The sequence below is a fragment of the Bombyx mori genome, chromosome 8 (genome assembly GCF_030269925.1).
Source record: "Bombyx mori chromosome 8, ASM3026992v2".
Taxonomy (NCBI): domain Eukaryota; kingdom Metazoa; phylum Arthropoda; class Insecta; order Lepidoptera; family Bombycidae; genus Bombyx; species Bombyx mori.
Genome location: NC_085114.1, coordinates 6,556,572 through 6,628,660, shown reverse-complemented (window position 1 = coordinate 6,628,660; position 72,089 = coordinate 6,556,572). Strand labels below are relative to the sequence as shown.

General features: G+C 37.0%; 4 protein-coding genes and 1 long non-coding RNA gene across 5 annotated transcripts; 4 read left to right on the top strand and 1 right to left on the bottom strand.

Annotated features, from left to right (window-relative positions):
• Positions 1 to 7,595: 7,595 nt before the first annotated feature.
• On the top strand, positions 7,596 to 14,305 carry LOC101742031 (transmembrane protein 19). The gene is made up of 5 exons (XM_004932019.4): positions 7,596 to 9,129; positions 9,949 to 10,197; positions 10,767 to 10,916; positions 11,341 to 11,661; positions 12,780 to 14,305. The coding sequence occupies exons 1-5, from the start codon at positions 8,985 to 8,987 to the stop codon at positions 12,938 to 12,940; spliced, it is 1,026 nt and encodes a 341-aa protein (XP_004932076.1). The 5' UTR covers positions 7,596 to 8,984; the 3' UTR covers positions 12,941 to 14,305.
• Positions 14,306 to 17,334: 3,029 nt separating this feature from the next.
• LOC101741883 (sialin) lies at positions 17,335 to 31,322 on the top strand. The gene is made up of 11 exons (XM_004932018.5): positions 17,335 to 17,585; positions 18,051 to 18,253; positions 18,714 to 18,791; positions 18,875 to 19,118; positions 19,422 to 19,639; positions 21,399 to 21,560; positions 22,312 to 22,444; positions 23,307 to 23,420; positions 24,348 to 24,478; positions 25,258 to 25,356; positions 26,037 to 31,322. Exons 1-11 carry the CDS (start codon positions 17,495 to 17,497, stop codon positions 26,109 to 26,111), a joined length of 1,548 nt encoding a protein of 515 aa, XP_004932075.1. The 5' UTR covers positions 17,335 to 17,494; the 3' UTR covers positions 26,112 to 31,322.
• Positions 31,323 to 35,660: 4,338 nt separating this feature from the next.
• On the bottom strand, positions 35,661 to 38,357 carry LOC134199212 (uncharacterized). Its single transcript, XM_062669580.1, has 2 exons — positions 36,722 to 38,357; positions 35,661 to 35,749 (listed from the first exon to the last, which is right to left on the bottom strand). Exons 1-2 carry the CDS (start codon positions 38,355 to 38,357, stop codon positions 35,661 to 35,663), a joined length of 1,725 nt encoding a protein of 574 aa, XP_062525564.1.
• A 2,702-nt stretch (positions 38,358 to 41,059) lies between these two features.
• Positions 41,060 to 57,012, top strand: LOC101742467 (protein hairy). Its single transcript, XM_004932202.5, has 4 exons — positions 41,060 to 41,440; positions 53,093 to 53,188; positions 53,639 to 53,933; positions 54,911 to 57,012. Exons 1-4 carry the CDS (start codon positions 41,324 to 41,326, stop codon positions 55,186 to 55,188), a joined length of 786 nt encoding a protein of 261 aa, XP_004932259.1. The 5' UTR covers positions 41,060 to 41,323; the 3' UTR covers positions 55,189 to 57,012.
• Positions 57,013 to 63,441: 6,429 nt separating this feature from the next.
• On the top strand, positions 63,442 to 68,505 carry LOC105842444 (uncharacterized). The gene is made up of 3 exons (XR_001140074.4): positions 63,442 to 63,609; positions 64,030 to 64,153; positions 64,814 to 68,505. It is a non-coding gene; the product is annotated as an uncharacterized LOC105842444 (long non-coding RNA).
• The last annotated feature ends 3,584 nt before the right edge of the window (positions 68,506 to 72,089 follow it).

Genomic DNA, 72,089 nt, shown 5'->3' with positions numbered 1-72,089 from the left:
TTAGGTCTCCTTCGGAGGCGCTCGGGCAGCTGTTAGCAAATCCCACCCCTCCTGGCTGAGCCTTTGCTCGCCCACCTGTCCTGGTGAAACTGGAAAGGCCTCCGGGCCACCAGTAATCCTTCAATCATAAAAAAAAAAAAAAAACGAGCGGAGCACTAATAAATAATGTTTCAAAATAGGGTTCTTTTTTCCTTTTGAAAGCTTCTGCTGTGTGCGCTGCGGGAACGGTTAAAGTTTCGCTAAAATAAGTATGACAGAATTGTTCCTCTTGGTAAGGTCTAAAAAAAGTCCGCGAAAGCATATGTCTATATTTTAAGATTGGCTCACTATAACCTTTTTTATGATAACCAAACTTGTTCTAAAATACAGCATTATATTTTGTGAAGGTGTTTTCATAAATATGATATTTATCCCTATCCAAATAAATGCGTTATTCGTTACAAGTATTTATAATCATTTAAAAGAAGTTTGCTCTGTACATCATTTGATTTCAATGAGTATCTCAGAAGATATCGCAATTGTAAAATAACATCGGAGCAAAATAATAATCAAGCGCGTAATAATGATGTACTCGTATAATATTCGTCGGCTGGCCGGTGCATGGCGGCGCAGAATATGAAAAGAATAACAAGAAACACCCAAATCACTCTAAGATATGGTTGGGATTTCCAGGTACTCGTGGATTTCCGAATTTTGATTATACCAAGGCGCCGACGAGAGTAACCTCAGGATACTGTTTTGAACTCTCTGGAGGCACATAGTGTTGGATTTGCTGGCTGTCGACCACAGTTGGATTCCATACGTCCAGATCGGTTTTATTATTGAGCAATACACCCTTTGCTTGTTGGATAGGGATAAGGCAGCCTGTCTACCAAGAAGCCAGAGTAGGGTTTTAAAATCTAATGTTAATTTCGTTACGCTTCGCTTTTATGTGGTCTTTCCATGTCATCCTTCGGTCCAAGTGAAATCCAAGATACTTAACACAGGTTGATTGCGGCAATGTATCGTGGCCGAGTTTGACTGGAGGACAAGTATCACGTCTTAGGGTAAATGTGATGTGGTGACACTTGGGGGCGCTTGCTTTTATGCGCCACTTATGGTCAGCCAAGCGTTAGTGACATTGAGCTGGGTTTGCAACAGTCTAGTCGCTTCATTAGGATCACTGCTACAACTGAGGAAGGCTGCATCATCGGCAAAGGTTGCTACCGCTATTTCTGGTGACTGGGGTAGATCACTAGTAAAAAATAAATGTTGTAGAGGACCGGGTCAAGTACGGAGCCTTGGGGCACTCCGGCTCTGCAGGCAAAAAGAGAAGATCTGGCATCACGGAGCTTGACTTGAAACCTTCTGTCACTGAGATAAGACTCTAACAGCAGAAAGTAGAAATGTGGAAGGTGCTTTTTAATTTTGCAGAGCAGTCCTTTATGCCAAACCCGATCAAAAGCTTGTTGTACGTCGAGAAAAGCAGCCGAACAGTACTCTTTCCTCTCCAGACAATGTCTTATTGTACAATACACTCTGTGTACCTGTTCTATGGTTGAGTGGTGCTTCGAGTAGTAGTAGCTGTGTAGTACTGGTAATATAACTAGTCAGGTCATAAGTATTGTCACACAGTAAAAACTTTTCTTTTAGAATGCTGGCCACAAAAAAGTTTATTGAATTCGAATTTCGAATTGTTCATGAAAATAAAAATGTATACTTTTAGAATTTTACTCATTTTTAAATATGGAGTGGACGCTTAAAGAAGACCGTGTTGCAGTTATTGTGTTGCATCGTTGCGGTTACGCGCCAATTCAAATTTTAACATACTGAAAAATTTGAATATAACCAAAAGATTCGTTTATCGTACCATCAAACGATACAATGAAGACTCTAGTGTAGATGACAGGTCAAGAAGTGGTCGCCCTCGGTCTGTTAGGACTCCAGCAGTGATAAAAGCTGTGAAGGCGCGAATTCAAAGAAATCCCAAACGTAAGCAGAAACTGTTGGCCCTTCAGATGGGGTTAAGCAGAACCACGGTGAAAAGGGTGTTAAATGAAGACTTAGGACTTCGGGCATATCGAAAAAAAAACATCACATCGTTTGAATGCTCGTCTAATGGACCTGAGACTGAACAGATGCCGCGCTTTGTTGAAGCGGTACGCGGGAAAAAAATATCGGGAAATTCTTTTTTCGGATGAAAACATTTTTACCGTAGAAGAGAGCTACAACAAACAATAAGGTGTACGCACACAGTAGTGAAGAAGCAAGCAACCGTATTCCGCGTGTCCAACGAGGTCATTTTCCATCCTCGCTCATGGTATGGTTGGGAGTTTCTTATTGGGGCTTAACAGAGGTAAATTTTTGTGAGAAAGGTGTAAAAACGAATGCAGTTGTGTATCAAAATACAGTCCTGACGAACCTTGTGGAACCTGTTTCTCATACCATGTTCAATAACAGGCACTGGGTATTCCAACAAGATTCGGCGCCAGCTCATAGAGCGAAGAGCACACAAGACTGGCTGGCGGCGCGTGAAATCGACTTCATCCGGCACGAAGACTGGCCCTCCTCCAGTCCAGATTTGAATCCGTTAGATTACAAGATATGGCAACACTTGCAGGAAAAGGCGTGCTCAAAGCCTCATCCCAATTTGGAGTCACTCAAGACATCCTTGATTAAGGCAGCCGCCGATATTGACATGGACCTCGTTCGTGCTGCGATAGACGACTGGCCGCGCAGATTGAAGGCCTGTATTCAAAATCGCGGAGGTCATTTTGAATAAACTTTAGTGTCATAAGATCTATGTTTTGTTAAGTTCATTTTGGTATATGAATGGTTACATAATGTATAAACTTGTTTCAATTATTTTACATTAAACATGTGACAGAATTTATGACCTGACTAGGTATAAAAATAAATACGTAAAGGCGATTGATTTTACTGATTCCAGCTAATGGAAAAGTCAAAAACTTTAAAACTTTAATAGAACTAGACGATGACAGAGCTTTGCTCGTTTTTTTTTTTTTTGATAACGCCATCTTGTTTTGTCTTTGAAGCGGTTAAGTTGACCTCATGGAGTTAATAAGTAGTATAGTAACTCTATGGTTGACCTCAATTAAGAAAAATAGTATTATTATTCGCCAATAGATGTTGGCAAATAGCCCAAGATAAAGATTCATGGTATTCTTTAGAGGAGGCCTTCACCTTCATTTGATTACAGGGTTCATGTAAACAAACTTTTATATTTACACACTATTTTTTTTTTTTTAAATGCACTATCTACATTTATAATTTTTTAAACGAGGGGAGGGAGGGAAGAGGGATGAGAGGAGGAAGGAGAAAGGGGTAAACAAGTGTCAACAGCATGACTATTATTTTTTCTTCTTTCCTTTTTTTCTTTTGTCTTTTCTTCTTTATAATTTCTTCTTCATACTTGAAACGTGTATGTAACCTATTATTTGCATGAAATAAAAGGCTTATTATTATTATTATATTATTATAGATGTCGGGAAGAGTTGATTATTCAAAACACGATTTATCGCCTCCGAAATCCCCTGTATACTAAATTTTATGAAAATCGTTGGAGCCGTTTCCGAGATTATATACATTATACAAGAATTGCTCGTTTAAAGGTATAAGATGTGGTACCTACTAAGCTTGAGAGAACCACGGTTTTTTTATGAAAACGTCGAAGAGGTAGTATCTTTATTATTAAGGGTTCCATCTTCAAACTTAGTCAAGAATGGTAGTTAAAAACTGCTCAATTTTGGAGCCTATTATTACCATGTTCAGTGTCGCAATAGGTACGGCTTTTGACTCTTCTAAGTAATTCTTTTTTTTTTATTGCTTAGCTGAGTGGGCGAGCTCATGGCCCACCTGATGTTAAGTGGTTACCGGAGCCCCAGTGGCGTAGCTACCTAGGGGCTAGGCGGGGCTGTGCCCCGGGGCCCTCAACCTCAGGGGGGCCTCGAATCCTTAGCAGAAATTTCAATCGAACTGAACTTTTGAAAATTTCTCCTATTTCAAAATAAATATGACAGGTTGCAACCCCACTTTAATCATAACAACTCCGTTGAGAGAAATTCACAAGCTATGCCTAGGGAATTCCCTTAAATTCTTTCTGTTTATGTGTTAAGTGCGTTTTATTATTCACCGAGGTGCGTTTTATTGTGAATTCGAGCTAAGATTTTTTTTTCGAGAACGGTTAAAAAATTAATACTGTATCAGGAGTAAGTAAGCTCGTAGAGGCCGCGCGACGCGCTACCAGCACTCTACCACGCCGCTAAGGAGATACGACACACCGAGGCGGTGTTTCGCGTCCCGACCCAGCAAGCTGGTTCTGGTCCAGCGGGGTATTCCGGGACACCAGTGGCACCGTCTGGGCGGCCTGACAGGCTGCCGTATCGAGACTGCCGACGTTTCAGAGCCTTCGATTCGCCTCGAAGGCTCCGTCGGCCGGGCGTCCTTGGGGTGAGCTGCGCCGTCTGGTTGTGGTGCTGACCGCGGTAACCCCCTTACCTCATCCGGCTGACCTTTATATAATAAACCCTTCATTCTTCTCTATTTTGTTTTATTAGCCAAACCTACACCAAGTATTAATTGTAATTTATGTTGTTACTGTTTAATATTTATATTACCTGCCCTGCAGTGCACAAAAAAGAGCTTCAGTAGCTTAGCATTTTAAAAGTATTTGTATGTTTCATATTTTTAATTGATAAAACCTAATCAGCTTACATAGCAGTGGGCCCCATTTTTTAATTTGCCCCAGGGTCCTTGGTTACCTAGCTACGCCACTGCGGAGCCCGTAGACACCTACAACGTAAATGGCGCCACCCTCCTCGCGACATAAGTTTAAGTCTCAGTTTTAACAGTACAACGGCTGCCCCGCCCGTCAAACCGAAACGCATTATTGCTTCACGGTAGAAATAGGCAGAATGGTGGTGGCACCTATACGTACGGATTCAAGGTGTCCTACCGCCATTCTTCATTGTTAGTTTGATTTTTTATAATAAATACAGAAAATGATTTTTATTTTTAAATAAAATCTACGCTTTGCATTAAGTAAATTTCAAAAAAATATTGTGTTTTAGAGACAATTTCTAAGAAATTGACAGTTAAACTTAAGTCGTATGTAGAAACACCGATTTCAAGTCATATGTACATAATAATTTATCAAGTGTATTATCACTATTATCTATGATGCGTATGTATGTATGCAGTGTAGGTATACTCTCTGATGCATGATCATGGAGTTAATAAGTACCTACAACTGGAGTGCTGTCTGATGCCGAGAAATCGGTCTCGAAAGAGAATACTTTTTGGTCGCGGTGTCCTTGTCTAATGTGGTGACCATATAAAATTTATTTATAGGATAAAATTATACACATGCATCAGTTTTGAATTTACCTTAAGTAATTCTGTGTAACCCTATGTAAATACAAAACACGTGCTTGCAACGTTTTATTTATGTAAATTCAATTCTAAACATTGCTTCGTCGTCATGGTGCCTTTTTTCGACGGTTTTTTTTGGAAGTTGCTGCGTTGTCGAAAATCTAGCACTGAGTTTTATTACAAACATCATTACCTCAGTGCTATTACTTAAACTTCCTCAAACTCATGTTTAACGTCCGAATACTCAACCGCGACTTAAATATTATGTTGGACTTAATTACGCAATTCCTACTTTAGTGTACTGGCTAAGTGGGCCGTGCAAATTAATATTTGACACACTGAGTGAGACACTGCAACACACATGGTCTGCGCGTATCGGGTGCTCTTTTCCTACATTCACATCTTCAATTGATTTAAAATTACTTGTATTTTTACTTCTGTGCTATTTTCATGACACGTGTATATTAAGTCTACTAGTTACATTTTAGGAAATAAAACACAATGGGTAATAAAATGAAATGAACTGAAATTCATTTATTTGTTATATGTAGACAATTAAATAACTCTTAAATGACACATAACACAATACACATAGTACTTGATCTCTATTTACAAAATATTGGTTATATTATTATTATTAAGTTCAGTAAATTTTCTGTAATCTTATAATATAACATTTCCTCTATTTATTTTTAAGTAAATTCTTTTTTATCAACGAAATACATAATTTATTTTAATCAATATCTAAGTGGACCATGAGTATCATTAAAATTTCGCAATTTAAATTTCAATTCAATTAAAAATCTTTCATTTTTCTTTAATAAATCTAAAATCGACTTTATATTTACAATCACTATTTCACGACTTTTAAGTTTTTGTTTCAATACCTTAACATCTTGTCGTAATTTTGCTTTTCTCGGGGTATTTTTTATTTCTTGCGTTTGAGTACTTGATTCTTCTTGTTTGACCTTTTTAAAGGACATTTTCCAGAAATTCCAATGTCATATTTACTAGAAGATCCTCCTCGTTCGCTTAACGTCAGGCAAATGATATACATGCTTGCGTGCGACGCTATTCAATACAATAAAAAAAGTTCAAGAAATACCACGTGATGGCTCTTATAATATGAAAAATACATTGCAAAATTATAGTTTTCACGATTGTTTTTTCAAATTTAGTATATGACATAGATTAAGTACAATTTACAAGACAAATGGTATTAAATATTATAATGAGAAAAAATATCTCACATTTTAAAAATATATGCTCACACTAGTAAAAATTTATCAATGAATCTGACATATGGAAGGATATTCCACAAACTGGAGAGGATTCTCGCTTAAAACCACTTATATTAAAAGTGTTCACCATGATTACACGGAAACTTTCACGATTTTCGAAAAAAAAACAAGCCATAAGCTGTATCAGTGCCATTTTAACTTCGCACTACAAACGTAAATAGACGCCATTTTCCTTTTAATCCATTCATAGCTTTTTTTCGGTGATGCCAACAATTAATCTGGCTTCCCACCAAATTCAACATGAAAACCATCAGAAATCTACGTACCTACCATTAAATTTTCCATTAAACAGAGTTCTTATTAATATAGAACAATATTTTTTTTGTTAATGAGCTTTATTAATATATGATGTTCTATTAAAAATCAATATATATCATATAATCAATACTTCTTATATAATTTATTTTAATAAATTGTCATCATCAGAAACTAAATTCACCATAACTTTGTACGTTTATGTTGAACCAATTTAATTTTTGACGTTGATGGAAATTCTAAATTGTCGCAATATTTTCTAGTTAAGTTTAAGTCACATCGTTTAAATAATATGCATTTAGATATATTATTGTCATAAAATGCTTAAAATCCTGTAAAGTGGATTGATTTTAACCTTTTCAATAATTTTCAACAACGCCCAAGCTACTAAAAAATCCACTAACCACTAAAAGCCATTTTTGATAACTAAGACGGGGGTCCAAATTCCGAGATTTTATGGAAAATCCTCTAAGCTAGCAACACTGCTTTTTGTTTGTAAAATGTGCGAGAGGGACACCACCACTTAATAATCATTCTCTTTTCAGACCGTTTTTCCTTACATCTTTTGCTATTTAAAAATAAACTTTAAGCCATAGAGATAAAGTATATTTTTAGTTTTTATGTCAAACGAAGTAAGCACTCCAGTTAAAATAGTAACTCTATGTGCATGATATACTGTTGAGAGAAATGGACTTTTTGGCGGGAACGCGAGGAGTGAAGTTGTGTGATTTGTTTTATTTTGTCTATTAGTGTTTCCTCAGGCTTAAATGTGTAATAACGGTGGTTTAATAACTGTTTAATATCTGTGAAAGTGCACCAATGTGGGAAAATGAAACAAAGCCGCTGGAAGTAGCTTCTCGGGATCCTCCAAAAAGTACATTAAAAAAATCTCAGTAAATGACTATTAGAGCAAGTGAATGACACGCGGGCCTCTGGTTCGTGTCAGTCGCGCAGGTGGAACATGCGTGGGATTCAAAACAAACCAGCAGTAAACATCCAGCAGTTTATTGAAAGTAATCAGGCGGACAGGCAGTACAATAATACTAAAGATATATTATTATAAAGGAACTTAACAGTACAGCGTGCGGACCGTGCGACGGCACCAAGAGAAAAGAGAGAAGCGATTTTTTTTTCCTACCTAAGCTGATGGTCTAGACTCTAGAGAGACCATATCAGCGTAACCTTAACTAGTAGGTGAGCTCACGGGGCTCGAACCTGACTATTTTGCTAGCACGAACCCTAGCAAGAGCCGTGTTTTGCAGAATCTACCACCGGATCGGAAACGCGACTCACTGAGAAGATCCGGCGAGAAACTCAGTGAGCTGTTTCTGTGGGTTAATTTACTCGCTGAGCCCTTCGTCGTAAGCGAAGGGTTCGACGAGAACGATGACCGGTGCTTGGGGTGCCTAAAAGCACTGTTAGTGGATCGGGAGGATCCGAAATGACGTGTTTTGGGGACGTCGACTGTTTACCATTTCGTCCGCAGGATCGGCTATGTAGTTTTCGGCGACCACGATGAGAGGATTCTCATGTCATGCCGCTTTATCGAAGTGGGGAAGAGCGAACCCATAGATCAAGCCAAGATTTAATGCATACCTATTCACTAATATTCTTAATAATGACCACCATTTTACTGAGATTATATTTCATTCCATATCATCTCATCTCATTTCATTTAATTTCATCCCTTCATCTTCATTTCATTTCATTTCACTCTATATTATTATTTTTTACAAAAATAAGTTAAATTAAAATAAGACTTGACCTAAAGGTCTCAGTTACCAGGTAAAAATCCATTAAAAAATAATTAAAAGAAATGGGGAAAAATAATGTAAAATGCAATTGATGCAAATATGTACATAAAATGATGTAACATTTAAAGACAATAAAAATAAAATATGTAATTCCACGGTCGCCTTTAAACAACTCTTAAAACCTAAGTCATAAGCCGGCAGAAGTCATTTGACAAGAACTGATGAAATTTGTCTTATTTTGTCCAGTATTTTAAAATAGTGCATTAATTTAAACAAAAACCTATAAAAGTATAGCGACAAAACGATGTCCGAAAAGGAAACTAAATTCATTAAGAATGAACACGTATTAACCGTGGCTTTGTGCTCCATAGCAATACCACTGTCTATGTCTATGTGGATAATTAATATAATTTATTCCAAATATCTTGCAGAAAATTCGAGTTATGATGGTAATGTATAATATTCTAGATCCCTTTTTATAGTTCTGACCGTTACATGATCCTTACATGATCCTTGTTACATGATCCTTGATTTAACTGTTGGTTGCTTTTCAAAGGTTGCTTAAAATTATGTTTAAGAGGTGGCTGAACTTTGTGAGAGGCTAGAGAATCTGAATACTTATTCTCTTCGATTGGTTCACTGTTCTGATTCTTATCCCTGTAGACAGTTAGGTAGGGACCTCGTATTAAATGGTTACCAGAAACCATGGATAAAAACACAAAGCTGACATCTTTGTTGTACCCATTTCATAGTTGCTGTTAAAATTGAAACATATTGCTGCTTCGCGAATGAAATATAGGAGATGCTACCTCTCATCACAATACCCTCACAATATGTCTTACCACCAACAATGGCAGGATAGAGATTCCATTAAGCGACTACCTACTCCCTTACCCCTACTTACATAGTTTTTACTGCCCAGAAAGAGATGTGATTATGCTTATTTAGGTTGGTATAGCTGAATCATAAGGTTTGTATTATATTAGCTTCCTCTTCTAACTTCCTATTTGTGTTTCTTCAGCGCTATCACACGTTCTAGTTTGAAAGGTATGATAGCTATTGCAAATGAGACTTACATGGACAACAAATTTTAGCTTCCAGCTGATTCTGGACTCTGCTACTATTTAACAATAACACCAGACAGATTGTGAATTTATGAGTCTATATTTTTGTTACATGTAGTCTACAAATATCAGTTAAAAGAAAGCTTGCAGCATAACTAATTAACATTTAAATAAGGCTAATATCACCAATATTTTTATTTTCAGAACCTATTGTTATACCACCAACAAAATGGATGGTATCATGTTTTATTCCCCTTCTTATAGCAGTTTATGGATACAAGAAGAGAAGCATAAATTTAAGTGGAGCAGTTAGTGGGTTACTTATAGCATTCATTTTAACACTTAGTAGTTATGGATTTTTAGCTGCTATTTTCACATTTTTCATTACTTCATCAAAAGCTACTAAAGTAAAGTCACATTTGAAGAGGAAATTTGAAGCTGATTTTAAGGAAGGTAATATGGAGTTTATTTTGATAATTGCAAAATGAAACACAAATTTACTAAGGTTACATGACTAGGAAAGCTAATGACATCCAGAAGTAAATAAATTAAGCATTAAGCGGTACCAATGTCCATAAAATGTATAAATAGAATGGTGCCACTTAAAGATAAAAGACAAAATTTTAATTTGAACTGTGTTAGGATAATACCATATACTTAAACCTTAACACGATTTCCACCAGAAATAGGTACAATATTAGCTGATGTAGTTTTGTATACCACAAGCACTAATAAATTTTGGTTATTTTAATTTGAAATTAAGGAATATAATCCAAAATCTTTTTTCATACTCATTTACGAATAGAATGTAATGTTAGTTTGTTATGCAATTCTTAATTTAAGAATGCTTTGAGAGCTAAAATGTAACGAAACAATCCTTCCTGTACATTACAATTCTTATCCTAATATAATGCTCTCCATTTAGAATCTTATTTTCTTTGGCCATCGCAAACCATGAACATAATTAAAACTCCTTTGACTTAAGTAGTTTTAATCAATCAGAATTTTGATTTTTATTAAAGGTGGACAAAGGAATTGGATACAAGTGCTGTGTAATGGTGGTATGGCAGCTCAGCTTGCATTGTTGTATCTATTGGATGTGGGATCATCCGAGCGCCCTATTGATTTTGTGAAGGATTACAGATCTTCTTGGTTGTCTATTGGAATTTTAGGTAAGCGAATTTAGATTAGCCATTTTTGTAAAATTAAATGAATCTACAACCCTTGGTCTATTTCTTGTTTTTCCAATAATCCAATATTTTTTGTTCCCCATATAATAATACTTTTTTTACATTAGTTATATACAAGTACTCACATGTTCAAATATACTATTAGCAGTTAATCCATTACATTAAGAGCAATTAACCAACTACATCAGATGGTGAGCCAATATGTTTAGTCATTATAAAATAGTTGCAGTACAGTTTTCCTAGAAAAAAAACATATTAAATCTTTAGAACCAGTAACGGAAATAGCAACAAAAAGCTCTAATAATATGGTCTTTGATACCAAATTTGTTCATAAAAACTATATATCACAGTAATTGCTGTTCTAAATTATCACACTATTTAAACAATGTATATTATATGATTACAGGTGTTTTTGCATGCTGCAATGGTGACACATGGGCTTCAGAAATTGGAACAGTTTTTTCTAGTTCAGATCCATATTTAATTACATCTTGGAAGAAAGTGCCTAGGGGCACAAATGGTGGTGTCACTTTTATTGGAACAGTATTTAGTGGTCTTGGAGGATTTGTGATTGGATTGAGCCAGTATTTTGTACTTTACTTGTTCTCAGACAAAAGTTCTTGGGATTATGCTCCACCACAATGGCCTATTATACTGATGGGCACAATTTCTGGTTTATTAGGCAGTTTAGTAGATTCTATATTGGGAGCAACTTTGCAGTTTTCAGGCAAGTAAAAATTGTGTACAAAATCAATCACCCCAAGGCGATCTGAAGTAAAGTTATGTATGTATATTGGTGATCAATGATTATGCTTCAAAATCCGCATTTATTGTTTATACATATTATGTGCTTAACTTTTCATACATTTTTAGTATGACAAGTATCTATTAATAAGAAAACAGATTTTACTGGTGGTAGGACCTCTTGTGAGTCCGCGCGGGTGGGTACCACCACCCTGCCTATTTCTGCCGTGAAGCAGTAATGCGTTTCTGTTTGAAGGGTGGGGCAGCCGTTGTAACTATACTTGAGACCTTAGAACTCATATCTCAAGAGGGGTGGCGCATTTACGTTGTGGATGTTTATGGGCTCCAATAACCACTTAACACCAGGTGGGCTGTGAGCTCGTCCACCCATCTAAGCAATAAAAAAAAAAAAGATGTGTGAGCTCCTTTGTGCTGTTATTACTACCCTATCATCTCTTTCATAGTGGTGTGTGTGTGACCTACAATACTATCATCTTATTTATTCTTGTGGGTGTTGTAAAACAACGAAGGAATTCACAAGTCAATGGGCAGCAAAATTTTTTGAGTTAAAACTTAAGTACCTGGTATAATTACCAGGGCTCTGTGATCACTAACTGATGTTTACTGGTATTAGGACATATTGTAAGCTCTCACTGGTAGGTCACTACTGCCTGTTTTTGATGTAGAATAGTCAAGTGTTGTGGCTTGAAGACGGGGGACACAATTGAGGCATCCTAATTTCTTAAGGTAGATGACTGCATCAAGTTATGATATCTATGGGCTCCAGTAATCACTTGACACCAAGTAGGCTGTGAGCATGTTAAATCACCTACGAGATAAATGAACTAAAGATGTATCCTCACATATTGTTCTAGACAACCCCCTAATTCCTAAGCATTCTATAAGCCCACAGTGGGCATAAATACTGCCCATCTTGGCGCGGTACTCACGTTCTGGTGTCTTTGGGATAATAAGCTCGATTTCCATATTAGCTAAAAAATATCGAAAATAAGATTTACTAAGCCCAGTGACTGGCTCCAGCACTGTCCCAATTGTGAATTAGTGTAAAGCATTGTTCGTGAATTACTATTTTCATTTCAGGTTTGAACAAAGAAGGAAAAATTGTAAATCATTCCTATGACGCAGTTAAACATATCTCTGGCTGGAATATTCTAGACAATCACAGTGTAAACCTAATATCAACTATCATTATAGGTTTATTAACTCCTACACTCAGTAAAAATTTGTGGCCTCTTTTTTAAGTATTAATTTTATATTAAAATAGGCGAACCGTCCAATTTCGTTTGCATTAGTTATTCGACTACGTTATGAATATGTAATATAACAGGCTATCTTCGGTACATCACGCTATGATCAGGGATAGTGGAACTGTGGTAAAAAATGACATGGGAACAGGATTTTTAAAGGGACAATGGGTAATATTATTTCGGATTTTTATAAATAAAATGTGGGTATGTTATAATTATAATACTATGTGGGTATATATGTTACGTATAATAAATAGTATTTTAAAGTACTACTGCGTACACGATATTTTTATTTTCTTGTTACTGAAGAACGTAATCGCGCGAGATGCTTGACCATTATTTTGTTGCAGAAATATTTTAAATAGCGGAAAACTTTTATCTCTTAAATTATTCACTGAGATCAAACGATTTAAGGGCAACTTTGTTCATATTAGTTCATAAATGCTCGTGATGAGTAACGTATTTATTGAGATAAGGATTGTTACCATGTCAAAAAAGCCTTTGCAAAGAATAGATTACTTAGACAAATTTGATTAACAGTAAAAAGGATTTATATTGTGCCACCCAAAAAGGATAAACATACCCTATTGCGGATTTTTTATTGCTGCGTAACTTTAATAGCAGAATAAGCAGTGGAAGCTTTTGAAAGAAATAAAATTTTACCGTTTTTTCAACATTTTTCATATCAATGAATCAGCTAACGCTCCGCTTCTGTTGGTCTTAGCTTGATGTTATACCTATAGCCTATAACCTTCCTCGATAAGTTAGATTAGTAAGATTTACATATATAAGTAAGATTTGTTTAGAACAATAAAATAATTTTTAATTTTTAAAATAGTTCCTGAGATTACTGCGTTCAAACAAACAAACTCTTGAGCTTAATGATATTAGTACGGATTTAGTATTATTTTTTTTAACCTTCTAAAGATGCAGCACAATCACATACCCATAGATGTTCATGAATTAAATCTTGAATCGATCAAATATCAAAACAAATAATTCAAATGCTTAAAAGCTTTCGTAAAAAAATCAAATTGATTACATTACAGCAATGAATATATTTCCTAAAGCCACGTTTCAAGTTATCCCAAATTGTGGTTGTAAATGACTTGGTTATCTGTTTTTTTAACCCTGTTCTTCCGACTATTTTTAATATAAATAATTTACTAGTACAGCATTAACGTATTAATAATGGGTTGTTTTAATGAATTATATGTACAATATAGTGTTGTTGAGTTATAGAAGTAGAAAGTCAGGAGGAAATTATTTTTATAAAAATAAGATCTGATTAAACAACTAATAGATATTTATTATTAAATTAATTCTAATATTAAATTAATTCTAACTTTGTACAGTTTATTTAATGTTTTATTTTCTAAAGTTATAGAAATTAAATTTGTTAATTAAAAAACCAGACCACGTGTTGATATAAAATGGCATACCAACTAGAACAACAAAAATATAGTCGAACTAAGTAAGGTTTGACTTTCAGCATTTTTTATTGCCCTCGCAAGCACTTATAAGGATACGATACGAGGATACGATAGGAGTGATCGGTTACCATCGCTCATGGACGTCGTAACGCTAGAGATTTAGCTAAGCCGCTGCCTACCGTTAAAGCCTTTCACACTTTAATTCTGTCTCATTGAGTTTCAAAGTTGAATTCCTTAATGAACAATCTCGTTAGTATTACATTAACTAAAAATAGTAAAAGTTCCTGTTTCCTTAATGTTACGCATGTCAACAAGTATTGGCCGGCCGCACCGGCTGCGATTCTCACCGTGTCGGCGTGGAAAAAATCGCTGCCGTATACGAAGGCAGGTATACCACCCGCACCCTAACCCCAGCTTGCGCCACGCCCCGCGTACCGTTCCCCGCATCCCTCTGCCGTCAACGACTTCGGGCTCGTGCGCGAATTCGCCATCGCTGTAAATTTCAACCGCCTGGGATCGTTCGTTTTTTGTTTCCTACCTAAGCTGAGAGCCTTGAGAGGCTATTTCAGCGTAACCTTAACTAGTAGGAGAGCTCACGGGGCTCCGGGGTGTTGCTAACACTGGCCCTAGCAAGAGCCGTGCTTCGCAGAATCTACCACCGGATCGGAAAGGCGACCCACTGAGAAGATCCGGCGAGAAACTCAGTTGGCTGTGTCTGAGGGTTAATTTACTCGTCGAGCCCTTCGTCGTAAGCGACGGGTTCGACGAGAACGATACACGGTGCTTGAGGTACCTAAAAGCACCGTTAGTGGATCGGGAGGATCCGAAATGACGTGTTTGGGGCGATGTCGACTGCTTTCGATTCTGGATCGTTCGCGGACGCTCTTAGTAGGTCGTCAACCCGTAAACAGTAGCTCACAGCCGCGTTCGATCATATGGACGTCTATGAGTCTGTATCCCGCACTCTGTAATTAAACCTGTAATCAGTGGCGCAAAATGGACGCGAAAAATCTTTTTCTTTTAAGTTAGCATCTTACAATGCTACCGGACTCGCGCGGCAACGCGGCTATGTATGTACGAATTCTTCCGCGACAATCTGATAGACATTTTACTGGTGCAAAAGATCTGTATTAAGTCTTGGCTTTGTGACCCGAAAGTTGCGAATTACGTCAGAGTTAGAAATCACAAACTCACCGCCCCTAAGGGCGGGACAGCCATTTACTATTGGCGGGCTCTGCACTGCGTCTCTCTTGATACTCCTTCGCTCTCACATATCCGTGCCGTCCGTGTGCCACATTGCGCTGAAAGTGAACGAATGCAATGACTTCCCCCAAAAAACCCTTCCTGAGCAGTGACATCGAGACACTTCTCGGCCAGCGATTTAAATTTCCACCACACTAGGTGGAACTGTCATCGTAAGAACTTAAATGGTAGGCGTCTGGACGCGTTTATAGACGACCTCACATTCAACATCGTCTGCCCTCCAACCCCAAGGTGTTATCCGTATCTGCTCTATTGTCCTGTCTATTGTGCTCGAACGCTCCGTCCGTCGATATCGCGAAGGCGTTCGACAAAGTCTGGCACAACGGTTTGATATACAAACTGTTCCACGTGGGAGTGCCAGAAAGACTCGTGCTCATCATACGAGACTTCTTGTCGAACCGTTCATTTTGACATCGAGTAGATAGAATTCGTTCTCGCCCTCGTCATCTGCCTGTCGGAGTTCCGCAAGGCTCCGCGCTCTCCCCGTCACTATTTAGTTTGGATATCAACGATATACCAGTCTCCGGAGACCCATCTGGCCTTCTTTGTAGATGACACGGCCAATACCGTCTTTACCATAAGGGCACACGGGGCCCGTGCCCAGGGCCCCCATTCTCAGGGGGCCCCGAAGGACCGACAATTTCTCTCCCACATTTATTCTCAAAACATTTTTGTTGGGCACATTACACTTTTTTCACAAATCAGTAATCTTATCAGAAGGTATTTTCATGGCATGTACTACGCCTATTTCTATTGTACTAATTAATAATATTTCCGAACGCATCCACCTAATTACTTTCTAGCGATCGTAACCAAAAACCAGTAGCATTCTAATGTCATTAATGACATTGTATAATATACTGTATTTGATTACCTATAATAAATGGTCATACTCAGTAAAAATATCTTTTTTTTGCTTTCCAAAAGGGCCTCAAATTCTTGTGTGCCCAAGGGCCCCAGCCTAATTTAAGACGTCCCTGGATACGGCTATCTACTACTCGTGTAGGAAGAAGTCGTTATTGCATCACCGACTGGAGATCACAGCAGCCACCATGGGACAATGGTTCCGGAAGTGGCGCATTGATATTGCATGAAAAGCACAGCGGTGCTTTTCGAAAGGGATCGCCCTCCGAATAACACTTCGAGCAGCCCCCTCGAGCACTCCGCCATTCGCCCCGTCACCGTCCTCGTCGAACCCTTCGCTTGCGACGAAGGGCTCGACGAGTAAATTAACCCATAGATACAGCGGACTGAGTTTCTCGCCGGATCTTGTCAGTGGGTCGCGTTTCCAATTCCTGGTAGATTCTGCGAAGCACTGCTTTTGCTAGGGCCAGTGTTAGCAACACCCCCGGTTTGAGCCCCGTGAGCTAACCTAGAATAGGTAGGAACTAAAAAAAAAACGGTGTCGGAGATGGCACGCACTTTTACTTTCAATGGTATATTAGATGAGTCAACGACCTTGAGGTCAGTTTTATGCCGGATCTATAGACATGTACTATAGGTAATGTTACCTTCAACGTCTTACGTCCTTCCGACGAAATTAACCATAAAAATATCATTTATTTTATCAACCACACGTGCATGAATTAGTACATATCTATTTATTTTTTTACAGGATGGCAAACGATTTGCTTTAACGCCATTGTTTTTTTTTATGGCAATAGTTTTAACTTTAAAAAAGATTGACATTGAATAGAGTGACTCATTTAGTAATGGAATAGAGTGTAAAAAGTAGTATGAATGTAGTCACTTATAATTTAAAAATCTATTTCCTAGAACTGCTGCTGTCAATGAGAGAGGCTGAGTAGGTTTCAAACAAAATAAGCTTGTAATGTTATTGTTTTGAATCAAAATGTCATCATTTGAAGAGAGTCCTATAATCAATGCTGATATTGAGGACGACGTTACGAATAGTCGTAGAAATCTAGTAGAAAATGAATTGGGTGAGTAAATTACCGTAACATTACTACATACCTCAACAAATTTTATGTTTTTACTTTATTGTTTGATCTAGGACAATGTACAGTTGTAATATATATTTTTTATTGCCAATTACAATTCCTGGTCATACGATTCTCATTACAAAATTAACAATAACGTTACTTTTTAATGAAATTTTGCTATTAAATAAGATTATCAAAAACAGTATTAACACCAATCTTATAATATCTTGTTGGCTTTTGCGGTTTGCACACCTGAATAAAACTATATTTATGCTTTATCTTCTGTTTATTTTGATCACTTTACAATTGTAATGATAATGAAGTATAGTTTTCTTTGTTATAAATTTGAATAATGGTCTGTTAACTGTTGTCTAAAAACGTAATGAAATAATTGCGTTTCTTTGTTGCAATATCAAACTCAATCTTAAACTATAAAAATCATTTTAATCAAAATAAAAATTTTAGTGGAAGAAACAACTGGGTGGGTGAAATGTCGGACAGTTCTGGGTATAATGGGTTTTCTTGGTTTTGCCATAGTATATGCTATGAGAGTGAATTTATCAGTTGCAATTGTTGCCATGGTGAATTCCACTACACCCCAACCATCAAATGATTCCTCATTAGATGTATGTGAAGCCAATCCTGTTAGTAATACAACTAAACCTACAGTAAGTTATTATATTTTATTTCTGTTGATGCACTGTTGATTATATCATATTGCCCCTAATTTTATGGTCATTTTATAAATATATTTGCATGATGATTGTTAATCAACAGCATAAGTAAAAATTGGTTCATTATAATGCTAAACAGCCAGTACATAAATAAATTGCAAATTTGTGATTATTCTGAAAATTAGCACTTTTTTAACCAATTGTCACTAAAGTTCAATTCAAAAACTCTAACTCATACTGCACATATGCAAGTCTGATACAAGAATAGCCTTCAAGTATCGATATATTCTTAAACTGTAGGAAAATTATTATTCAGATGAAATCGAGAGTGTTGATATAATTTTGATTAACTCAGCATCTCACTCTAATAAAGCTAGTGACAAGCAATTTAAAAATAACCCTTATGAATAAATAATGTATTTTGAATTGAACTCGTCAACCCTTCAATTTGCAGAATGGTGAATTTAATTGGACAGAACAGCAGCGCAGTCTGGTTTTAGGTTCATTCTTTTATGGTTACGTTCTAACACAGGTAAAAAAAATTTATCACCCAGTAGTTTATATTTCAATTCAATATCTAAAAGTATTTATGTTTGGTGAAAATTCTTTTTTCAGATACCGGGTGGTCGAATAGCAGAATTATATGGTGGGAAACTTGTCTATGGTTTAGGTATATTCTTCACTGCAGTATTTACAATATTAAGTCCTATTGCTGCATATACGAACTTCTGGTTCTTTATAATTGTACGAGCCCTGGCAGGATTGGCTGAAGGAGTCACATATCCTGCCATGCATGCTATGCTTGCTAAATGGATCCCACCTCTGGAAAGATCCAAGTTTGCAGCTTATGTTTATGCAGGTATTTAAACACTTAAACTAATTCTTTTAACAAGAATAGTAATTGTAACTGAGAATATTGTTTAAAACTTTGTAGTTTTTAATAAATTAAAAATAAAATTGGCAGATACTTTTAGATGTTAAGTGGATATAAACTAATTAAATGTATTAATTACACTGAATGCTTTAGAATATACAGGACAGTAAAATGTGTGATCTAAACACCACTATTGGTACAACATATTGCATATCACTGATAAGAATGAATGATGAGTAATTTTAACATTATGATAGCTTCCTTTTTTGTATCTCGTTAATATTTCAGGTTCAAATATTGGAACAGTGGTCACATTACCAATATCAGGGTGGCTATGCACACTAGAGTTTGCAGGTGGATGGCCACTCTGTTTTTACATTTTCGGTGGACTCGGAGTGGTGTGGTTTATTGGATGGCTCTTCCTCATCTACGATTCACCACAAAAACACCCTAGGATATGTCCTAAAGAAATTGAATATATTGCAGGAAGCATAGGAAATGCAGAGGTGTGTTTGTTTTCTAATTACCACACTACTTAAAAATATAGATCTGCGCATGTAGCTTTAATAAAAGCAGCGTGTAGGGCATTAAAAATCTGGATATGGAATTAATATTTCGATGCCTCCAATGAACATACTCTAACTCAAAATTTTGAAATTTTCGTTTTTGTCGCAAATCACTTCACTATTTTAAAAGTATTACAAATCATAATTGATGGGGTTCGAAGCAAGAGTAAATCAGCTAGTTACAAAAGAAAAAACCATAAATATATCTGCAATAGTGAAGATTTTATCAACTTTTTTCGTTTAAACGCTCCTCCTGTAAACCTACGAATTTGGAGTTTATTCATTGGAGGCATCGATTTTATATACAAATTCACTGTGTTCATTTGTCAACACTTAACACAATATCTGACTGAAATATTGTTTGCCGTCTCGTATTAATTAATTTAGGCAGGTTAGAAAAAAAAAAACTTCGTACATAATAAAAACAGTATAAACTTCACATCTGAGTACTACACTTAATTATTCGCAGCTGTAGTAGAAAATGTAGGTTGCAAAAGTGAATCATTATAGTTTAATAGCAGCATCAAATCACTTATTTATTCAAATTTGAACACTAACTCAAGAGCATAAGGTGTATGTAACTAATTTGTTCATTAAGAGAAGTACTACGTAACATGAGTAATAACATACAATGCAATACAAACACAAACCTGTAAACCTAAAAAAAATTCCATCTTGAAACAGATAATGCTACCATGAGTTTATCTATGTAAAATAAACCTCATTCTGTTTACAACATTCGATTAAAACAAAAGGATTTTTCAGAGAATTGTAAAAAAGAATTAATTGCCCAAATGTATGGACGAGTTCACGGTCCACCAGGTGTTAAATGATTTCTGGAGCCCATAGACATCAACAACGTAAATGCCGCTATCCACCTTTAGATATTCAGTCCAGGTCTCAGTTTTATATTACAACGGCAGGCTCACCCTTCAAATCGAATCTCATTACTGCTTCTCGGTAGAAATAGACAGCGTGGTGGTATCTATCTACCTGTGCGGGCTCACAACACGTCCTACCACCAGTATATTAAAGTCTTAACACAACTTGACAGCTAATTTCACTACCGACAAAGGCTCCTGTCTGCTTAGTACGAGTTTTTTAACGTTCTCGATAGCGTAAAAGTTTACTCAAATTTGTGTGGAGTTGGAACTTCTGCCTACGTTTGACGCTAGGGGCGTTGTTCCACTTGCATACAAATTTTAGTTAACTTTAACGCTATCGAGAACGTTAAAAAAGTCGCACTAAGCACACTGGTATTGACGATAACCTAGAAAAGGGTTATCCATAGAAAAATACCACTTTTCGTTAGGTGGGTCACTGGATGTCTCTGTGACGTACGTCCTATGATGATTTTTGATGTGTTTTTATTTATTTTACTTTTGATCGTAGTAAATTGTTCGATTGTAAATAATCATACTGGTGGTAGGACACACTTGTGAGTCCGCGCGGGTAGGTACCACCGCCCTGCCTATTTCTGCCGTGACGCAGTAATGCGTTTCGGTTTGAAGGGTGGGGCAGCCGTTGTAACTATACTGAGATCTTAGAACTTATATCTCAAGGTGGGTGGCGCATTTAAGTTGTAGATGTCCATGGGCTCCGGTAACCACTTAACACCAGGTGGGCTGTGAGCTCGTCCACTCACCTAAGAAAAAAAAAACATCTGTTCCTTGCTTCATTATTGTTTGTGGTTTAATAGGAAGAAAAACCCTCAATGCCGATACCATGGTGCAAGTTCCTGACGTGCGTTCCGCTGTGGGCCATCCTGATCGCGCAATGCGGACAATCGTGGGTCTTCTACACTCAGTTTACAGAAATGCCTACTTATATGGACAATATTCTGCATTTCGATATAGTATCTGTAAGTATGTCTGAAACGTTTTTACTACAGTTACTCTTCAAATTTAGTTTTATCAATTTTAATTTAATTAGAGGAAAGGAGCTGACGAAGTTCGGTGAATAGGGAGTGTAGTACTATAATGCTATTACCAGATACCAACTTGAAGGGCTCGGCATTGCGTGCATATACCAATCACTTAAATCGAAAAAGAAATCTTTATACAACTCTCACGAAACGACATAATTTTTATTTTTATTGCATAGCTTGGTGGACGATCTCACGGCCCTTCTGATGTTAAGTGGTTACCAGAGCCCATAGACATCTACAACGAAAATGCCGCCACCCACCTTGAAATATGAGTTCTAATGTCTGAGTATAGTTACAACGGCTGCCCCGCCCTTCGAACCGAAACGTATTACTGCTTCACAGCAGAAATAGGCAGGGTGGTGGTCCTACCCGTGCGGACTCACAAGAGGTTCTACCACCAGTAATTACGCAAGTTATAATTTTGCGAGTTTGATTTTTATTACACGATATTATTCCTTCACCGTGGAAGTCACTCATGAGCATTTGTAAAGTATGTATTTCATTAGGACCATTGGTACCCGCCCCGCGGGGTTCGAACACCGGTGCATCGTTCAACACGAATGCACCGGACGTCTTATCTTTTAGGATTTAGTTTTAAATTACATTAATTGAATAAATTATTTTAATAATTAATTTTGAAATATATTTTTCAATTGAAATATTGAATATGATAATATTTTTACAGAACGCTGAACTGAGTGCGCTGCCGTATTTAACGGCTTGGATCGGCGGTGTGGTTCTGTGCACGATCGCGGACTGGACTATTGCTAAAGGATGGATCAGCCGACTCAATAGTATGAAACTCTGGAATACTGTTGGTGAGTGTTTTTTTATTTATTTTTGCTGTCTGGAATTTTCCTGGAATTGCATGGAATGAGCTCACGGCTTATCTGATGCTGAGTTATTACTGTTTTTCACTGACGTCCGCAATTCTAAGCCGCTGCTAACTGGAACTGCTGAGGTGTCCTCTCAAATCACTCACAATAACTAAGAATTATTATGTAATTATTCAGCACAGTTAGAACTTAATCTGAATTATTTAAAAGCTTATTATATTTATTCTGATGAATCAATGTTGAATCCTACTCAACACAGAGTAGTGGTATTGTGAAGTGAATTCTCAACTGCGTAATCCTAATTTCATGGATTGCTTAGACTCGAACTATACTGAGACCTTAGAACTCATATCTCAAGGTAGGTGGCGGCATTTACTTAGTAGATGTCTATGAGTTCCGGTAGCCACTTAACATCAGGTGGGCCGTGAGCTCGTCTACCCATCTAAGCAATAAAAAATATATTTGAATGGTTGTGTCTATGGGAAGACTTTAACTCTACTCTCTGGGACGACTTTAAGGTATGTTTGAAGAGATCTTATATTTTTTTTTTATTGCTTAGATGGGTGGACGAGTTCACAGCCCACCTGGTGTTAAGTGGTTACTGGAGCTCATAGACATCTACGTCGTAAATGCCCCACTCACCTTGAGATAAGTTCTAAGGTCTCAAGTATAGTTACAACGGCTGCCCCGCCCTTCAAACCGAAACGCATTACTGCTTTACGGCATTTATATATATAGAGCCACATACAGCTCAAAGTGGAAGAAGGAAACTAGGAAGGTTAACTCTAGCCACGATGAGCCATGAGACTACCACAGAAGGTCACGCGTGAGGTTGATGTTGCAGCTGCGTTCTTGCCTGCGTTCGGCATCCTCGGCATCGCGTGGGCCGGCTGCGACAAGTTTGCGGTCATGTTGCTGCTAAGTGCAGCCTCGGCTTTCGGCGGAGCGTCTTATGCGGGTAAGAAAATTTATAGTAGAGTTTGCCTACGTTTGCCGCCAGGGGCGCTGTTCCAATTGCATACAAATTTAAGTTAACTCTTACGCTATCGAGAACGTTAAAAAAAGTCGCGCTAAGCACACTGGTATTGACGACATCCATAGTAAAGGCTTATCCGTTGAAAAATACCACTTTTCATTAGGTGGGTCACTGGATTTCTCTGTGACGTCCTATGATGGTTTTTGATGTGATTTTTATTTTACTTTTGATCGTAGTAAATTGTTCGATTTTAAATAAACATACAATATCTGTTCCTCGCTTAATTATCGTTTATGGCTTAATAGGAAGAATACAAATTTAAATTAAGTTTTACGTTATCGAGAACGGTAAAAAACTCGCACTAAGCACACCGTCTGTGGTGAAACGCCCGTTTGTTAAGGCGACGTATGCGCCACCTGTCGCACGTTGAACGTAACATGACAACTTATAAGCATACAAGTATTGTTTGCTATATCACTACATAGTATAAAACAAAGTCACTTTCTCGGTCCCTATATCCCTGTGTATGCTTAAATCTTTAAAACTACGCAACGGATTTTCAGTTTTTATTAATAGATAGTTTTTTTTTTTCTACCTAAGCTGAGAGCCTTGAGAGGCCATACCAGCGTAGTCTTAACTTGTAAGTGAGCTCACGGAGCTCAAACCTGACGACGTTGCTAACACGAAACCTAGCAAGAGCCGTGCTTCGCAGAATCTACCACCGGATCGGAAGCGCGACCCACTGTAGATAGAGTGATTGAAGAGGAAGGATTATATGTATAATAACATCCATTAAATAGTGGAGAAATCAATAATAAATTACAGTTTCCGAAGCGAAACGAGGGCGGGTCGCTGGTAAAAGTACAAAGTCGAATGAATAAAATTAATGTTTTATATTTTATTATTTAGGTAACCAAATGAACCATATAGATCTGTCGCCGCAGTTCGCGGGCACGATGTACGGTATAACGAACGCAGCTAGCAACGTGTGCGGCTTCATGGCGCCGTACGTTGTCGGGCACATTATAAAGACAGATCAGGTACGTTTTTATTTTATTTTAAATAAAGAAAAAAACAGTTTTATTGTTTAAATGTACTGTTACGCGCCGGGGTTCGAAATTAATAAAATTCTACCGAAGTATAAATTAAAACTCTATTTAACTTAAAACACTTAACGAACACTTCAAAATTCCATTACCATTCTGGTGAGAATCATTGCTGAATGAAGAATTTGTTTCTAATACCATTAAGACTTTGACATGGTGTGTCTCATGTTGTGATAAACGCTTAGCTTCAGGTAGGACATGAACTCGTCCGCCCGCCTACACATTACAAGCGTTCCATTTCAAAGCATGCTATTGTTACGCCGGCAAGAGTAACGCCATCTATCGCCGGATAGCAGAAAGGAATATCAAAGGATCTAATAACGCCCAGAGCGCTCGAGAAGTACAACGCCATCTATCGTCAAATGGCGGAAACGCATATCGAAAATACTCGACCTATGAGAACGGTTCTCAATAATTCTAGGGATGTCGTATCGACTATAAAAGCGTTGCAGATATGACACAGAGGCAGTTAGTAATCGGAACTACTGAAAGCGAAACAGCGAACGGATCACCTGAAGCGAAGCGGAAGAATTGAATTGAGAACTTTAAAGTGTTCGTTAAGTGTTTTAAGTTAAATAGAGTTTTAATTTGCACTTCGGTAGATTTTTTATTTATCACGAACTCCAGCGCGTAACACTATTGCTGTGTTATAGAACAATATTATTTTACATCCTAGTCGATATCAGAAATGAATACATTTCTTATGTCCACAGCAAACCCTGGGTCAGTGGCGTGAAGTCTTTTATCTCGCGGCCGCTATCGATCTCGGAGCGAACTTGTTCTATTTGTTCTTCGCCAGTACCGAGGAGCAGGTGAATAATTCATTAAATTAATTCTAATAGCACACTCAATATTGTATACTTAATAAAACTCTGATTGCGATTCAGCGTTTATAAGCAACGATTATTTTCTAGAGTAACTTTTAAATCCTACGACGAGTCAACTGCTTTTTTGTTCTTTATTGATTGCCTTGTCGTCTCGAAAAATATTTTATGATTGATGTTATATTGAAGCCAGTTGAAATGATTGACATAGGCTAATTTCCGTTTGTTGGAAAAAGTAATAAATTACTCTGTATTATTTTCTCACGTTCAATAAAACTTCATAGCATATCTTTATAAAAAAATATTTCCTCGATCCTTTCTTGGTGGAACATAACAAGCGATGGAAGTCTCGATGGTAAAGCTTGTTCCACTCTTCAAACTGTATGGCTTAACTGCAGAAGTGAGAAGTGAGAAAGTCGCAAGAAATGCGCATGCGCATGCGCATCATATTATTAGCACTTGCGATTTCGTATTTTGCATGCCATGCTCACATTTACCAAAACTACATGGTCATTGTGAATTCAATGTACATTTCCCTTCTTTGAAATTGTAAATGTTAGTTGAGTGCACATTACCCAAACGAGGAGGGAAATGTGCACATTTACCGGAAAATGTGTACATTTGTGTAAAGTTACATATATATATGTATACGATTTGTTCCATTTCAGGATTGGTCACGTCCGGACAACGACGACATGACAGCATCAGCCCCGGTCGAAAGTATTTTGTTCCCAGAGTCGTAGTGACAGCCCTCACCGGCTGCGCCCCACGCCGACACTCCGCTGTAGCCGCGACCTTGTGCCGTCATACTATGTACAATCATAACGACTACAATACAGTGATACTATAATAACAGTAATACCTAGTATATCAGGTAATATGTTTATTAACAAAACGATATTCGGTGTAGTATAATGTGAAATGGTCTTTAGACGTTTTAATGTCTTGTAGCTCAAAATCAATTATTATTAATAGACAATTATAACTACTACCATACAGTGACGCTATAATAATAGTGATACCTAGTATATCTGGTAATATGTTTATTAACAAAACGATATTCGGTGTAGTATAATGTGAAATGGTCTTTAGACGTTTTAATATCTTGTAGCTCAAAATCAATATTAATAGACAATCATAACGACTACCATACAATGATACTATAATAACAGTAACACCTAGTATATCAGGTAACATGTTTATTAACAAAACATGATTCGGTGTAGTATAATGTGAAATGCTCTTTAGACGTTTTAATGTCTTGTTGCTCAAAATCGATATATTATTATTAATAGTAGAATTCTGTGTGTTTTCTTCAGATTCCTATTGCATTTGTTTGGATGTCGTTAGAATTTGCAAATCGTAATACATATTTATGCCTATAAACCCGTGCGTCCCGTCAGGAACGGAATTTCTTACTTTCGACGCTCTTCGAAGATAAGCATATGATTTCATTCTTAACGCCACTATCATAAGGTCCAAATTTATAAATATAGATTTATGAGTACTTTAGTCTTTACCTGATTATGTTTTAAGGCCAGATTTGCGTACGGTTAAGTCAAGAGATAGGGTTTTAATATTACGTGACAGATTCTATGAGTGAATCTTTATCGAGTTAAGCAAAATCCCTTCGAACAAGACTAATTTATTAGTTTTTCAAGCCCTATGAGACTATGGATACGTATTAGCGAATATTAATGCGTGTATTATCATGGCAACGTTTCAATGATTGTACTTATAATTTGTATGTGCTAATAAAGACGTGGAGTCGGTTACGACTATATCTTTTGAATCTAGCACAAAACTGAATTAAAATATATTACGTATTTAATACGTTAATTAGTTAAGTAGATTCAATTTGAATGTTAATGATACGATTATTATGATATTAAAAGATATTCCTTTGTAATCTAGTTCCATGTTTATTACTGATTACAAAAAAATGTATCATTAGTGATGTACATAATATTTCTTTATTGGTGTCAGTGTGCTTAGTGCGAGTTCTTTAACGCTCTCGATAGCGTAACAGTTAATTCAAATTTGTATGGAGTTGGAACGTTTGCCTAAGTTTGCCGCTAGGGGCGCTGTTCCGAATGCATACAAAATTGGGTTAACTTTTACGCTATCGAGAACGTTAAAAAACTCGCACTAAGCACAGAGGTCGCGATGTGAGTTCGTACGGAGTGAAATCACTTGCCTGAAATCACTTGAAATCACTTGCTATTTCTGTGAACCTACGCGAGTAACAATATTACATATTACAATGCTATTGCAACTTTAATCCTTGGCTCAAGTTTGATGCAGGCATGTCTGAAAACCGCCTAACATCAGATACGTCATTGCTTTTTTTTGCCTACCTACACTATTAGAAAATGCTTATCTTTGACTGCGATTGAAGAGTAAAATAATTATAGTAGAATTATTTTGTCCGTTCAGTTTGGGTCATAAAAAATCGGAGCGGTGCAGCGAGTATTTCGCTCTCTCTTCCACTCACGAGCCTATGGACGGGCATAGTGATGCGCATTATTGTTGTCGATAAGCGTTATCGATAGTGTATTTAGTTTTGTCATTTTGTGGGCTAGTGATAAAAATGAAAGAAAAAATCACTAATCGAACACTTACATCACATATCGCCACAGCAAGTTAACGAGAACGGCAGACATTAATCGGGATCTATTCTCATTTCAGTGAAAAATTTTAACACATTGTTGATAATAATAACACGTGCTTGTACTGATATATTTCAGTCGGATGATTTTTTTTTGTTTGTAAGGTATTATTGCGAATAGAGAAATAATAGGAAATAATGTGTGTAGATATATGTGTTGACATACACTGGTATTATACTTAGCTGACGTCGAGATATGATGAGGATTACCAGTGAGACAACTACTGCTACTGTGAGGTATGTTCTTGTCCGCCAAAGATAATTAGATAATTCACTAAAATAATACTTTTTTTAATTAGGTAAAAATGTAAAGGCTTTTTCACATGGCCATGGTGATATTGGTGAATCTAAGATATATATATTTTTTTGTGTACAAGTAAAGGACTCGCCTGACGTCCTAACTGTTGAAAAACAATTAATCGAAACTATTATAATATATCCGAAACTCAATCGTTTTATAATTAAGTATCATGTGATATAGTTATATGGCGTAACATTTATTTGGAAATAATACAATTGAATTCAATACTGGTATTTGATGTCGAAGGCAAAATTCTATTGGTTTCGAAGTATAATATAGGCCCGAAAGAATTCATCACAATTGTTATGGCATGTGAAAAGTTATATTAAACAGTATAAATATATTTAAAAGAAATTATAGTATAATTATTTTAAAATGTGGGTAGCTTAATATATAAACTCTGATAATAAAGGGGTGCTCTGTGTCAGTAAACTATGACAATACTTTTCAATTAATTCTTTATACATGCTATGTACCGGATATTAATCACTTAATTCGCCATTAGTATTTTACCTCATATATGATTGAGAATGAAACGATAACTTAAATAAGACATAAGCTAGAAATTACTGTTGCCGACAGAAGCACACGAAAGTATACGAACAAAGGGAATATGTCTTTATTTTATTATTATTTTTCGCCTGGTATTAGATGTGTGTATATCCAGATATCACCATCCCGCTTGAGGCATGAGGTCGTAGTCTCAATTGTACTGTATAACGGCTTCAACCGGGTACGAAAAATTGCGTCGCGGCATAAACTTATGATTTTAACTTATGCTATTGTTTTATTAACCAAATAATAGATGTGGGGAAATTAAAAAAAAACCGTGTCTTATCGGGTTCATCCAAAAAAATCGTGGAACTCTTAGTAAATATTAATTGTTTTACTGAGAGGTTATTCATTTCATCTAACAGCTATTTTATCTCAATTATAATTCCATTTCTTTCGCTTTTAATACAACACATTAGTCGCAGGATTTTGTTACATAAGATTTAGCTGTACGAATTACATTCTCTTTGTCTGCCCCAGTAGATGAAAGGACTATTAAAAAAAAACTGCTTCCGGGAACGATTCCCTTTCACTGTTTATGTTCGATTAATATATTCATCTCAGAAATGCAAATACATAAATGTGAATTAATACGAATACGTGTACAGGTAACCTTCCTATAACACGGTAAATACGTTTGCCACTAAGTCCCGTGTTATGCGAAATCGTGTTATATGACACTAGAAGCCACTAGGAAAAGTTTTTTTTTTATTCTACCTACGCTGATAGCCTTGAGAGGCTATTTCAGCTTCACCTTAACATGTAGGTGACTTTATGTAGGTTGACATGTAGGCTACTCATGGGACTCAAACCAGAAGTGTTGCTAACACTGGCCCTAGCAAGATCCGTGCTTCGCAGAATCTACCACCGGATCGGAATCGCGACCCACTGAGAAGATCCGGCGAGAAACTCAGTGGCCTGTGTCTATGGGTTTAGAAGGGTAATATGCTATGTCTGTATGTCTTTTTTACCTAACATTAAAACAAGTTGTAAAGTTTCGGTTACTCCAATATTGTGTGTTCATATAGCATAATGTAATTTTCTAAATAATTTTCAACAAAAAATTCGTGTTGTAAAAGTACCGTATTATAAGAGGGTTTTGGAGATTTTTCTTTTCGTGTTAGAGAGGAACCGTGTTGTTAAAGGAGTAGTTTTGACATAAATTTTTATTTTTATTTTATTATTACATACCTATTATTATTTTTATTTTATTCCGAAATTGTAATTATTGTTTTTATTTAGTTTTGATATTCTATATTATTATGAAATGTTATTGTTAATGAATGTAATATAGATGCAAAATCTGAAGTAAATGAAATAAATAAATAAAATAAAATACCGTGTTATAGGAGGGTTGCCTTTATTTGAAAACAAGTATTATAAATATTTAAAATAAATTGAATTAAAATTAAATCATAGAGATCTTTAGTATGGAGCGTTATTTTGCTCAGCAGTACTGAAAAATATAATAACGCTTCAGCCTATATTAAGCATACGTTATAACAAATTAGCTTTTTGATCAGAGAAGAAATCAAAACAACATTCGTATTGATTAAGCACTTATTAAGTCTCTGAAATAAAACTTATTAATATTAGTTGTTAAAACGGTAACATCTCTATTAATGTAAGTACGTGTAATCTGAAACAATTTTAGTGAAGCACTTAAACGAATAACAATGAGAAAAAAAATACGCTGTTTATTTGAATTAATAATCTATAATCATTCCAAAAATATCTTAGTTTAAATAATATACTTTGTTTTAAACGAAACTTTTTATCCTTTAAGGGTATTTCAGGCTGCAATATAATTAGATTAAACTTTTATCAAGTATCACAAATATTGATAAGCTATTTATATTAGATGTGGTTTTGAAAAAAAAAGACTAACTATGATGTCTTGTGTTTGTTTGTCGACTTAAGAAAATCTTTGTTTTCGAAATTCATCCAAATATACAAACACGCTAATTATATAGGCACGTCTTCTGCATAGAACAATTTATTTATATTATGTTATTAGCATGTTTTAATCAATTCAACAAAACCAGTATTCGCATACGCTGTGAATTTCTAAATCAAGTCTAACTTTGATACAAAATAATTAGGGATAGCTAAATAAAATAGTAAAAACTGATACCTTTATTAATATCATGACGTCTATATTTATAAAACATTTAGCCTAATCTATACACGATCTGCATTAAATTTTATCGAATCTAATACATTTCTTGACTTATTGTTAAGTATATTTCGTAATTGAATGTATGTTAATCTTGTTTACATTTAATTTGCTGTGATTATAATATTGGCAGAGAATAAAATAAAATAAAAAAAACTAGTTTTTAAATGTTTTGGTAATGTCATTGTATGTAATATTATGTAAATTATGAACATATATTTTTGTGACGAACACAAATAAATTTTTAATAAATTTAATCGTTATTTATTTCATCTCTGACATTTAGATTCGCATTGCCAGCGTTTTTTGAAATAACTTCAATTTGGGCAGTATCCGTAATGACGTATATTTTTTGGGTACAAATTACGGTCGCCTCGACGTGAGATGATTATAGCTCGCAGACACAGCGAGGGCGAAATTCCACACCGATCTGGTACGCTATCGGCGGCTCGCCCTCGATTCTCACCGTAATTACCGCGTGCGTGAACGATCGGCGCCTGTCAATACTAATATTTGTTTTCGCCCCCGAGTGCCTCCTGCCCTGCACGAGAACATTTATCTCAACGACGTGTGGTCACATATAATTATGACAGTCGTCAATTTCGCAGAGATTGCTGGGAGGAGGCAGGTGCGACATTCTCTGATGCGCGTTGGACATGCTGGTTCACTCGTAGCTTCAACGGCGGATCCAGGGGGGGTCATGGGGGTCATGACCCCACCCCCCTGGTGTTCCAAGACTTAGGTGGACCACTAATTGATTTAAAAAAAACTACGGACGCTATTAATGATACTTTACTTTTGATTCCGTGCCTGATAGTGCTTCTCTGGATGTCTTTAAGAGAAGATGGAAATATGTACGTGTATATGTACAAGTTATTGTGTTAAATTTTTCAAGTGTACAATAAAGAATAAATATTTTTAAGTACAAGTACTTACGTACTTGAGTGGCAACCGCTTGGCAGGAAAAGACCTGGTCGCCCTGTACACACTTGGCGACGCACCGTAGAGAGTGAGATGAGGACTGCCAACGTGACCTGGAGTGATGTCAAGGAGCAAGCGCAAGACAGGGTAAAGTGGAGACAACTTGTGAGGGCCCTATGTACCAGCGGGGTACCCTAAGACTACAACAACAACAACAACAACTTACGTACAATAATAAAATACCTACTTTTTACTTGTATCTATTGTTATTAAAAATTAAATTATAAGTTCTTGACTTGACCACGACTATGTGACCCCCTCCTGGCGCCAAAGCTGGATCCGCCCTTGCGTAGCTTCGTTGTGAAATAATGCGGTTTTAAATATCACAAACATAATTTCGACGGCCGTTATCCTTCTTTGGTTACTTGTTTTGTTTCTTAAGAAAATATTTATGTTACATTCACGATATTTTAAGTTTGTAAACGGTAATTTTGAAAAGATCCAAAACGCATAAACCTTTCTGCGACGAACATCGTAAAAGTTGTAAATAAAGGAAAAGAGTTCCAAACAATGGCGCAGTTATTGGCAAACCCTTGCAATTAAACGTTAACAAGGTATTATTGTTGGGTTGGGCGCGTGTTTGCTAAGCATTTTCGACGGTATTGTCCTTTGTCGATCGACTCAAACCATCAATTTGACTGCGAAAGACCCGAGGTTTGGTACTACGATATGCGATAAATATGAAGAAAAACTTTACGAGCCGCCAAAGGCAACGCGAATACAGCGAACAAAGCTTTACTGCCGATGTGTTTATGACGTTCGTCTTCGTTTAATTATGTTTTTGACTCACAAAATAATATAATAGTTGGCGTCCTTAGTCCCTTGTTGCGTTAGAAATGAAAAGGACTAACGGTATATGTGTAAAATGGTTCGATGTCTATTGTTTAATGAAAAAAAATATGGTTTTGGATCAAAAGTACAGCTTACACTTCTCGGTAAATTTTTTGAAAAATATTTTACTCTGGATTATTTTAATTTTATACCATACTTATTCGATTTATATAACAAAATATCCACAATACTATCAGATTATTTGTAATCAAACGACTTACTGCTAGTTGTTAAACCGTATTGTTTCTTTTTTTTTCCTGCCTAAGCTGAAAGCCTTGAGAGGCTATATCAGCGTAGCCTTAATTAGTAGGTGAGCTCACGGGGCTCAAACCTGATGACGTTGCTAACACGAACCTTAGCAAGTCTGGTTAGATGATTAGACTCATAGACGTCCATATGATCGAACGCGGCTGTGAGCTACTGTTTACGGGTTGACGACCTACTAAGAGCGTCCGCGAACGATCCAGAATCGAAAACAGTCAGACGTCGCCCCAAACACGTCATTTCGGATCCTCCCGATCCACTAACGGTGCTTTTAGGTACCTCAAGCACCGTGTATCGTTCTCGTCGAACCCGTCGCTTACGACGAAGGGCTCGACGAGTAAATTAACCCTCAGACAGCCCACTGAGTTTCTCGCCGGATCTTCTCAGTGGGTCGCGTTTCCGATCCGGTGGTAGATTCTGCGAAGCACTGCTCTTGCTAGGGTCAGTGTTAGCAACTCTCCTGTTGAGCCCCGCGAGCTCACCTACAAACGTTAGGGTGAAGCTGAAATAGCCTCTCAAGGCTATCAGCATAGGTAGGAAAAAAAAAAAAAAAAAAAAAAAAAAAAAAATCAGGCCACGGATTCTTCCAAAAAAAGCAAAATTGTATATTAGGAATTTCATATTTTGCGCTTTTTCACTTTGACACATGTATGTACTTACTATCCTTATATTTTGTAAGTCAGTGAAATTCGTCACGGGGGAAATAAAGGAGCGAAGTGGCAACGTGGTGAACATTTTAGGGTACGGCAATTATGTAGCGGTTTGTAACGACCCCTTGGTTTTCGGTAACTAAAAACTGGCGCTGTCAACAACAAAAAGAATATCTACTGTACCCTTTTTTCGAAACAAAAACGAATAAATAAATGCTTTCCCGCTATTATTAGGTGTGTTTATATTGTTTTACAAAAAGTAAGTAATTTAAGTCCTCAGGTTAGAGCCCCGTTAGCTCACTTACTCGCCCGGTTACGGTAGCGTAACCCCCTAGGCAATCAGCTTAGGTAGGAGGAAAAAAAAAGTAATTTACCAAGGGCAATTTTCCATATATTTTTTTCATTTTATATTTAACTAGCGGCCCGCTCCGGCTCCGCTCGGGACTTTAACAAAAATTTGAACGATATTTAACGTTGCTTTATTTTTTTAAATAAAAGAACACTTATTGCGGCATAACCATAATAGTTAGACATATGCTGTCACGACACTTTTTGTAAATAATAATGTGTTCTACAAAGTCTTAGTACATTATTTTATTCTATCATCAATAGTTTTCGCAGGGCACGCGATGTAAAGAATATTTTATGTAATTTGTTTGCAACCTGGGTTACATTATTGGAGTTTTAGTAAGGATCCCTAATTTTTTTCAAAAAAGATTATCGCCTATGTTACTTGAGAATAGCGTAGCTTCCAAACAGTGGAAGAGTTTTTCAAATTGGTTCAGTAGTTTCGGAGCCTATTCAATACAAACAAACAAACAAATCTATCCTCTTTATAATATTAGTATACCTATAGATTAAAAAGTGGCAGTAAAAAATAATTTAAAAGTACAGATTACAGCAGTTAAAGCGAGTTATTTTTAAATTTTAATTGAACTAATAGGTGAACAAGCTAACGGATCATCTGGGATTAAGTCCTTAAGGAATCTCTTAGACTGCACAACGTGAAACCCACCATCTATCGTGAGATAGGTCGATGTCTTAATTACTTGTTCAGTTTTGTGAACCAATTTGCAAACCAAGTCATACTTCTTACAGCCAAGCTCGAAATACATAGGGAGGCTATCGGGATCCGAACAATGAAATTACCATAATATGTTGTACTACAATTATAGAACACCTTGTGATTGATGTTCAAAAACTGTTACATTTATTAGATTTTAATCACTGATTTAAAAAGCAAAACATATCCTTTCGTCTACAATGTAAATGCCGCCACCCACCTTGAGATATGAGTTCTGAGGTCTCAGTATAGTTACAACGGCTGCCCCTCCCTTCAAACCGAAACGCATTATTGCTTCACGGCAGAAATAGGCTGAGTAGTGAAACCTACCCGTGCGGACTCACAAGAGGTCCTACCACCAGTATTTCATACCAATAGTTAATGTTTCTTTTAATTTAATCATAGTCTAGTACAATCCTTAATAATTCTTTTTTGATTGTTCATTTATTGAGGTCAGGTTGCATATTGTACAGTTATTTACAGTTCCCGAAAACCAAAACAGATAATACTTGTGGGTGTGGGTGTGTTACATAAATTGTGGGGGCAACATTTATAAATCGTTTCTTATTTTACTAAGCTGTTGGCACTGCTTCCGACAAAAAATAATAATTACGAATTAATAATTAATAAACCAGTGCCCGAATTAATAATCCAGTTTTTCCCTTAAATAAAAATAATAAAATAAAAAAATAAAAAAGCCTGTATTTCCTTATCCTGAACTTACATTTACAATGTGGTATTTATTTGTTAGTGTTTAGTTAGTTATTAATGCTTATTGTCTAAATGTTAGTACGAGTTAATTTTTGTTATTGGATATGGACCCCTCCTCGGGTGAAGGCCTCCTCCAGTCCTTTCCACTGATCTCTGTCCTTGCCGATCGTTTGCCAGTCTTTTCCTATTATTTCGGTTATGTCGTCAGCCCATCGTCTTTTCGGTCTCCCTACCCTTCTTTTGCCAATTGGCCCTTTCCAGATTGTAGTGTTGACTGTCCACCTGGTGTCTGTGTATCTCAATACGTGACCTGCCCACTGCCATTTCAATTTTAGAGCTTGTGTGAGGGCATCTGTCATCTTTGTTTTCTGTCTTATTACTTTGCTCCTGACTTTTTGAATTTTTCTTATGTTTAGTATACTTCTCTCCATAGCTCTTTGTGTTGTTGTGATTCTTTGTTTTGCTCTTGTCGTGTATACCCAAGTTCGGCAGCCATACAGTAGACAAGGCAGTATACAGGTGTCTAATACAGTTTTCTTAAGGTTTATTGCGTAGTCTCCTTTTAAAATTTCTCTGAGTGACCAAAATTTTTTCCAGGCTATGTTTGTTCTTCTTTCAATTTCGTCTTCATTGTGCGTTTTTAAAAATGATATTTGTTTGCCTAGGTAGATGTAACTATAGACATATTCTATAGTTTTTCCTTTTACATTGATGGGTCGTTCTATGCTGTTTGTCATGATTTTGGTTTTTGTAGCATTCATCTCTAATCCTACTTGTGAGCTCGCTTGAACAAGAGAGCGGAGCATATCTTGTAATTCATTTGCTGTTTCAGACAGCATAACTATGTCGTCCGCAAATCTGAGATGGTTTAGATACCTGTTGTTTATTTTTATACCTCTATTTTTCCAGTCTGTGTTTCGAAATACATCTTCTAGAACCGCGATAAACAGCTTAGGTGACAGGGGGTCCCCCTGTCTGACTCCTCTTTCAATATTAATTGCATCACCTCTAGATTCTAGCTTCACATAACTTATGCTGTTGTTGTATATATATTTTATAATATTTATATATTTCGAATTTATGTTTAATTTCTTTAGTGATTTCCATATAGAGTTGTGGCTTATGCTGTCAAAGGCTTTGCTGTAGTCGATAAAACCTAGATAGAGTGGCTTATTAAACTCTTCGTATTTTTCTATAACTTGTTCTAGTGCCTTTATATGGTCTAGTGTACTAAACCCAGAACGAAATCCAGCTTGTTCTATTGGTTGTGCCTTTTCAATCTCTTGTGTTATGCGTTTAAGAATTATAGATGAGAAGATTTTGTATATATTTGCCAGTAAGCTAATTGGTCTATAGTTGTTGATATCGAGGGGGTTTCCTTTTTTATATAGTAATATGATGTCCGACGTGCACCATTGGATTGGTATGATTTCAGCTTCTAGTATGAGATTGAATAATTCTGTGAGAGGCTTAAGTAAAACTGGTGCGCCTATTTTCAGAGCTTCATTGGTTATTGCGTCGGGACCAGGACTTTTATCTGATTTTAGATGCTTCAGCTGGGCGTATGTATCTTTTTCTTCTATAGGTCTAATTGTTTCCGTGTTATAACAGTTGTGTGAATCGTTGGCTTCCTTGATGGTTTTATTTTTGTTTTTGTATAATTCTTGGTAGAAAGAAGTTGCCTGCTGTACGATTTCTTGTCTTGTTGTAATTTCTTTATGTTGGCCTTCTAATTTTTGTATCCAAGTTTTTCTTAAGTTCAATTCTTTAAATGCTCTCTTTGTGCTTCGGAATTCATTTAAATTTTCTGTTATTATTCTTTGCCTGTGCTTACTATAGTCTCTTTTAATCGCTTTGCTAGTTTCCTTATATAATTTGCTTAGTTCTTTCTTTGTATCAGCATCTTTATTCTTTCTTAGAGTTAATTCACTGCGTTTGTTAATTAAGGCTAGTGTTTCTTCGCTAAATATTTTGTGTCGTTTTTCTTTTTTTGTATTGTTTTTGCTAGTTAAACTTTTTGTTATAGCTTTTTCTAGCGCATCATAGTAAGATTGAATGTTTCTGGTATCTGCTAGTTTGGTATCGATGTTCGATTTGAGGCTGTCTATGTAGTATCTTGTTTCTTCTTCATTTTTTGGGATTTTTGGTGGTGGTTTAAAGCTTTTTCTATTTTTTTTCACTTGACTCAATATAACTGTTGCTCTAAGTAGTCTATGGTCTGTTTGAAACTTTACGTTGCTGAGAACTTCATAATTTTGGACTATTTTTGGGACATTTGTCATGATGTAGTCGATTTCGTTTTTAACTTTTTCGTCTGGTGACTTCCAAGTCCATCTTCTGCTTGGTCTTTTTTTGAAATAAGTGTTGATTATTGCTAGTCTATATTCCAATGCATATTCTAGCAGTCTTTCGCCTCTTTCGTTTCTTTGGCCTAGCCCGTACTGTCCCATGACGAATTTTTCTTCTTTTTTGGGTTGTCCTATTTTTGCATTGAAGTCTCCTAATATTATGATTTTCTCATTGGATAGTGTGTGAGCTTTTTTCAGATCATTGTAGAATTTTTGTATTTCTGTATCGTCTGATTTTTCCGTGGGTGCGTATGCCTGAATTATAGAAATGTCTAGTCCGCCAAAATTCATTTGAAGTAGCGCTACTCTCTCCGAAATGCCAGTGAAGTTAGTTATATTGTTTTTCCATGCCTTTTTTATTAAAAATCCGACTCCATACAATCCCTTTGTTTCTCCTATATAGCAGAAAACATAGTCTGAATACTCTTCTATGTGGCAGCCCATTTTTCTTGTTTCTGAGAGTCCTAGTATGTCGCATTTTATATCTATCAATGCATTATTGAGTTCTAAGTATCGGTGTATTGATGACAGAGACCTGACATTATAAGTTCCAATTTTTATACAATTCTTAAAGTCTTTGTTCAGTTTAGTGGTTTTTTGTTTTTGTGGTTTTGGATGTCTGTCTGTGGATTCATTTACTCGCCGAGCCCTTCATCGCAAGCGACGGGTTCGACGATAACGATGATCGGGGGCCGTACCAATATATCGTCCAAAAAGTGTTGTTTGACGAATTTTTTTTGCAAAAATTCTCAGGAAAATTCTCAAAAAATGGGCTACTTATAGAAACAGTAATGTGCTCATTGTTTTCCGACATATTAGATGGTCTACGACACCAGTCTCCGTCGCGACCTGTGAGAAAGTCCTAACGTCTTATGCGGCAGTCATGTCATAAGATGTCCAAATTAGGCACAATAGTTAATTTTTTTACATGTAATAAGTGTATTTAGATTGAGACTTGTAGTCGTGCCTTTTATATTTTTGGCAACATTGCTTAAAATCTACTAAACTTAAAATAGATATTTAAAATAGATTTTTCAAACAAATTTCACACTTTGGACATAAAGTGGTGATTTTTTGTTTAAACCGCTCAAACAAATGTTTTACAGCAATCGGTCCAAGCTAAACATTATACAATATTTAGTTCAATAAAAATAGAACCGTTCTAAAATAATTTGTAACTGTTTTGGCCCACAAAAAAAAAAAAACAAAAAATTATGAAAGAGAACATTATCCCATAAAAACTGTTGTAGTAATATTTAAAATAGAGCAATCGTTTTGTTCAGGTTTTACATAACGGAGGCGGAAGGACGAGAATAAAACGATCCTTTGAAAATCATGCGCCGTTAATTATTCCAGTTTTTTGTTTCATAAAAAATGGTACAGTTACACGTTTCTTCTTAGAACTTTTAAAAAACCGTTGACTTATCAATAAAAGAAAGAAAAAAAAAATATCTCGGAAAAAATAATAGGGAAATCAACTTAGCACTAAAAACCGTATTTCAAATTTAAATATATGACTTAACTCTTGCAGCTTACAAGAGATCCACTGATCATTTCGTAAGTAATAATAGAAAATGAATATGATGGTAAAATAAAAATAAAAAAGTTGTTAGACAGTACGTAAACGGAGGTCACAGAAAAAATTGACACTGATATTGATAGAGCCTAAACTAGTTTGGATACGACGATATTTATACCTAGGTACAAATGTTTATGGAACCCCAAGCGTTATAATTTGTGGTAATGGCTATGAATGAATGTGAGTATTTAGAACACGATAGCTAAAAATCATATATATAACTTAATTAAAGAACAATAATCATTGCTGTAAAATATTTTACACGAATCTGTTCTAGCTAGCAAATTTATTATATCTTTATTTTTCGCAATAATGAAATAACACTTTTTTTAAACATATTATTATCCGCAACACGCTTCGTCAGATTATAGAAACAGAGTTATCAGCAACATGCTTCGTAAAAAAGTACAATACTTACTTTCAGCTACAAGCGTCGTCATGTAAATTGTATGTTTTTATCAATTTTTCAGAAACCAGTTTTTCTGATGTTTGTATTTAATTTAAATTCCTTTCGTTGAATACAGACAATAACGTAAACAATATAGGGCAACGGATACGGATGGACTAACCATGCATATGCAAAACAGAAGCTGAACGCGGTCTGTTTGATCTCGCGAGCGGTAGACTCTAACGAATTTATGGCCATTGTCAACACATTAGACGAGCGGAGTCACCGGTGATGTCATCAACAGCCAACGTTTGACTAATATACATGCGTGCTTCTCCTTTGTCACACGTCACACGAAACCAGTTTTTATGAAAAACTAGCTGACCCGGCAGACTTCGTAGTGCCTCAATCGATAAATAAAAGACCTAAACTTTTGTATAAAATAAACTTAAAACAAACAAAATGAATCCGTCCTACGAGGGACAAATCAAAGGAAAAACAAAATTATTATTTTTATTTAATTCCGAGCATTTTCATATTTATTAAAGTCGAAGTATTATTGAAGTCGTCGTGGCCTAACGGATAAGACGTCCGGTGCATTCGTGTTGAGCGATGCACCGGTGTTCGAATCTCAGGCGGGTACCAATTTTTTTAATGAAATACGTACTCAACAAATGTTCACAATTGACTTCCACAGTGAAGGAATAACATCGTGTAATAAAAATTAAACCCGCAAAATTATAATTTGCGTAATTACCGGTGGTAGGACCTCTTGTGAGTCCGCGCGGGTGGGTACCACCACTCTGCCTATTTCTGTCGTGAAGCAGTAATGCGTTTCGGTTTGAAGGGTGGGGTAGCCGTTGTAACTATACTGAGACCTTAGAACTTATATCTCAAGGTGGATGGCGCATTTACGTTATAGATGTCTATGTGAGCTCGTCGTTACCACCAGTAATTACGCAAAGTATAATTTCGCGGGTTTGATTTTATTACACGATATTATTCCTTCACCGTGGAAGTCAACCGTGAACATTTGTTAAGTATGTATTTCATTAGAAAAATTGCTTACAAAGTTTGAATGATACGAATGATTTCTTTATTTTCCTTTTTCCGTCAATTCGATGTTGGAACCGCGCCCAAGGCACGCGCGAAGGCGAAAGACGCGTGAGGCCTAGGAGTGTGGTATAGCGTTCTGTAGAAGCGAGCGTCGCGTGCCCAGTGTGCCCACTGCGAGCGTGTCTACGGTCTGCCTCGGCATCGTGCCAATTGCCAACTCGCGCTACTCAGTCGCGCGCTTATTCCTCGTACGACACGACATTGCACGAGACTGTCGCAAGGATTCACAGTCGCGCGCCGGCCGTAAAGCGAGATAGACGTGTATGATTCAGAACTTTCCAAATTTGCGATAATGCAGTGACTTTATATTAGTGGAGTGCAGTAACAATGGTGACTGGTATCGCTGGCAGCCCTCAACAGGGCGTATCCAACCCTGTCGTGGTGATGAACGCTGTCAATAATTCAGGACAAAATGATCAGAAAAAATCAAGTGATAATAGAAGGGTAAATAATGTTTTTTTTTTTGCGCTTCTTGTTTTAAATAGCTAATAAACTAATCATAGTATAGACTTTATAAATAACATAAATGTAGAAACCTTATTAACCAAAAGATATTAGATTTTAATCAGTATAATTAAGGAAAATACATGATAATCATCAAATAAAAGACTTCAACGAGGACTGATAAATTTTCAATAGGGATATTATGTATATGAAGTATGTGACATTAATTAAAGCTAAATTGTTTGATATAAATTCCAATCTTTTAATATATTAAAATATTTGAATATGTTTAAAATATTTCGGTATTAAAATATATATTATCTACAATCAGACTTATTTCCTCAATTTTTGAACAAGTGCCTATTCTTTTAATAAGCAGCAGTCGAGAAATGCGTTATTTGTTTAGTTATCTATTTTTTCAATTGTTCAATTTATTTATTTTTATTTTTTATTAATTAAACATTAAAATTAAATTAAATTTAACTTTAATTGTAATTTTAAATGTTTAATGTTTGAACATTTGTTGTAAAATTTATTTTTCGGTAGAGTATTTGACGAAAAATGCAATAGTCGTGAGGAAGTTAACATAGTGAGTGGATTAATTATTGCAGAAAAAGCATATGGCTGTAGAAAAAAATGCATAATATTTTCCAAGGCACGTAATTTGAATAAGTGTCTATTATGCTTTGGAATATGGTTTGGAATTATTATTTTTCTGAGTAGAATTAAAAACTTGTATTTTATTTATTTCACGGCTGATTTAGAAAAGCGACATCTAATTTGGGTTTCGTAAAAAGCCACCAAGGAATTCACCCGAGAATAGGCACTAGCGTTCTCTGAGTAGTGGACCAACGTACTGCAATCGTCAACCAGCATTTTCTGGTAATAAGGCGTATTGTAAGTTCGTGCGGATAGCTATCGCCGCCCTGGCAATTTCTACCACAAGACAGTCGTTCCAATTTGAAGAGATGAATAATAATTCTATAAAATTGACACGTAGACTCCATGTTCCAAGGTGGGTGGTGGCATTCACGTTGTGCAGACTGTGAGAGCTCCAGTAGTCAACGAACAAGCAAGCGAGTTGTGAAATCGTTCATCAACCTAGACAATATATATTTTTATCTGAAATAAATTATTATCTGTGCGTCGTTTGTCAGCTGTGTTTGGTTTGTTCTTGCAATCAAACTAGAGCATGAGAAATGCGTGTATCGGATTTATTTAGCGACAGCTACAGCGAATCGCGGTCGCGACTCACAGGAGTTTTCATAATATAGAAATTTGTTTATAAAATTTAATCAGAATTGTGTTTCCGTATATGTCTTCTATCAATAATACTATTATTGATCGAAGGTATATATATGTATTTAATTTAATAAGTTCTATCAAACACATTTAAAGGCTTAAATATACCAAGTCCCACCTAGTTGAGCATTGCATAGTAATATTACATACACTAATTCGTTCACACTGGAAGCAGTAGGTATCCATCCATCCAGTATGCAGTGTTGCATTCTACGCACCTTATGGCTGAAACGATAGTCATATAGAAAGTTAATGCGTTGTTGGATTTTGAATTTTTAGACACGGAAATTACCCTTCATTAGAATATATACCTATAACTTGCTCACCGTGTATCCTTAGAATTCTAATGATTACCAGCGTTACAGCTTATTCTAATCCCTCACTGAATGATACTTCTTTACTCTAAGATACTCCGGCTACTCAACAATCATGCGGTTTCAATTCCAAGAGAGAATAACCGTTATTCCGTAATTCTGTAATATACTATAAGCCTAATGATTACGATGGGTACTTGCGTAACACCATTTACGCTATCATTTTTTTGGAGGCTATTCCAAGTACTCACGGACCAGTAGATGAGATCACGGGTTCAATTTGAGAGAGTTGCTAATACTTATCAAGAGAAGTGCTTCGCTGATTCTACTACCGAAGCGGAATCTCGAGCCATTGAGAAGATTCGGCGAGAAACTGTGTCTTTGGTTGTGTCTATGGGATATTATAAAATCGAGCAACAGCGTGTTGGACTACGCACAAAGAAGTTGGGATGATTCATGCTTTAAACTATTGACAACTACGACAATTGAAGACGAATTGAATTGTTATTTGTTCGTTACTTGTGTAACCATTTGAAATTGCAAGTAAATGATAAATTTAATAAATAAGTCAAAGTACAAGCTCCAAAATATACCATATCTTGAAAAAATCAAAGCATCAACAAAGCAATTATATAGCATCAAGCAAATATTATATTGGTTTGATTTATATTTATATTGATTTATTTGGTTCTCAGTGCCATAGCATATCTGGTTTTTTTTCTCCTATTTTCTATTCATTGGCTATTCAGTTCACATACATATCATACTTCCATTTTTATACTGCTTATAGTTTTCGCGTGGCCTCTAATGAAAGGGAGTTAACTTACGAATTATCGAAATCTTCAATTTTTTTTAAATTAAACATCAACATTACGTGTACTTGTGTTCTATACATTTGAAAGTCGTTTATTCGACTGAGTTGAAAGTTTGAACACTTTTTATAATTTGAATTGTTCTTTCTGATCAATTATTGTTGAGACAGAAGGTAAGACCTACCAAGGTACTAATTGGCTATAGCAGGCATTTTTAATTAATTATACAGTGTAAATTGAAGTTTAACCAGAACTAGTGGTCGCCCGGTAGTCGAAATTCGACTATAATTAATTGAAATTATAAGTTTGTACACTATTATGATTCTATTTTCAAAGACACACTTCTATAATCACAAATTTCGCCAAGACTACTATAGAAAAATATTAATAAAGACAAACAATATTTAATCTATTCTCAATTTGACCACAGACGTTAAGAACAAAAGTTTGACAATAAATAAATAGTATGCATGCGTGTGTATGTCAAATACATGGTAGTGTGTGTAATGTTTTCATTATTGATTTGTTGTATTTTTTAAGCATTATTTAAAAAAATATTAGCATTGTGCACTTCTTCTCTATATTCTCTATAAGTGTGGAAAATTTCATACTCCTCCGTCCGCGCAATTTTCGTAAAAAGTGATACAAAGTTTTTGCTTCACGTATTAATAATATAGATTCTCTTGTGATAGATTGAAATTCAACATTTACATAGTCGTCCTATACTGCTCAGTGGCACGCTAATCTCGTGTCGTGTATTTAAGCTACCACCCATTAGCACCACACCGCGAATCACGCAAAACGACCCGTCACGACGACGCGTGATGTCGCTCATTGTAAATTATTGCCCACGTCCCCTGTTACAAACGACAAACTGAAACGTATTTTATAGAGATGTAAATAAAATCCAAACTAAGCTGCGCTGGTGTTTAGGGCTCGCCTCAGGGAAATCAAGCAAGGTTTGTCTCAATGCTAAAACTTTTGTACGTTACTTCTGAAAATCTAAATCTAAGATCTAATCTAATCTAAAATGAAAGCGGTAATCCCAATAATCGGTCATGTAATTTGATTACTTTATTTAAAGTTTTTAGCGTTTTACTATTTTTAATTGTAACTAAGTTACTGTGCTAGTCTTTGATGTTTATTTTAGCCTACTGACACTAACTTTAAAGTTTTATTTATAATTTGGATACGAAAACAGTAAAATGGTACCAGTTGAAGGTCTGATCATACTTCTAAAGGGGGTATGGGAACCTTTGCAAATAATAAATTCATGGTTTTGAGCATTTCAGTTAATTTTAAGTACCGCGATTCTACAAGTATATTTTTCAAATTCAAACTATTAGATATTGTTTATTTTTTATAGAGTTTCATTTAAATTTTATTATGTATTCATAGAAAATATAGCCGATAATAATATTCATAAGGGAGCTAAAGTTAATCGCCGGCTGCTAAGCTATAGTCTGTTCGTTTATTAAGACCATTTTCACATTATATTACTGATGCTATTAAACGTGATTAAGTTTCCCACGCCACCCACCACGGAATGACTTATGTGGCCCGATATTGTTAACTTCGTTTAACTAGTTCTTTATGGTTTTTGTTCCGATCCTTCAAGCTATGATACTGGTACTGCCTTAAACTACCAACCTCAGAATATCTGCGTTCTGTTTTATATATATTTTTTATTGCATAGGTCGGTGGACGAGCTCACAGCCCACTTGGTGTTAAGTGGTTACCGGAGCCCATAGACATCCACAAAATAAATGCCGCCACCCACCTTGAGATAGTTCTAAAGTCTCAGTATAGTTACAACGGCTGCCCAACCCTTTCAAACCGAAACGCAGGCAGGGTGGTAGCGGGTAGGTATCCCGTGCGGACTCACAAGACGTCCCACCACCAGTAATTACGCAAATTATAATTTCTACTAAATTCTAAAATTTCTACTATAATATTCTTAAGATTTTTAATAATTTCCAAAGTTAATAGACCGTCTCTTAAATCAAATAGATCAACTGATGCATGAGCCGTGAAGCACTTATCGCGACATAAAATTAAATTTGTTCATGCTCTTGGCGCCCTTCCCACACTCGATCCATATACATCGTTCGTCAACCGTGGTGGTCGGTAGACGTTGCTATGAGTCAAGGCGGCGCGGCGCAGCGTGGGCAGGCGGGCGACCCACGCGCCGCCCGTCCGTTTTCTAATTGTCGTGGGAATGCCGACTAGTCCAGTTGCTGTTTAAACGCCACTTGACATTAAATAAATTATTCCAGCTTGTTTTGCTTGTGTCATCGGTTAGCACTCTGATGTGGAGGACATGGTCGTTCGATAATATAGATTCTAAGTAGGTAGGTTCATAGATCTGCTTGGATTTTTCATAAATACACCCCGTGTTACTTATTTTTATATAAAAAAATTATTATCATAATAGACTTTTATGAAATATTTAAAATTTCTATGGAATAAAAATACTACACGTTGTTTTAATATTAACCCTTCGACTGCCGTGTAGGTCATCGGTGCTCTACGCGGCGCACTGAAGTAATTATGTCGATTTCCCTCTTCGATCTTCCTAATAAGGCGCTGGAATATCTCTAGGAAAGACGAAGCCGAAGATACTGAGAACGAATCTATCTGTAAGAGGTGTAAAATGCTAAAACTTACATTAACGAACAAAAGAAGGCGAAGTTAGTCGAGTCGATCCAGGCGCCTTAATAACGAAAATCGACATAATTACTTCAGTGGGTCGCGTCGGGCACCGGTGACCTACACAGTAGTCGATGGGTTAATAATTACATTACATACACATATTAATAATACACACACACACACATTAATAATACAAGTTGAAATTATTACTATTAAAAGAAAATCTAATTTTGAACATGTAGATTTATTCCCATTTTGTGACGTTAAGCTGCGATTTGTCAAAAAAAAACTTGTCCTATTATTTTGGGAGGTTAAGTCAAAAAAAAAAACTTATACTATTATTTAGGAGGTCAAGTAAAAAAAAAAAACTTATACTATTATTTAGGAAGTCAATATTGTGTTGGGATATCAGTAGCTATTAGATTGTTGATCGCACAGTGTCTGTATGTGTTGGCATCGCGGAGCATCGCGTGCCAACAACACGTGAGAACGGACGTCGCACTTCCGGCACGCGCCTGTGCACCATATCCATACTGCGACTGGAAATGCCATTACGGAAGCACGCTCGTGCAGTAAAGTGATATCGACGGAAATCGGTACAGAGTATATATTTTGATCAAAATTATTTTTTTATTTTATTTTATTTAAATTAAACGTTAGTGACAGAAAAGATATTTAAATAAATGCTAAACTAACAATCCGTAATTATTATAGCAAAATTTGCTTATTAAATTTTAGAGAACGAAAAAGGCCTCTTAATGATTACGTTTACCGTAAATCGTTTTTGGAAGAAAAAAAAAACAAGAACAACAGGAGCGAGAATGAAGTCACAGAAATGAGCAGTTTATCGAGTTGTACGCGCATACATTACATCTGCCATTTAAAATGAAGAAACTTTTACGTATATTGTTTTGTTAGCTTCGAACAAAAATAAAAACGTCGCTGTATTGTGTGATTATAACGCCGATCTTGTACGGCTGGACGACACGTACGATCTAAAATCTGTTGCCTATATCATTGCCTATAATTGATGACATGTTATCGAACGCAAGCGTCCTATTGAGTAGGTGCGGGAGTGCAGGCGTGAGCGTGGGTGTCGTCGGGTCGGTCACACGCGACGCCGCGCACTACCGCCCGAGATGTTTATCATTACATGATAGATTGACGACCATTAATAGCTTCCTGCACTCGCTACAGATTCTCTAATCTCGGGAGTTTGGTAATTTATGAGTTCTAAAATAGATTAATTTTATTAAAGCCACGGTAGTTGTATGTGAATTAGATAAGACCTGTATATGTGTCATCGTAAATTTTAATCAGATTTAAATATGTGTATGACTGATTAAATTTATTAAAAACAGATTCAAGTACAACGAGATTGGTTGTTACTGTATTATTATATTTTGTACTTGTGAAGTTAGTTAAAGTTCAAGTATTGACACATTCTTAAAGAAATGTTTTAGTTTTCAAATTTAAATCAACTTTAACTATTCTAACATGTGTAAATGTCCGAAAATTTTAAGATGGTTCACATTTACAAAAAGTCCTTAAGGCCGTAAAATTCAATGGCAACACTGTTTTCTTTACACAATCAAAAAAAAAACACCTAAAGTTATTGTTATAGCAGACAAAGATTTGGCACGTGTCGATCTCCGGGGATGAGTCGGCTGGCGCCTGGCGACTAATTCCATACGGCGTCGGTCGCCAAACATTACGCAAGCCGTCACGACTCACGATCACGGACTCTGTCTGGGGTCGCGTTAAAATAAAACAACGTCTCAAAATTCGTAGCTTCATGTGTAATCAATACTAACGTGATACTATCAAACAAACTCAGTGGAGATTAAATTAAGCTTTTTTTTTTAAATGCACAGCCCGATGGGATGATCGAACATACGACCCGCCTGAGGTGAACTAGTTTCCGAAGCCTATTGGGTTTGTTGTTTTGATTAATTGGCTTGGCTCTGCCCCTGGCATTGCTGAAGTCCATGGGCGGCGGTAACCACTCACCATCAGGTGGGCCGTATGCTCGTCTGCCTACAAGGGCATTAAAAAAAAAACATAAAACAAAGTCGCTTTCTCTGTCCCTATATCCCTATGTTTGCTTAAATCTTTAAAACTACGCAACGGATTTTGATGCGGTTTTTTTTATAGATAGAGTGATTGAAGAGGAAGATTTATATGCATAATAACATCCATTAAATAGTGGAGAAATTAATAATAAATTACAGTTTCCGAAGCGAAGCCAGGGCGGGTTGCTAGTTAAATATAAAACATAGATTTTTTCCCTACTTATTCGCTTGTAGCCTAAGGGGCTATTCTAGCTACGCGCTGATGAGCTCACGGGCACAATCTAAGAGAATTTGCTAACACTAGCAAACATAGATAAATAAAGCACTTGACACACGTGCGGGCAGTGCACATCGTTCGAACGTGATGACCAACGGCTTGCGATGAATCGTCGCGATTTGCTATGTACATTTTAACGCGACACGTTTGATTATTAGGGATGATCACTTTATTCAAATTGTTACATTTGTTACGTATTTATTGAAACAAGAATTGGACAAAATAAATGTGTGATGACTTCTTTGTAGATTAGATTTGGTTTTTGAAATACTGGCTGAGTTTCGCACTGATGGTAGAGCGTCTTAGGAGCTCGCACCTGTCTAAATAATAAAACAATAGACCAGATATAATAGACAACTTAATTAGTCTTTTGGCTTATTGATTTGTGAAGGTACTCTTTGACTATTAAAACATAGGTGTCACAATACTACAAGCCGAAAAAAAAAGATGTCACTTCTTTCACGCGCACCATTTTTTCTTAACTTATATATGGGCAAATAAGCTGACGACTCACCCGGTGGTATTTTATCATTTATAAAAATGCATTATAAATTGTTGAAATGAGTCCATGTAAAGATCGAAAAAGATGATTTTCTTATTAAAAATATGTATTATTTAAGGCGAAATAAATAACGTTTGTTAGTAGCCCTGCCTGAGTCGAATGTCCGCTATGTGCTTCGCCACGTGCCGCCCTCGTCACAACCGATTTTATTGCATGAGGCGTGCGGCGTTAAAATATGGATATACTTATATATACCTAGGTGTAGGAGAACACTGACTGTTATTTGCTACGCCACTATGTGAATACAATTAGCTGTTCTTTAACATTGTTTTGTGAAATAGCCAATTTATCTCTGACTCTCGCATTTCTCTTGATTAAGGAACTTTAGAATATATTCCCATGCCCAGTATAGCGCAACGGCGGATCCAGGGGGATAATGGGGGTCATGACCCGCCCCCCCCCTGAGCTAGTTCCAGGACGGATCGTTTGGAACCTCTGGGTCTGCGGAGGGACTTCGGTTCTCTCTGTATTTTATACCGTATGTTCCATGGGGAGTGCTCTGAGGAATTGTTCGAGATGATACCGGCATCTCGTTTTTACCATCGCACCGCCCGCCATCGGAGTAGAGTTCATCCGTACTACCTGGAGCCACTGCGGTCATCCACAGTGCGTTTCCAGAGATCTTTTTTGCCACGTAACATCCGGCTATGGAATGAGCTCCCCTCCACGGTGTTTCCCGAGCGCTATGACATGTCCTTCTTCAAACGAGGCTTGTGGAGAGTATTGAGCCGTAGGCAGCGGCTTGGCTCTGCCCCTGGCATTGCTGAAGTCCATGGGCAACGGTAACCACTCACCATCAGGTGGGCCGTATGCTCGTCTTCCTACAAGGGCAATAAAAAATAAATAAAAAAAAAACTTAGGTAATCCGCTAATTGAACGTAATGATTTTATTTATATATTTTGCCACCCACAATACAGATTTTATGTAACTACATACCTTCAATATGTACTTACATACATTAATAAAATACCTACTTTTTACTTTATTTATTGTTATCAAAATTAAATTATAATTTCTTGACTTGACCACGACTATGTGAGCCCCTCCTGGCGCCAAAGCTGGATCCGCCCTTGGTATAGCGGTATCCAGTTAAACGTTGATAATTACCCTCTGAGTTTCTCGTCGGGTCTTCTCAGTGGATCGCGATTCCGATCTGGTAGTAGATTCAGCGAAGCACTGCTGTTCCTAGAGCTATATAGTGTTAGCAATTCTCTCAAGTTGAGCCCGTGAGCTCACCTACCGGTCCGCATGAAGTTGGAATAGCCCCTTCACTACCAACGATTAGGTAGTTCTTTTTTTTTGATAATTGTGTAAAAGGCGCTTATGTTTATAAAATAAATGAAAGTATATTTCTTTTTTATTATGTTTCGGAAAGTTAATGACAAAACATGAGACAGTAAGTACCATTAATGTGAATTAGGAAACTCTTAAACATAGTCGTCAAGAATCATATTTTATTGAATACAAGTGCTTTACATTGATACTAGTTAGAGTGCTTTAATTTACTAGAATATTTAATTAAGAAATAAATTTGCTATGTTTCAAAGTTATTCTGCTTCGAACAATACTTAAATGAGACACGTCCTTACGGATCCATCAGATCCAATAACCTTTGCATTAGACGCCTTCAGCTCTAATATTAGGAGCAGGCTTAGGGACCCCGGTAACCGTACTCGTCGAACTCGACAAAGAGTTCGACGTGCAACCTAACCTATAAATCAGTTCGCTGAGTTTCTCGCCGGATCTTCTCAGCGGTTCGCGATTCCGATCCGGTAGTAGATTCATTCGCGAAGCAGCTAATCTTAAGTTGTTAGGTCTCCTTCGGAGGCGCTCGGGCAGCTGTTAGCAAATCCCACCCCTCCTGGCTGAGCCTTTGCTCGCCCACCTGTCCTGGTGAAACTGGAAAGGCCTCCAGGCATCCTGTAACACTTCAATCATAAAAAAAATAAAATGAGATTGAACGAACAAAACTTTAAGGCGTTCGAGTTGAAATTTATATACAGTATGTAACTTTTAACGGTAGGCAGCGGCTTCGTTCTACTTCTGGCATTGCTGATGTACATGGGCGACGGTAGCCACACATCGGGTGCGGCGGTTTGCTCGTCTGCCTACAAGGGCAATAAAAAAAAACTACATAAGTATCTAAACCATTATCTAATGTATTGTAGAATTTTAACTCGTCATGTGAGTAATGACCGCGTCACGACAAAAGAGGCGCGCATCGTGGATCTCACGACTAAACGCGACCTTCACCTTGAAGTGAGGCGACACACACGCGCCATCAAATTCGTATTGTTACACGACATTAATCACGTCTGTCACGTGTCTGTTTTTACCACGGTTTCTTTTTGCGCATTCGTTAACAAGATAAGTAAGGCTATATTTAGCACTAATTTGTTTCGTAATTTTCATTCTATTGTTACATATGTATGTACATTATAAACACGTCCTATCTAGATTACTGATAAAATTAAAATTAGTACTATTATGACAGACACGCTCTCGTAAAATGATGATGTTTGATGAATAAAGGATTTTAGTGGTGATTAAAGGGATATCGTGAGCACGGCGAGAAACTGCGTGTTTCAGTTTGAAAGCTGGCACAGCCCTTATAACACAATACAATTGTGACTTCAATCTCATGTGTCAAGGAATGGGTAGTAGGGTTCTGATTTTATAACCCACTGCCGATGCCGTCGGGTATCGTCTTGTTACTTCACTACACAGTATAAAACAAAATCGCTTTCTCTGTCCCTATATCCCTATGTATACTTAAATCTTTAAAACTACGCAACGGATTTTGATGCGGTTTTTTTTTAATAGATAGTGTGATTGAAGAGGAAGGTTTATATGTATAATAACATCCATTAAATAGTGGAGAAATCAATAATAAATCACAGTTTCCGAAGCGAAGCGAGGGCGGGTCGCTAGTAGAACAATAAAAAGCATCTATTTACTACTATCTTTACAGCCGCTTCTACTATTATTTTTGTTACGAGAATCGCCCCTTTCGACTAGATCTAAATATGTATTATTATGCTGCACTCCGCAATCGAAAAATCTTCAGCTAACTATTGTGGGTTGCTGCTTTCTTAAAGTTACGAAAACACTTAGAAAATTTCGACATAATCGAACAACTGACGCTTAAACACAAACAAATCTACATATAGATATGAAAGAAATACACAAAAAGGACAGATGTAAAGTAGAATAATTATGTAACGGAAAGTATAAGTATTTTGCCGTACATTGCGTGTAGGATCTCGTGATCAGTGTCGTGTATAAGTGGATGCAAATTTACTGATACACAAAGCACATTCGCATGTAACATATTATAATAATATTATTCCTATTCCTTCTTACTTGGAATAGGCGTGTTTGAACATAATAGCAAAGTGTTAATTTTTTTACCCAAGTGCGGTAACATAATTGTATTATGCACACACGTCAATTTCTTCTTTCGTTTTTTTTTTTCTAAATACTGTTAACGCAAACAGCATTTATAATAATAATCATAATAATCATGACAATAAAAAAATGAATGGCTTAAAATATCAAAAGTGTAACTTAGTTTTTTTTTTTTTAAATACACTTCTACACTGATTATAATAATAAACAGGAAGGTTAATTTAAAAAAATTAACATGTCCATTTGTTACAGAGTAACAAGCCAATTATGGAGAAGAGACGTCGGGCGCGCATCAACAACTGTCTCAACGAGTTGAAAGCGCTGATCTTAGACGCGATGAAAAAAGATGTAAGTAATATGTGTATATACGAATAATTTTCCCGATGCTAATCTGTAGAATTTCAATTATGTACGTAAAATTGACTTCGTAGATGTTCCCAAAACTGAAAATTTACATGTTTACAAGACGATTTATTTCGAATTCGTGTTTTCTATTATAACTTCATATTTATAGGTTACTAGCGACCCACCCTCGCTTCGCTTCGGAAACTTTAATTTATTATTGGTTTTTCCACTATTTAATGGATATTATTATACACATAAACCTTCCTCTTCAATCACTCTATCTATTAAAAAAACCGCATCAAAATCCGTTGCGTAGTTTTAAAGATTTAAGCATACATAGGGATATAGGGACAGAGAAAGCGACTTTGTTTTATACTATGTAGTGATTTTTTATATGCCCTTTCAAAAAAATGTTCTAGAATTGTTTTGTGACGTTTATTTTTCTTTCAACAGCCAGCTAGACATTCGAAGCTCGAAAAAGCCGACATATTAGAAATGACAGTGAAGCATCTAGAAGGTCTACGGTCAGAGGGTGCCGTTTCACCGGACAAGTTCCGGGCCGGCTATAGACAGTGCGTCACAGAGGTGGCAAAGTTCCAAGGCATGGAGCCTGCATTGCGGAGAAGGCTCGTCAGGCATTTGGAAACCTGCGTTAATAGCACTTCTGGAACAAGGCCTGCAAGTGCACCCACACCGCCTTCGGATACAGACGACCCCGGCAACCAACATTCCACAATTTTCATTGCTGGTAACGGTCATTGTTAATTATACACCTTCACTTTAAATATTTAAAAAAATAGTAGTTAAATATATCCAAGTTCAAAGCTTTTCATGCACCCAGTAATGGTACATAATAATTTCAGATTTTGCGAGTCGTAGACGTAATTAAAACAAATTTTACGGTTTTAATCTCACATTTTTACTGTCATACATTTTTGACGTTTTGACTTTTATTTTATTTTACTTTTTTTTTTTCCTAGGTGGACAGACGAGCTTACAGCCCACCTGGTGTTAAGTGGTTACTCGGGCCCATAGACATCTACGACGTAAATGCGCCACCCACCTTGAGATATAAGTTCTAAGGTCTCAAGTATAGTTACAAATTTTACACCTTCACTTTAAAATAGTAGTTAAACGTATCCAAGTTCAAAGCTTTTCATGCACCCAGTAATGGTACATAATAATTTCAGATTCCGCGAGTCGTAGACGTAATTAAAACAATTTTTACGGTTTTAATCTCACATTTTTTTCTGTCATACATTTTTGACGTTTTGACTTTTTTATTATTATTATTGCTTAGTTGGGTGGACGAGCTCACAGCCTACCTTGTGTTAAATGGTTACTGGAGCCCATAGACATCTACAACGTAAATGCGCCACTCACCATGAGATATAAGTTCTAAGGTCTCAAGTATAGTTTACAACGGCTGCCCCACCCTTCAAACCGAAAAGCATTACTGCTTCACGGCAGAAATAGGCAGGGTGGTGGTACCTACCCGCGCGGACTCACAAGAGGGTATTACCACCATTTTTTGCCATTTAAAAGTAGTTTTAGCCAAAGTAGTTTTAATTACACTTGCTAATAGATATTGCGGTCCTTCCTTAATGTCTTTGTATCATTGAATAATAAAACAAACCGCTACGTCACAATAAACTAAGTGTCTCTCTGTACACATTGTATGCAAATCATAATTCTAGTTATTAACAGTTAATATTTTCCCGGCAGCGGGTCCCGGTTCCGGTGTGCGTTTGCTGCCAACACGTCTCTCTAACGGCGATATAGCTTTAGTGTTGCCCGCGGGTGTGACGACTAGCGCTATAGGGGGGCTACCCAACTTAGTGCCGCTGTCACCAAGAGATGCATCGTCTTCAACATCAGAACAGAGATGCTACTCGCCCGAGAGTTCTGGTTGGGGAACACCCCCTCCTTCCTCGGAGGATGCAGCACCTTTAGCATTAGTCACGAGAAAGCAGCCAGAAGAAAAACCCTGGAGGCCGTGGTGACACCCCTATCGTTCCAAGTTTCTTTCTGTGATATTGTACGTAAGTTTTCTGTCAAGTTGATGGAGTTGAAGTTCCTATGTGCCCACAATTGGCATTATTATGAGTCTGTGCGGTCAGTTTGTGTGATAATTAGTGTTTAGAGATAATTGAAATTTTGTATTTAAAAGAAAATTCTAAGTGTCATATTTTATTTTCCTTCGTGAGACGTCTATGTTAAGGATTGAAATAAATCACTTTTACATTTCCGTTGCACTTCGTAAATAATGTAGATATGTAAAATGTAGTGTGTAGGTAGCTTTCGATAAATTTTATTTTATTTTAACAAAGAGCATGTTCATATGGATGATTAAATCGACGCGAATTGTAAACAATTACAATGAGGAATAGCAATTTCAATGCTGAAAAATAATTACAAATACATTATGAATATCAAGTTACATAAAAGATTTAAACGTCCATAGTGAATTTCATATCACTAGTTTTATAAGATGTATATTTGTTGATGACATCTGTGGCAGTATTTTACTAATGGACTTGTTGTCCTTTAAGGATCTATAACTTCGTAAATCTAGAAGATAGTGCCATAAAATCGTTTGTAAATATTTATAGCGTAGCGATAGTCCCTTTTATGTTTTATCTGTGACCATTAAGGCTCATTTACGCTGGTTGTTAAAACGATGTCGCCTGGAGCACCTTTCAAGACGACCAACACGGAATAAATGGCAGTTCGTTAAAAAGATTGAAGCCGTTTTTAACTGTCGAGATAATGAATTCAAAGCAGGCATGATGAGAATTAATTTCAAGTGCCTTAAACAGCAAAATCACTTAGTCTTCCATGAATAGGTTAAGTTATACACTAGCTGTACGTGTAAATGTAGACTTAACATAGGCAGTAAACTTTTTATCAAAATAACGTTGTTATTAATTAAATAAGACGTAAAATAATACAGATCATTTATTTAATTCGCTTGTTGTTCGTAAACTTGATTCATTTAAATGCGATTTAGAAAATATACTCTATCTTCTCTTCTCTTCATACATAAATATTTCACAAAAAAAGTCGCGTATTCGTTATATTCTCAATTTGGAAAATTATTTGTAAGTAATTTAATTGAATGACTAATTACGAAAATTTTAAAACACTGTGGATTAGTTCCATTAATATATTATAGATGTAAACTCACCTTGATTTTTAGATAGCTTTTTTTAATGCTCAATTTTAACCATCATAATTAAGCTTCGTTACCGCCAATACTAAGACACGTGTCTTCCTTTATTTCATAGTTACCGTTAACGGACAGTGAATTGTTGAAAAAATTATATTATTATAGTTTAATTTACCACGTAAAGATATATTTAACATTTGCAAATTTAGTAGTAGGTCAACCGTGATAGGAAAGACATGTATGATGTGCAATCTCAAATCGAAAATATTATAAACTATTTTGAATTTAAACCGAATTTTGATGAAGATTATGTATGTATTAAGAGTTTATGGCAGTTAAATTACATATAGTTTTCATAAATTTTAACTAATTGTAATCGAGAAATTGAATCTTCATCAAATTGCCCTACTTATGTCGAGAGAAACAATTAATCCTAATGGCATTAATTCTCATAGTATTGTAAAGTCACAAATTTATTTAAGGTATAATATTAGTTTATTTTATAAGAGAGAATGCCGTCTAACATTTAATTTATCATACATTTTAAATTTACGAAGTGATATTATTTAAATGTAAATAAAGTAATCATAATGTATGTTATGATAGCTCTTAAAAGATATGTCATCATTTTAAAAATAAACAATATCTAAATGATCAAGGTTGTAGTTTTATTTATTTTAGAAGCCAGTCGAGGATTCTACACGTAGATAAATAATCAATGAATTATTAAAATAGCGTCTTGTTAGATTAAGATTAGCCTAACCCTGGATGGATGGATAGGAGCTGAGCCGACGACGAGGTGCCACCATTGTGGATACGACCTGCACACAGTGGAGCATACGCAAGCTATCTGCCCCGCTTGGGAGGTGCAGCGTCGTGTCCTGGTCGCAAAGTTAGGACCGGACTTGTAGCTGCCTGGCATCGTGGCATTGATGCTTGGCGGCGACGAGCCCTGGAGGTCTATGCGCGACTTCTGCGAGTGTACCATGTCGCGGAAGGAGGCGACGGGACGAGTGAGGCAAAGCTCTCTTCACTTCGCAGAAACCCGCTGCCGCCGAGCAGGGGGTTAGGACTAGGGTCCCATCCGTGACCCGGCCCTTAAGAGTTTCGGGCTCCACCCGCTTTGTGCGGGGACCCAGGCGTTTGCCGCGTGATAGGCACGCTCGCCTGGGGTTAAGCGGCTACCGAAGCTAAGAAATACCACAACGTGAAAGCTGTCGCCATCCTTGAGACAGTCTTAAAGTCTTGTTTTTGTTTTTTTTTATGTTTGAGAGATCACTGATGGCCCGGAGGCCTTTTCAGTTTTACCAGGGCAGGTGGGCGAGCGAGGTCTCAGCCAGTAGTGGTGGGATTTGCGAACAGCTACCTGACCGCCTCTTAAGGAGACCTAATAACTCAAGAGTAGCTGCTTCGCGAATGAATCTACTACCGGATCGAAATCGCGACCCGCTGAGAATATGCGGTGAGAAACTCAACGGGCTGATGCTTAGGTTAGGCTGCACGTCGAACTCTTTGCCGAGTTCGACGAGTACGGTTACCGGTCCCTACTCCTAGTGTTAGAGCTAAAGGTGTCTAATGCAAGGGTTTTTGAATCTGATGGATCCATAAGGACGTGATGAAGTCTCGTATTGTATGACGGCTGTGCTAGCGATGCCGCGATGGATCAATTTCGAGCTACCTCTAGTAAGCCGGAGTTGGATTCTTCCATGTTTCGTACATGAAGGAACCAAGCGAACAAGCAAAATACCGAAAACACCTTTTCCCACCATACTCTATTGTCCGAATAATGTATTAATTGACTGATATGAACCGTATAACACAAACCGTAATATCAGTTTAATGATTACAAAATAAATTAGATTGATTTGGTTTAGTTGTTGTGAAGTACACAGCATAGCATTTTTAAAATTCCAAGATCCAAATGGAAATGTTTCATTTTGGAAATTTATAAATCTTTATTCAATCCTACCCGGTAAGTTTAGTACTACCATTATCTCTGAAAATTTTATTCATTTATTTCTTATTAATTAGTTAAAAATATCTGTTTCCTGAAAGGTTTTGGCGTCATTACAATATTATATTATTGAGTGAAATATCCGAATGTTCAGCGGGACCCATGAGTACTACAATAAATGCTTTGCTGTTGAAATTGAGAAAATGGTGGTATAGAGCTGAGTAAGCTCAGAAAACTTCTAATGCCGTGATCTATGTTAACGTTCATGTTGGCGTGAGCCCGGTCCTCTCGGACTGGGTGAATCGCGACCGAGGACGTCTCACCTTCCGAGCGACGCAGGTGCTCACGGGACACGGCTGCTTCGGTCGCTACCTGCACCTCGTCGCCCGGAGGGAGCCGACACCGAAGTGCCACCACTGCAGTGGCTGCAACGAGGACACGGCGGAGCACACGCTCGCATACTGCCCCGCTTTCGCGGAGCAGCGCCGCGTCCTCGTTGCAAAAATAGGACCGGACTTGTCGCTTCCGACCGTCGTGGCTACGATGCTCGGCAGCGACGAGTCCTGGCAGGCGATGCTCGACTTCTGCGAGTCCACCAACTCGCAGAAGGAGGCGGCGGAACAGGAGAGGGAGAGCTCTTCTTCCCTCTCGGCGCCGTGCCGCCGCCGTCGAACCGGGGGTCGGAGGAGGGCGACCTAAGGGGGTTGAGGCTGCGCCGCACGCTACCGTCACTCTAGCGCGCTGGCACCAGGAGGACGGAACGGCGCGTCAGCGGCTGCGGACTGCGATGCGGTCCACATTTTCGTCGTCACTGTCGTCGTCGAACATACTGTTGAAGAGCAACCCGGTAGGTGGTGTATCGCATTCCGACCCGGCAGGCTGGTTCTGGCCCAGTGGGGTATCCCAGAACACCAGCGGCACCGCCCGGGCGACCATATAGGGCCGCCGTACCGCGGAGACCGACGTCGTTGGTCGTCGACTATTGTCTCGACGACCCGTCGGTCGGGCGTCCTCGGGGTGGCGCCGCGTGTCTGGTTGTAGTGTTGACCGCGGGAACCCCCCTACTCTGACCGGGTTCTGACCCCGGACGGAGATCGGACGTCGGGTGTAAGAGTGCAGGGGAGTCGTTTAGTGGGTGGGCCCTAAAATCCTTGGGCCCGCGATCTGCTCTCAACACCTGCAGATCGTTGAGTCTCACATACACCGCGCGCCCCCTAGGCGCGGGGACCTCGTAGGAGGTTCGGCCCCAGGCCCGAAATAAAAAAAAATTGGTGTGATCTGTAACAACAAAAATATACACTTGGATGATGTAGAAGCTATTTATTTAGAATTTGTTACACTTAAAGAATTGAGCAATTAAAAATATACATATGTATATTTATTTATATTTAAACAAGCAGAGACAAATAAGTTAAGTCATTTTGTTCCCTCGTTCGTGAACCGATGTTCTACCCAGCTAGCCTTATTCGCTGACGACACAACCGTTTACTACTCAAGTAGAAACAAGTCCCTAATCGCGAGTAAACCCCAGAGCGCAGCGTTAGCCCTCGGACAGTGGTTCCGAAAATGGCGCATAGACATCAACCCGGCGAAAAGCACAGCAGTGTTATTTCAAAGGGGAAACTCACCGCTTATTTCCTCCCGCATTAGGAGGAGAAATATCACTCCCCCGATCACCCTCTTCGGCCAACCTATACCCTGGGTCAGGAAGGTTAAGTACCTGGGAGTCACCCTGGATGCATCCATGACATTCCGCCCACACATAAAAACAGTCCGCGACCGTGCCGCATTCATTCTCGGCAGACTCTATCCCATGATCTGTAAGCGGAGTAAAATGTCCCTTCGGAACAAGGTGACACTTTACAAAACTTGCATAAGGCCCGTCATGACTTACGCGAGTGTGGTGTTCGCTCACGCGGCCCGCACACACATAGACACCCTCCAATCTCTACAATCCCGCTTTTGCAGGTTAGCTGTCGGGACTCCGTGGTTCGTGAGGAACGTTGACTTACACGACGACCTGGGCCTTGAATCAATCCAGAAATACATGAAGTCAGCGTCGGAACGGTACTTCGATAAGGCTATGCGTCATGATAATCGCCTTATCGTTGCCGCCGCTGACTACTCACCGAATCCTGATCATGCAGGAGCCAGTCACCGTCGACGCCCTAGACACGTCCTTTCGGATCCATCAGATCCAATAACCTTTGCATTAGATGCCTTCAGCTCTAATACTAGGAGCAGGCTTAGGGACCCCAGTAACCGTACTCGTCGAACTCGACAAAGAGGTCGACGTGCAACCTAGCCCATGCATCAGCCCGCTGAGTTTCTCGCCGGATCTTCTCAGCGGGTCGCGATTCCGATCCGGTAGTAGATTCATTCGTGAAGCAATTGCTCTTGAGTTGTTAGGTCTCCTTCGGAGGCGCTCGGGCAGCTGTTAGCAAATCCCACCCCTCCTGGCTGAGCCTTTGCTCGCCCACCTGTCCTGGTGAAACTGGAAAGGCCTCCGGGCCACCAGTAATCTCTCAATAATAAAAGAACCGATGTTCTTTAAATTGAAGAACTATACTATACTATACTTTTTATGAATGCTTTGTTTTTGAACCTCGCCTATTTTTTTTTCAAAATATCGATTTCACGAGAAAAGAGAATTTGTAAAATGTATATACATTAATACCTTAATGTGTAAAACTCCAGTAACATAATAATATGTATTATAATATAGACAGTAATTGGGTACACCGCTAGTTTTGGTACATATCTCGAATAACAATGGCTAACAGCTGAAATTAGAAATGCATCTCGAATATTAGTTTGAATTAAATCTGTAATTGCTATGTCTTTTCTTTAATTCGCGTGTCAATAAGAAAAAAAAACCTAACGAAGATTAAAAATTCAAACTCTTAAATCGACTTCCAGATTGACACATTCATTGACATCTTTCACGACGCACGCTTGTCTTTAGTGACTGTCACTGAAACGTGTCCTTTCTGACTTTAATCGGATAAGTAATCGCTAGGGCCTGGTGCAGTCTCTGCGGGTGGTCAGGTTAATTCGTCAAACTTTGATTGCGAGCGATGCCGCGTTTGTTTGCACTGTCGGGATGTTAATAACGGGCTATTCAAGAAATTATTGCGCCAGCACCCGTAATTTACGACAATCAATACTGGAAGATCACTAATTATTTCAATTTTTATACATATTCGAGGTAGGGTGGTAATTTTGACAAATAAAAGTGTTCTTAAAATATTACGATCGCATCGACCGCCCATATTTATTTAACCTGTAATTGGGTCTGAATACTTTAGATCTTTTTTTCCATTCTTAGCAAATATGTACGTCCTCTGTTTTATTCTTTATTTCGTGTGCCTTTTCGCATAGCTAAAAGGTCGCACTGATATTATTATTACATAATAATTTTATTATTATAGTAAAAGGTACCTATTGGACAAAGGGTATAAATATATAATAAACATTAATCCTTCGGACATTAAATAAATTGGATATTTTAAAGCAAATTTAGGTCCACTCCCTAATTTGTAATTTACATTACCTTAATTTTATTTTATACTTAAGGCTTAGCAAGAATGCAAAAACCTTCTTCAGCTTAATGCGAAGACCTTTTTTGGGTAATTTCAACATTAAAATTCATGATATGACGTGTGGACGCTCATAATATACGTAATATCGTCTCTAACGTCTGAGATAATTGAAATGTGATTTTTATTAATTTCAGCAACATCTGCTGAACCACCCAAGTGGAGAGCACCGCGGGCGCACCGTTCTTAAGTCGGAGTTCTGACTCAACTTATAAGTAATCGATACTCTTGTGAATTCGGTTCAATACCACGGGATTCCGAAGAAATTAATTGAATGCTCTGAACGACTACTCATTTAACGCGATTGAGAAATTCGCCGACATGCAACGAGAAGGACTATAAGTTTGATATTAAAGTATTTTATATAAGAAATATTCAATTATGATTTTGTGAGCAATCGAAAACATAAGTTTATTAGCTATCAGAGAACGAGTGCTGGTTTCGAGTTGCACTTAAATTGAAGTTGTCGAGCGGATCGTATGACGACCCCATGTGGCTGACGGCAGGCCGCGTCCGACGCCGGTGACGGCTTAAAGTTTTATCCTTCTTTTTTCGTCTATAGCAAGGAAGGCCATCAGTCTTATGACACGTGACCCCAATCAGTACTGTGTGCTTAGTGCGAGTTTTTTTTAACGTTCTCGATCGCGTAAAAGTTAACATAAATTTGTATTGATTGGGATCGTTTGCCTACTTTGACGCTAGGGGCGCTGTTCCACCGAGAGAGCTGGTGGTCGTGGCGCGGACGACCGCCGGTCCGGCGTCCCGAGGGGAAGGGTGATGGGAGAGATGTGCTCCACACTAAACGCTTCTCTCTCCCCCCTTTGCCTTTTCATGGGTTAAAAAAGGGGCGCTGTTCCTACTGCTACAACTGGGCTAACTTTTACGCTATCGAGAAAGTTAAAAAACTCGCACTAAGCACACTGAAGGATATCGCATGCAAATCCTGATACTAACCAGTTCTCATTTTAGTACTCTTCAAAAACTCGTTAAATAAATTCCATAATTTTTGGGCCAACTTAAAAAAAAGACGTATCAAATACGAGCAAAGGTAATATAATAGTGTACGAAGGTTATGCTGTATGACAGGGGTCTATGTGATTGTCACCTTCGCATGTAAAGGACAACGTTTATACGATCTTGAGGTGTTTGTTTTTGAAACGTGTGCATGTTTGAAGTCTGAGTGAATCTACACGTGAGTCGACTATTATCAAAGCCGACAATGTGACTTTTGGATAATTATTGGTAAATCAGAAAAACGAATTATTGACTTTGTATTCCATTGGCAGTCACAAAACTTTTCTGAACGACATCTTAGATAAATAACAGGTTAAGTATTAACCTTTATTTAATGCAGGTTTTGAACCGTATTCTTTGAAGGAGACGATTATATTCAAATCAATCTGTATTGACATATCAATAAAAAATTTTTGTCCAAATGCACAGATTGCCACCTTTGATAATAGACGACTCACTTATCGAGTGGTATAAAATTCGTAGGTACGGAGCAATATATGAATACAGTGTTATCTTCGGTATTCGGTTTTCGGCGTGCCGCGGCCGTGGACATGATTAAAACTACTTTTACAGTTTAATCTCGCGTTTTTTATTATCATTATATTGTTTCCGACATTTCAACGACTTTACAGTTTTTGTGATAACGGTTGACTTTGACGACCGGAAAAACACAATCATAAAATCAGAGGTAAAGTGATGCTTGAAGAATTTTTTAGTTTACGTAGTTAGTGTTGTTAGAGGTTATTGTCAGTTCACACGGATCGATACTACCAGTCTGTCCATTTATGCCGCGAAGCGGTCATGTTTTAAAAGGCTGAGCCGTTGTATAATTTAGATTTTGAGTTTATATCTCAAGGTGAGTGCCAGTAGACGCGTAACTTATCGGCCCATTTAAATATTTACCTATAAAACGAAATACCTACGCTCAGGAATAACAATATTTATATTCTAGCCTACTCCTATTGCAGAAATTTTCAGTCTGTAAATCAGTTGCTAAAAATTCTCTAAAAGTTAAAATAAAATATACTTAAATGGATTTCAAGTTTAAAACTATGAGGTGATTTATTTGGTCAGGACAACGGTGGTCAAGAATTCGTTGTTTTTGTAGAATCTCTCGGTTCTTTGAGTTCGAGAAGCAACACAGGCGGTCGTCTTGAACCCTGCCATTCGAATTCGGGTGGAGTTATTTGGAGCTGTCAGCTCCATTGAAAAATGTATGGCAACGGAGATAGGTATTTGATAATTGCTACTGACTGATAAGTACTACTTACTTTTTTATTTATAGTATTACTTAGTATAATTCCACATTACTTGATTTTTTATTTATTAACTGCTGGCTCGGATAAGTATCCGTTCCTACAAAAGTATGTGCAAATGTTTATTAATAAATTAATGTAAAAAATAAAATAAAAAAGCGGTAGTTAACCAGTAATCACCTATTCTACTTCTACTTCTACTAATCAACTTAGGTGATAAAAGTATAAAGAAAATATAAGCTAGCTCTCTCTCCTTTTCTGAATCACTCATTATTTGAACTATAAACTGTCTATATTCAGCTAATAAAATATGTATAATAGCATTTTCTTCATGTATGATTTTGCTGTTTTGTTTTAAACTGATTTTCGAACAAGTTTTGAATTAAGTACCCTTAGTATATACGATAGCCATGTACTATAGTTGACAGATAAAGTCAATTTTACCAAATCAAATATTTATTAATATACCATTACAAAAAGTGTCATATATGATTAAAATTGTCTTATTCGCGTAATTTCAGCGATGCCAAAATTTATAGTGATCCCATATATAAAATGTTTTCTTTTTAATCCTGTAACGGATATTTTTCGAATATTTCAGAGACCGAAAAATTAAAACTTCCAAATGTTTTTCAGCTTTTTTCGATTAAGAAAGCACGCAACCCAAATAAGATTTGGTAATGTCATTAAAGAATCTCCGAAAAGGACAAAGCATTCAAGTCTGTTGGCTTCGTTTTTGCTTCGAAAAAACCAGCAACACTGTCTCACCACCCACAGTGAAGAGAACTCCGCACGTGCGGCCAATAAGCTCTTCCAAATGTTCAAAACTCTAACAATCCTTTTTTTTTTCAATTAACTTTAGAATTAGATTAATACAAACATTAATTTAATGATTTCAAAAATTGTAACAAACTAGAGTCGTTATAAATTTAACTACGACAAATAAGTGATGTTCCTTATGTGTGCTTTAAGAAGGCATGCTTATATTTGGCAAAAAAACACGTGTTTGTTTACAAGCTAAGTTATACTTGCTTTTTTTCTTATCTTAATAGACAAACGACCATACGTCCCACCTAACAGTGAGTGGTCACCGATGCTATGGTCATCAATCATTAGTAGTATTAGTGGCATTCAGAGATGGAAGTCTCAATTGTATTATACATAAAACGTTCTACAAACTGGAACATATGACTGCTTCGCGACAAAAATTGCTTGATACCAGCATCCACCAGAACACCGAGCATCTTGTTCTTTAGCCTACAACGAATTCAGAAGTACAGCGGACGGAAAGATTTAGAAGTAGGACCTGTCGCAGCGCCCAAGTATCACTTAGCTCTGTTGAGAGCCTTCCAAATAACTCTGAACACCATTTGAAATATCAATCACGTCACGTTAAATTATCTTGAACTAGACTGGATACAATTACATTGAACATATTTTTATACAGGATGCAATTTCAACTGTTCCGAAGGGTGAATTTTTTTTTATATTTGAGAAGTTACTGGTGGCCCGGAGGCCTTTCCAGTTTTACCAGGGCAGGTGGGCGAGCAAAGGCTCAGCCAGGAGAGCTGAGATTTGCTAACAGCTACCCGAGCGCCTCCAAATGAGACCTAACGACTCATGAGTAGCTGTTTCGCGAATGAATCTACTACCGGATCGGAATCGCGACCCGCTGAGAAGATCCGGCGAGAAACTCAGCGGGCTGATGTTTAGGTTAGGTTGCACGTCGAACTCTTTGCCGAGTTCGACAAACACGGTTACCGAGGTCCCTTGTTAGAGCTAAAGGTGTCTAATGCAAATGTTATTGGATCTAATGGATCCGTAAGGACGTACGGTGAAATAAGCGGTAGTAAGAGTATTGGAACACCATCGTCATAGGCCAATGCAATGCAATAAACCAGAACGGCCGAAAGTAAAGTTCTTGACTTATCAAGTTCTGTAAGGCTTAAATTACGTTTTAATAACTATGAAATTGTTGTACCACTAATTGATTCAGGAATATAATATTATGTTTTCCGAGCATGTTAATTTAGTGGAATATTACTATTTCTGCTTCGGATTTCCACTACAATCTGTATAACTACATACAAAGTAGTATTATTTTCCTGTCAGTAACATAAATATAGTAACAGTTTTGCCTAATTAGAGACTTGTACCGCCACAACGGTTATCCAGTAACATGTACCAGAGATGTTATCATAAATACAATGCGATGTTGGCATTCAGCTCGATTCTCAAGCCTTCAACAAATGTTTCTTTAAAGAAAGCAAGGAACATTAATCGTTCCAATTACGTGGCACGGTGCCGATCGAATAGTAGCTATCCTTTTAAATTAATTGGATTGATTAACCAATTGAATTTAACGCAATAGTGTTTTTGTAGAAGCAAAGATTACGACTGCGCTCCCGTTGATTATACTGCTTGCGCTTCGAATAATTGAGTTAAAATTTTAACAGGGTTTGGAATTCTTGTTTGTTGTCGTGTTTTTATTGTCATGGTAATATTGGTATTATGTAAAATATGCATGTTATTTGGCTTTTAATTGGATTGTATGTGAGAGTTAGGTTCATAAAATAGGCAATAAGAAAAACTAATTCTTAAAAACATCATAAATGAACACGTTCTGTTAAGAAATAATACTTGTTGCACTCATAGCCAAAACAAAACTAAAGCACCAATGTACGGTAAGATATATTTTGAACGAAAACTTTTTTTATTTAAAAAACTAATATTTGAAATTAGGAACTATTAGATAGATTCTAAATTATCCCTGTGATTGCGCAATATAACTAAGATTTTTGCAATTTCTTCTTACAGAAACCAATTACCATTAATTCAAATAGTATACTTTTTTGCACAACAGCCCGCTTTTTTCTTAATAAAATGTAATTATTATTATATTAATAAATAGGTAACGATGTGCTAAACGTCATGTGCGCAGCAGAATGTCTTTTGTTTTTTACGACTACAAGTATTTTATGGAGCGAGCTATAAAACTAAAAATACTGGCAATTAAATTCTGACCGTTTTCAATTTATATTATATTTATGAGGAACAATAGTACCGGGAATATTGAATATGAAATTATACTAATTCCAATTCAATTTAATTTACAAAAGGTTATTTTATTATTATATTAAACACGCAAGACCCGCTTTTAAATTTTTGATTTATTTTTAATATATACTCGTAGTAAGTACAGCGTCATTTGAATTAAAAATTATATTTTATGTGTGCACTTGTATGTATTTAGGTATCTTTTTGTGAAACGTACAGTATTTAATGTTGAAAATAAACGCCACTTAGCCATGCTTTGTTTTTTTACGATCAAGTTTGAAACTTCTGATTTGTAAATGGAGTGCGTTTCTGTAGGTATATACCTAGTCAGGTCATAAGTATTGTCACACAGTAAAAACTTTTCTTTTAAAATGCTGGCCACAAAAAAGTTTATTGAATTCGAATTTCGAATTGTTCATGAAAATAAAAATGTATACTTTTAGAATTTTACTCATTTTTAAATATGGAGTGGACGCTTAAAGAAGACCGTGTTGCAGTTATTGCGTTGCATCGTTGCGGTTACGCGCCAATTCAAATTTTTAACATACTGAAAAATTTGAATATAACCAAAAGATTCGTTTATAGTACCATAAAACGATACAATGAAGACTCTAGTGTAGATGACAGGTCAAGAGGTGATCGCCCTCGGTCTGTTAGGACTCCAGCAGTGATACAAGCTGTGAAGGCGCAAATTCAAAGAAATCCCAAACGTAAGCAGAAACTGTTGGCCCTTCAGATGGGGTTAAACAGAACCACGGTGAAAAGGGTGTTAAATGAAGACTTAGGGCTTCGGGCATATCGAAGAAAAACAGGACATCGTTTGAATGCTCGTCTAATGGACCTGAGACTGAAGAGATGCCGCGCTTTGTTGAAGCGGTACGCCGGAAAAAAAGAATCGGGAAATTCTTTTTTCGGATGAAAATTTTTTTACCGTAGAAGAGAGCTACAACAAACAAAATGATAAGGTGTACGCACACAGTAGTGAAGAAGCGAGCAACCGTATTCCGCGTGTCCAACGAGGTCATTTTCCATCCTCGCTCATGGTATGGTTGGGAGTTTCTTATTGGGGCTTAACAGAGGTACATTTTTGTGAGAAAGGTGTAAAAACGAATGCAGTTGTGTATCAAAATACAGTCCTGACGAACCTTGTAGAACCTGTTTCTCATACCATGTTCAATAACAGGCACTGGGTATTCCAATAAGATTCGGCGCCAGCTCATAGAGCGAAGAGCACACAAGACTGGCTGGCGGCGCGTGAAATCGACTTCATCCGGCACGAAGACTGGCCCTCCTCCAGTCCAGATTTGAATCCGTTAGATTATAAGATATGGCAAGACTTGGAGGAAAAGGCGTGCTCAAAGCCTCATCCGAATTTGGAGTCACTCAAAACATCCTTGATTAAGGCAGCCGCCGATATTGACATGGACCTCGTTCGTGCTGCAATAGACGACTGGCCGCGCAGATTGAAGGCCTGTATTCAAAATCACGGAGGTCATTTTGAATAAACTTTAGTGTCATAAGAATCTATGTTTTGTTAAGTTCATTTTGGTATATGAATGGTTACATAATGAATAAACTTGTTTCAATTATTTTACATTAAACATGTGACAGAATTTATGACCTGACTAGGTATATAGCGACCCGCCCCCGCTTCGCTTCGGAAACATTAAAACACACATGAAACCAAAAAAATAAAATAAATAAAAAATTTAAAAAAGTAGCCTATGATCAGGGACAATGTCGGCTTCTAATGGAAAAAGAATTTTTCAAATCGGTCCAGTAGTTTCGGAGCCTATTCGAAACAAACAAACAAACAAATCTTTCCTCTTTATAATATTAAGTATAGATTATTCCATTATTTCGTAACGACTTTTGCATTTGTATTGTTTTATAGCAGCTACCCACAAACTATATTTTATAGTCTGTACTTATATGTCTCGAGAGGACGCAGTTCTCACGACTCACGATTATCCAGCAGCTCCATACAATCATTGCTTACACTCAAAGTGATATTATAACCTTGCTCGAACGAAAATTGGTGCCTACCTATTTTTTTTTATTGCTTAGGTGGGTGGATGAGCTCACGGCTCACCGGGTATTAAGTGGTTACTCGAGCCCATAGACATCTACAACGTAAATGCGCCACCCACCCTTTGTCTTACGGCACTGTCTCGAATATAATACAACAGAATATTAAGTGTCGGTTGTGACAGATTATTTTATAGTATTTTATGTTGTCTCCTTCACAAAACTATCAAGCGAGGTTTAAATAATTAATTTTCTAGCGAACAATCTTTATGGCGTATTCCTGCTAGACGTGCTAAAGAGTTAATCTCAAAATTAATCAAAACAGTAGACGTTTTATGGTATTTTTAAATTAAAGATTTTCTGTAAAAGTAATATGATGTCTTTGAATAAAACTTTTCATTTAGCGTTAAATTTAATGTCAATTAAATTGACCATTAATGGCACTGAGTATTTTACACAAATTTTATAAGTTTAATATTGTAAAAAGCCGTATTTTTAAGGCCGTTTCATTTAAGTTCGCAGTAAATAAAGTCGTGGTCGTGGCGTAGGCGCTATTTAGCCCTCAAGGTGGCGCGGGCTGCTTCGTGACTTACCGCTGCGGCGATCGACAATAAAAAAAAAAACGCGCACGCACGGCCCTCTTCAAAATGTATTCTATTAAAAGGAAGAACAGAAATTTCGAGAAACGTTAATTTTGTTTTTACATTCACGTTTTGGACTATTAACGAATTAAATAAGCGCGTAGCAATCACGCGGTTCGTCCTCATTGCTTCTAAGCACGGATTGAAATGCAATTAGGCACGTTTTCAATCTCATTATTACATAATTGTTATACACTAAGAGATAGATATAGGTTGTCACTTATGATAACTCAGACTTAGATTTCGTGAAACATTTGTGAGTTAATACGACATAATTATAGTAAGTATGTCATCATCATCATCATCATCATCATAATCGGTTGCTCTTGGCAGAGCAGTCGTGGTCATGTGGAATTCTTGCTTATTATTTATTATTATTATTGTGAAAATACATTAGATTATTTCCCGCGAACAAAGTCGTAAACATGATATAAACAAAGACGCCCACATGCAACTTTAAAACGTTAAAATAAATAAAATGCTCGCCTCGTCTTATCTCTCGCATACTGGAGACAGCAAAGGGCGACCGAGCACCAGGCCGAGCGCCGAAACATTACGTCAATTATTTTGTATTTCATTATGTCTTTCAAATTACAATATACAATTCTAGTTACAATATTATCTTTCAAATTACAATATATATACAATTCTTCCGCATTATTAAACACGCCACAGTTAGAAGGTGGTAAGGCGAATTGTGAATTTTGGCAGATCGTTTTGTAGCATGGGCAGGCACCATCATTGTGACAATTTCTAGCGCGAAGCAGTAATGCTTTCGGGTTTGAAGGGCGAGTTAATACGACAATAGAAACTTAGATCTCATGTCTCAACGAGTGGCAGCATTTAAGAAATTTGGGCTTCGCTACGCAACACCTAATAAGCTGTGTAACTCATCCGCCAGCTTGTTATTCGCTGGTACAATAAAAGTAAGTTTTTATTTTACTTATATATCAAAGATGTGCATTGATGCTCATTTCTCAATAACAAAAAAAACATAATAGAAGGCGTACCCTTTTGCACACTTGATTGCGACTTAAGGTATTAATAACGCTTATATAATAAAAAAATGGGTTTAAAACAAAATAGTAATGATCAAAATGCGTTCGCAAAAAAAAAGGCAGAAGACTATAAAATATATATAAATCTATGTTACATTTAAAAAAGGTTCCAATATTTGTTTCTCAAAGACAACCGTGTTTTACAAGAAGACTAGCTTTATGGTCTGAGTGTTACAGACTTACCGTGCGCAGATAATGTGTCGTGGCGTGTGCCGCGCAGCAGGTGTTGGTCGCACGAACCAGACTCGTCCCGCCAGCCTAGACAACGCTACAACAAAAAGACAATATATTTTTCTTTCTGTTTTTAAACAAAAACCAATCTGCGTTCAGAGATTTTCGCTGCGATTGATGTCGGAATGTACATAACAGTATTTGAAATTATAAAATAATTAAATTCACATTCACGTCGATTCGTAATTATATTTTAATTTTCTTTCACTTTTTAGGTAGCATTCTAGTAAGTAACGCAATTTGATACAAAAAAATATAGTAAATAGGTAGCCTAAGGGACTACTTCAGCTACTGACGGATCGGCAACACCGGTCTTAGCAAGAGAAGTATTTTTTCCTACCTAACCTGAGAGCCTTGAGAGGCTATGTCAGCGTAACCCAACAAGTAGGTGAGCTCATGGGGCTCAAACCTGACGACGTTGCAGCAGTGCAACGTCGTCAGGCAGCAGCAGTGCTTCGCAAAATCTACCGCCGGATCAAAAACGTGACCCACTGAGAAGATCTGGCGAGAAAATATTATTGAACGAGAAAAACGTATTACCAAATCTACGATAGCTTTACCACAAATAAAAAAAAAAAAATAGATTAACATGAAAACATGAATTTCCTTGAAATTCTGACTCTGTTTATTAGGGGTATATGAATAGAAACTTATTTTTTTTAGATGTTTTATAATTTATTGTAAAACGTATGCCCCAGGAGAAGAATAGAATTTAATAGACTACATCTATACAGTATTTTCTTCGTATTTTCGTCGTATATATATAGGTAATTAAATTTTTACGGTTTAATCCCGCCTTTTTTATTGTCTTTTTTTTTCATTTCCCTTGTGATTATATCATTTCCGACCTCTCGTCGACCATTACAGTTTTCTTAGTAACAACGTCTATCAGTCATC

Bases quoted from the DNA above. Each gene is read 5' to 3' on its own strand.
- LOC134199212 (XM_062669580.1), bottom strand. From the start codon at position 38,357: ATGGGCTGCCACATAGAAGAGTATTCAGACTATGTTTTCTGCTATATA. The intron at 35,750-36,721 runs GTTTTATCGACT...CCGAAATAATAG, and splicing joins TAATAAGCCACTCTATCTAG to GAAAAGACTGGCAAACGATC.
- LOC101741883 (XM_004932018.5), top strand. From the start codon at position 17,495: ATGTCATCATTTGAAGAGAGTCCTATAATCAATGCTGATATTGAGGAC. The intron at 17,586-18,050 runs GTGAGTAAATTA...TAAAAATTTTAG, and splicing joins TCTAGTAGAAAATGAATTGG to TGGAAGAAACAACTGGGTGG. The intron at 22,445-23,306 runs GTGAGTGTTTTT...TTGATGTTGCAG, and splicing joins GAAACTCTGGAATACTGTTG to CTGCGTTCTTGCCTGCGTTC.
- LOC101742467 (XM_004932202.5), top strand. From the start codon at position 41,324: ATGGTGACTGGTATCGCTGGCAGCCCTCAACAGGGCGTATCCAACCCT. The intron at 41,441-53,092 runs GTAAATAATGTT...CATTTGTTACAG, and splicing joins AATCAAGTGATAATAGAAGG to AGTAACAAGCCAATTATGGA. The intron at 53,189-53,638 runs GTAAGTAATATG...TTCTTTCAACAG, and splicing joins TAGACGCGATGAAAAAAGAT to CCAGCTAGACATTCGAAGCT.
- LOC101742031 (XM_004932019.4), top strand. From the start codon at position 8,985: ATGTCCGAAAAGGAAACTAAATTCATTAAGAATGAACACGTATTAACC. The intron at 10,917-11,340 runs GTAAGCGAATTT...ATATGATTACAG, and splicing joins GTTGTCTATTGGAATTTTAG to GTGTTTTTGCATGCTGCAAT. The intron at 11,662-12,779 runs GCAAGTAAAAAT...TTTTCATTTCAG, and splicing joins AGCAACTTTGCAGTTTTCAG to GTTTGAACAAAGAAGGAAAA.